Source organism: Vanellus vanellus (assembly GCF_965231255.1).
Source record: "Vanellus vanellus genome assembly, chromosome: 22".
Lineage (NCBI taxonomy): Eukaryota > Metazoa > Chordata > Aves > Charadriiformes > Charadriidae > Vanellus > Vanellus vanellus.
The window spans coordinates 8,178,684-8,244,648 of NC_138927.1; the positions used below are offsets into that span (position 1 = coordinate 8,178,684).

General features: G+C 53.8%; 1 protein-coding gene across 11 annotated transcripts; it reads left to right on the plus strand.

Moving 5' to 3' along the window:
* Positions 1–50,442: 50,442 nt before the first annotated feature.
* LOC309680389 (uncharacterized protein) lies at positions 50,443–57,105 on the plus strand. 11 transcript variants are annotated; one of them, XR_014269932.1, is made up of 5 exons: positions 50,443–50,761; positions 51,292–51,453; positions 54,272–54,347; positions 55,822–56,474; positions 56,849–57,105. XR_014269932.1 is itself a non-coding variant. In XM_082493964.1 (4 exons), exons 1-4 carry the CDS (start codon positions 50,573–50,575, stop codon positions 56,888–56,890), a joined length of 480 nt encoding a protein of 159 aa, XP_082350090.1. In that variant the 5' UTR covers positions 50,443–50,572; the 3' UTR covers positions 56,891–57,105. The 11 variants fall into 11 exon arrangements, 2 of the variants coding, with proteins under 2 accessions (XP_082350090.1, XP_082350091.1); XR_014269931.1 differs by having other exon boundaries at positions 54,272–56,474; XM_082493964.1 differs by lacking the exon at positions 54,272–54,347 and having other exon boundaries at positions 56,388–56,474.
* The last annotated feature ends 8,860 nt before the right edge of the window (positions 57,106–65,965 follow it).

Here is a 65,965-nt window from a genome sequence, read left to right on the forward strand (position 1 = left end):
CCTGTGTCCTCGTGGCCATGGCTCAGCCGTGGGTCAGGGGAGAGCCCGGGTGAGGAGCCGGGCACCCTGCCTGCCCCGGTCCCCGCCTGCGCCCCTCCAGCACCCCCGGTGCATGTTGTTCCCGCCACCAGCGTGTGGCCATCCCCAATGCGTGTCCCCCGCTCCCGTGCCCCCAAGCCAGCAGCTGCCACGTGGGGTGAAGGTACAGGCGGCTTCCAGTGACTCGGCACCAGTGCCTAAAAACTTACTAAAAAGTTACTAAAAAGTAAAGGAATGATAGGTTTTTTTCCACAGCTAAGGAAAAAATGCTTATTTGTGGGTATTTTCCATTCAGGAGCATCCAACGCAAATACATTGTTCCTCTTTGAATTCCTAAGCATATGGTATTTTGTGCTGTTAGAGTTTAATATTCTTTTCATTACTGATATCTAATACAGACAAGTCTTGAGGGTTACACAAAACATATGCGAACCTAATTTGTTTTTACTGTGCCACATGTTTTTACTCCCTGCATCATTCAATTAGTTTTTTTTTTTAATCATGTGATCAGCAAAAACTTAATGCTATTTTTAAGCATGGTAAGAAAGTGAAAAACACATTTACTGTGACTGCAGAGTAAGAGGAGTGTAGATCCTCCTCTGCAAAAATAACTGTTACAGCGTGATAGCAAAATGTGATACTGCTGCTGTAAAAATGGCATTTCTTTAGCAGTGCAACTTGTCAAAATACTGCACTGCTTGTGAGACAAATTCGCAAGAATTCTGGGTTTGGAGCAACTTGCCTGCTTGACAGAGAAGAGAATGGTCTTTGCAGATAGCCACCACCTTCCCACATGCCGTGGGGAATTCACCATCTTCTTGCCCTTCATCCTGCTCGGGAGCCTTCTCCATTTTTTCTTCTTCTGACATCTCTCTGGAGAGGTGGATTTTAATTTATTGAATATTCCATCTTTAACGCTCCTTTTTTTCTCTCCCCTTAAATTAGCTGGGTGTTCACATGGGATCCATATTTGTACAGGGCGTACAGAAGGAGAAGTTAGTTGTGGTCACCACACCAACGCTGATCAATTTATTCTCTGCTTTATTCTCTGCTCTGCAGTTGTGTCCCCAGTCATCTGCTCAAGTTGGGGTTGAGCTTATTTGGGAATTTTGGAGCCTGGAAATGAGGGGAGCAGGGAGAACAGGAGAGGTGGGGTTGCTGTGTGCTGGAACAGAAAGCCTATGGAGATGTTGGCCGTGTGCACAGGCTCAAGAGATACTCGTTGCCATGCAAGACAGGTTCCTGGACGCAGGTCTGTCTAATGCAAATAACCAGTATTAAATCACAACCAGCCTTACATGTAGATGGATCTTTAGTCAAAATCTGAGCTCTCTGACCTTGGTTTTTGGAGGTCAGCAGGAAAGGGGAGGACATGTGCCTGCACCCACTGATGGGGCACGGGGAAGGAAGCGTCGCCCACCCACCCGATTCCCTTTTGGATACTCGTGGCTGTACGAGCCTCCTCCATGCCAGAACTGCTGTTCATTGCCCAACTCCTTGCAGGCAGCAGAGAAGCGCGACACTCGGTTGGGATGGCAGTGCTGTCCTGCTGCCGGCCGTGGCCATGTGCTGGGAGCTCTGGCAGGTCAGGGAAACCTGAGCCCCGGCGGCTCGTCATGCTGGAGAGCTTCAGACAACCCCGAACGCAGGAAATCCTGGTGCTGCCACATGCTGTATTCTCCGTTCACACACATGTGCCTTATTAGCAGTGTCAGAAGCCTCCAGCTTGTGGGTGACTGCTAACCACAACCACCAGCATTAACCTCCTGCTTGGGGGTCATTTGCAACAACCCACAGAAATGCCTCAGAATTGGGCCATGTTGAAAGGAGCTGGTGGGTTCCTAAAAAAAAAAAAAAAAAAGAAAAAAAGAAAAAGCTTTATTATTTATTTATTTGGGCCTTTGAGAATTCTGGAGTACAGTAATAAAAATGCTGAGGACATCTGGAGCCTTCCAGGCCAGGAGTCCCAGGGTGGCCATGGTGGAGGACAGCTCCATTCATGGGCTGCGATCATGGCCGCTGGGCTCTGCCCGCTTTGTCGCAGACGTACGTGGGTCCATGCCTACCCTCTGACGGCCGAGCGATCTGGTGTCAAAACCATCCAGCCCTCCCAGGATGAGCCTGGCCACAACCCATCATAAACCCAGTTGCTACAGAGCGTGCTGAGCATGTTGGTTATTAGCCCGAGTCATTCAGGGGAGCAACGTGCACTGACATTTGCAGTGGGGAAGTGGAGCCAGCGGGAGATCTCAGCTGCACGCACCAGAGAAGGACAGCGGAGGGGCCAGGAGATAGCGCTTGGTGAGTCTGCAGAGCTTCGGGATGCTAAAGCAGAACTCCAAGACAACTGCTCCTTGGACGGTGCAGGTTCCATGGGAAACCCCAGTGCAGACCTCGGCGAAGGGCATGTTCGGTTCCTTGAGCATCTGCAGCGATCCTTTGGGCCAGCGGCCCCGCTGGAACCGCAGGCTCAGGGCAGCATGTCACCCGCGCCCAGGGCACTGCCAGCTGGGGACTCACCGCCTCCTGGGCCGTGGGTTTGCCTGCTGTTCTTGAGTCTATTAGCAATGCTCCACCTGCCCGCCCAGAGGGACCCCGCGGTCTGTGGGAGCCGTGCCACGAGAAATGCAGAGGAGAGCGCTCCCCCCTGATGCTCTGGAGCAGGATAGCGGGAGCAGCTGGCCTAAGCCAAGGAGGAATCAAACCTTACATCACATAACACTGCGTTGCACGATGGAAGGGGAAAAAAGAACACCGCAGCCGCTTTCCCAATGCAAACGTATCTGTCCCCTCCAGCGGGAAAACTGTAGAAACTGAAGTCAGGTGTCAGCGTGGGACCCCCGTCTTGCACAGCAAAGCAGAGACCAGGTTTGCTGTGCGCCAAGCACAGAGGGTGGATGCCATTGGAACCACGGGGTGCTGCGCCACACATCTGGGTCAGATACTCCCAGTATAAATAATCCATTGTGCTCAGGAGCCTGAGTCAGCCGTGCAGCTGGGTTCTCCTGCAGGTCAGGACTCATTTGGCCAAGATGCTGATCTGTGTCATGGAGTACGTCAAACCTGAGCCTCTTTGTTTTGGGCAGGGCCTGGTCTTCAAAGGGTTAAGGGTAATTTGAATGATTCCTTTTGTTTAGATTCATTTCAGGTTTCGTGATTTCTGTTATTACTGCATAAAATCACTTGCAGGCAGTCGAGGTGGGGGCTGGAGGGAAGGATAGCTGTAACAGATGTGAGCTAATTGGAAGCACAGCAGCAGCAACAGCAAGTGCTGCACGGCTCTTTGGGGGCCGAGTGCCGCCACAAAGGCTTCGTCACACCCTATTTGTGACTTGCACTGGCCGTGGGCAGAGAGAAGGAATGGGAGGATAAGCCGGGCTGGGACGGAGGATGCTCAGCAGCGAGGCTCCGCACCTCCACGAGTGCCGAAGCGCCACTCGTGCCGGGGAAGAGCCCAGGTGTCGCCCAGCTCCCAGCGCCTCGGCTCAGCTTTGAAGTTGGGTCATTCTGATTTCCATTCAGTTTACAAATACATCTGGCCCAGCAAAGGCAAAGATGATAATTACTGCAAAAAGCAGACCGTTCTGATTGCGGCAGTTGCTGGGGATGGGGATAAGAAATGGACCTGGAGGCCTCCTCACCAGTGCTCAGCAAATGGGCCGTGTGCTGCTGGACAGGGACAGCCCCAGCGCGGCCATTCCAGGATGGGATGGGATGGGGTGGGGTGGGATGGGATGGGGATGGGATGGGGTGAAATGGGATGGGGTGGGATGGGGTGGGGTGGGGTGGGATGGGACAGCAGGCATGCCCAGCTGGGAGCCTGCCTCCAGCGTGAGTCATTGCTTCTAAGACAGGAGAGCACAAAAGGATGTTACAGGTGGAATCAGGGATTGGCACAAACCCTCTTTTCCCTCACTCCTGCAAAGCTGGCATCTCCAGCACCTCTCTGTCCCATAATCCTGCTCGCAGCGTGTGGCTGCCTGGTCTGTGGCCCCTTTGTGCCATTGCATGCTGTCTCACCAGTATGTCCCAACCCCAGCTCCCTGGGATGTTACTGGTCCTGTGTGGCATATTCATCTGGCGGAGCAGCCAACCTGCCTTTCACTGGGAGCACGGGCAGCAGCGCAGGGAGCCGTTGGACGGCCTGACTTCTCCCATCGCTTCCAGCAACGGGGTGAGATGCTCAGCTGTCTGTCAGCTGCTGTTCCCTGGGCTGAGGGCAGGATCCGCACCTTCCCGCCACCCGCAGAGGGGTGCTGTGTTAACAGCTGCACCTCATCCATACCAGGCACGAGCTCGCTAGAACCTGCCTTGTTTCCAAAGGTCAGAGCAGAAGCTGTTGTTTCCCTAATACCCGCGGAAAGGGTCCCATCACACTGGGAGACGTGCTGGTACCGACCAGAGCAGGGATGCATGCGACCTGCCACAAACCTGCACCTTGCACCACAAGAGGGGTGAGAACCTAAGGAGGCCATACAATAAAAATTCAAAGCATCCCAATCCAATAAGCAGATGGAGCTGCAGGTGCTAATGAGATTGTGCGTTGTCTGTTGTTCCCCAGCTTGCATCTGTCAAGAGCTTTCTATGCCCCACCATGGCAACATTTGCTTTAATTAAAGAATCTCCGCACGGCACCAGAGGGCAGATTCACCCGGCCGGGATTTGCTGCATTCACTGAGCCCCTAGACAGTCTGTCTCTCGCCAGGGATTAGGCTCTGGGAAACCGTCAGGCTGCTTGGCACAGAGAAACAGGGGAGCTTCTGTGTGACTTTGAAGAACGTAGTTCAATTAACTTTCCTTACTCTCCCTTTGGGCCAGCCACAGAGTGTGTCTGGGGGTTCACACCCCAGGCAGGTGACGAGGCTCAGGATTAATTAAGGAGCTGACATTCCGGAGCCCTGCTCTCCCGGGAAAGCAGCCTGGCACTGGGAGCCGACGGTTCCCAGAGCTGCCAGCAGTGCCCAGAGGGTCCCCAGACCCCCTGCCCGCCTCGGGGGTGGGCGCCAGGCGGCACCTCACTCTCTGTGGCTCTACTGGAAAGTCACATCCATCACCAAACCCGTTGGCATGGCTGGAGAAACCGGACATGCTCCAGGTCGAACAGAGCCCTCTCGCCCCAGCCCTCCATCACCAGACTGCCCGCTGGGACCCTCGAGACAGGGGGCAAGGGCAGGGCCTGGCACGGGCACCCAGGTAGGCATCCCCCGGCTCCCCCAAAACCTACAGCTTATCCCTCAGACAGATGTCCGAAGCTGCCCTTGCTCGCAGGGGAAGCACGGCCCTGGCAGGGCTCTGTCCTTTCTGTCCAAACCTGGCAGCCCCCAGGGACGCCCAGGACCCCCCATCAAATGCTGAGGAGAAGGACTGAAGCCCATGGAGAGCCCGAGTCTGGGGTCTTGTCCACCCCACGGTGCCTGGTGGCAATTGGCTGCAGGGCTGTGGGTGATGGGTCCATCCTCAGGTACCTTCAAAGCATCTCACCTTCTCTTTGGCTGGAGCGCGAGAAGCTTTCTCTGCACCATCAGGGCAAAATTCCTGCAGTTCATCATTTTCAGTGGTTCCTGTGCTGCTTGGCCTTGTACCAACAGGACACAGCTTTTACTGTGTGCTGGAAACAAGCCTTCAGCTCACCCATCGCACCTCCTCGGCAGGTGCGCTCGCCACGCGGGGCCACAGGCAAAAGGCATCTGCAGCAATGACTGAGCCTCCGCACCGCCTGGCACTGCCATCCATCAGTGCTGCCGTCCATCAGCGCTGCCATACGTCGGCGCTGCCATACATCGGCGCTGCCGCCATCAGCGCTGCCAAAGGCTCCTAATGATGCTCTGGGGTGTCCCCAGCAGCCGCTCAGCAGCACTCTGCAGGGGCTGGGGGCTCTCCTTGCCCCCTGGCACTGCAGCAGCACAGGGGACCCCACAGCCAGTCACATCCCATGGGGGGACCAGTCCCGCAGAGCCTGCGGGGGGGCAGAAAGGCCGGGGGATAACGGGGTAAAGCAAGAACTGCCCGGCAGCTACGGGGGTTTGGGGTGTGCGGGAGTGCGTCTGCCTTGGATTTGGGGGGTTTATTTTTCCAAAGCAGTGTCTGCCTTCAGCCCGGCCTCGTGACTCAGTTTCTGGGATGTGAGCTGCTGGGATGCGTTACAAGCGCAGTCCTCTTAGCAGCGAGTATTAATGAGTGCTGGAAGAAAACTTTGGACCAGCCATCGGGGCGGGAGATGTGTCTGCCCGTGTCCTGTCAGAGCATGTGGTTCTTCTTCCGAAATCAAGGCACCTCCTGCAACCTGGTCCATTTAATCAAAATATCTTTCAAAAGAAATCTGGAAATAGACTGCTGACACTATCAAAACATCCTGTTTTGACATTTTCTGAATGAATCATTTTGATTTTTTATTTGGAATGACCTCACTGCCTTTTTTGGTAGACTGAAATAATTTGTATTTATTGAAAACTTGTAACCAGCACAAAGCTATTGATTTTTGCCTCAATGAAACGTTTTGGTCCCCCCTCCTTCAAATTTTGCTTTGAGGTTTTATTTTCTGCAGCAGAGTATTTCTAAAGATTATAGTTTTCTTATGACTTCAAGCTAGATTTTTGCAATCCCCAGAGAAGCCCGTTGATGCGGCTGTGCAGCCCTGGACACATCCCACCCAGACCAGCCCCTGGCGGGTGGCACTGGGGGTCTCTCTGCTCCACCACCCGGTGTCATCCGGCCCCGCACGGGGGGCTGTCACCGAGCCCCCGGAGCCGAGCGGCCACCACAGGTCCTACCTGGCGGCTGGGGGGGGGGAGGGGGGCGGGGGCTGTGGGTGACCTGGCTATTAGCACTATTTGACAACTTGTTAGGATTAGAAAGCTCATCATAAAAATCTCCAAAATGAGTGCTTTTTGTGTGTGTGTGCGCAAGTTAAGCTTTTCGGCCCCAACCAGGAACAGATGTCTGAACTGGTTGATGAATTGGAAACATCTGAAACAACTTTCCAAGCTGAAGTACAATAAATATACCTTTCATCACGATCCCTGCAAGAGGGTTTTAGAGGCAAAAATCACTGAAGTGTTTAATATGGCCCACGGTGAAGAATCATTATAACAAATGAACCAAATTAAATGAGAATTTCTCCCCATTTTAGTGACTTTGCTGGGACTCCAGGTGCCACCTTTAGAGCTTGCAGAGGGACTTTGTCCTGACAGCCTTCCCAAATCGCTCTTCATTGGTTTAATACCGTCATCCCCCGCAGATGCAAAGGGAGGACGGGGGAGTGGGGCCTCCCCCAGGGTCTGCGCCGGCCGCGTGGGGAGGAAGCGGGTGCTCGGGCAGCAGGGCGGGCGGCTGTCGTCTCCCGGTACATCGGGATCCACATCCACGGACAGCACCAAGGGAGGCGGACGCACAAACCCCCGGTGCCTCCGGAGCCCTTTGTGGTGCTTCAACACCTTCAGAGGTTGATGGTGAAGCCTGAGCTCTTCGCCCGCTGCCCCTAACGCCTGTGTTAACCCCTGAGCCGCAGCCCGCCACCTCCACGCCGGGATAGGATGCAGGCGGAGGCTGGGGCGTCTCAGGCATCCCCCCCCCAGCCCCCCCCGGGGTGATGCCCAGCACCGGGATCTTCACAAGGGGCTGAAGCCAGGAGCGCTCCCAGCATGGCACACGGAGGCTCTGCAGCTGCCCAGGAGCCAGCCTTGTCCGGACCAGAAGCGATCAGCAAAACATCCTCGTGCTGTAGTGCCAGGAACATCTGTCAAAGCCAGGGAGGGCGGCCTGCCAGAGTTCAAGTGGCTGCCATTCTCGCTGTTGATCCCATGACCTGGATAGATGAGAATCTTTCAGCAGGAGTTGTCAGAAAGAGTTTATTTTTCCATGTCTCCACTTGGCTTATTCCACTAAGCAAAGTCATGTTCTATTGATTTATTCTGAAATCACATTTATTTTCCTTTAAGAAATAAAACCCAATATTTCTTCCTTCAAAATTCATGTGCGTTGCACAGGATTTGAGGGTCAAATTTTCAAGTGTGAGTACATCCATAAAAAGCTCTTGCACAGGCAGGTAGCAGCATTTACACTTGGGAACACGATACCAGAACATGTGCTGGCGCTCAGCAAGCAGAGCGAGTTGCAGCCTCGCAGCGGGTCTAGAAATTCGCTCCCGTTTCCATTCTGCAGCAGCTCAGGGCTCCCCACTGCTGTCCTCGCTGAGGGACAAATATCGCAGCCTCACAGGCATGAAGGATTTCGGATTCTGCACTGGGGAGGGCTGTAAAATAATGTGAAGAAATGAAAACAGAGCAGAGACTGACTCCACCGTTTGGTCTGTTTGGCCCTGGCTGCCCGCTGGGGCTGGCTGCGACCAGGGACCCGCAGTGACCCCTCGTCTGCATGGAGCTGCCAGTGCCCCCAAGCCCTGCAGCCCTGGCTGCCACCGCCATGCCACCGCCCTGCCGGGAAGAGGTGGCAATGGTCCCACGGGATTTGCTGGGGACACGCACTGGCGTGGGCACACCCAAGTGACGGGCACGCACCGACCCCCCGCCGACACCTCAGCAGGGACCCCCTGCCCTGGAGACGCGGCAGGCTGCAGCATCCCTACGGTGACACCGTCCCCCTGCCACCGGGGAATGTGCCGTGTTATTTAACAGCTGGGTACTGGTTTTATACAAATACATTATCAGAATGGCTAAAACATCCCCCAACACATGCTTTGACCAGAATGAGTCACTCGAACATGACTCATAAATAAAGCAGACACCTTTGATGTCTCCATTTTCAAACACTCAGCGAGCGGGGCGGCGTGGCGAGGGCTGGGGAGCGCTCGGGCTATCGCGCAGATGTCTGTAATGGGATACTTATGCTCACACATCGCTTCCACGCCATAAAGTGATGGTGCCCCTTCTGAAAAGGAAGCATGGGCAGGGATTCATTTCCTCCAACTTGCCTGTCTAAAACTTCCCCGGGGCCTGTTCGCTAATCCCCACCTGTGTTAATGGAGCGGCTTTTGCTAATGGTGTGGATTAGAGAGCAAGTCCCTGCTGGGGGACGGGGACGGGACCCACCGGCTTGCAGGTGCTGCCTCTGGCTTCGCTCCCCGCATCCCCTCTGCGCTGCCGTGTCCCGGCAGTGCTTTCTAACAGACCGCTGGGAGCTGGGGAGAAGTGACCGGGCAGAGGGATGCTGCTGGTCGGGAGCATCCCGTCATCCCCGGGAGTCACAAGCCGGGACGAAGCCCCAAAGGGCTGCAAAGCTGCTCCCACCCCCTGTGTGGGCCATGTGCTGTGAGAGCCCCCGGGTGGGCTCCTCTTCACAGCCGATGGCACCGGGGAAAGGCAGCGCAAAAAACCAGTGCCCCATGTATGGTTAGACACAGCTGCAGATATCCCAAAGCACCCTGCGGTCCCAGGGGAGAGGCGCTGGTTTGATGCCTGTTTGATTTCAAGTGATAACAGGCAGAGATGGGCTTCTGGCAGAAACACCGTTCCTGGGGTGCACGCTGGCCCGGATGCCCCAGCGCAGGAGTGCACAGCCCCCTCCTCGCCGTCCCTCCCCGGCTGTCCCCGCACCCCTCATAGCCCCCCGAGCCCCCCGAGCCCCCCAGGCCGGGCTGCCCCGGGGCAGGCGCTGCCTTATTCTCACGCCCCGGGCTCAGCCCCACAACCCCTTTGTGCCGAGGAACGCTTCGCTGGGGCTCCGTTCCCAAACATCCGTCGAGTGACCAAACACCGGCGCTGCTAACGACCTGCCAGCTGCCACGTTTGGTAGTTTTCATGTAATGAGCCGCCCGTCCCTCCCGTCCCGCTGACGCAAACGGGCGCCTTCTCCCGTGCCAGGAGCTCCGCGCTGGGGACGGGGCAGTGACAATACAGAGTCCGTTGTGGTGCTGACTGAAAACTAGATTTATTTCTTTTTAATTTTTCTTCTACTCTGTACTCTTTTTTTCTTTTAGAAATTCTATTTCTGCAACCAGAAGATTCAGAATCCCTCCCTGGCCCTTGTAATAGCAGACCGACTGCAGATAACTTTGCTGATGCTGCCAGGAGCCCCGTGTTTGGAGCGCCTACATGCAGTTGCTATTCAAACTGCAAAACACAAGTCAACTGGGTTGACGCTTTCTCAGCTGCGAGACCGCCTCAGGATGCATTTTATTTCATTGCATTTTGGTTTGTTTTCTGGAAAGGTTCACCTGAAATGGTTCAATTGCATCTGAGAATGAGGCTAAGGAAAAAATTTTCAATGTCTAAAAAAATTTTTTTGGCAAATCCCTTCTTTGAGAATCCCCCATACTCTCATGCCCTGAACCAGAGGACTGAAATTTGGCAGAGAGAGGGCTTCATGTGAGGGATGCAGTTTTTGCTGTCCTTTTGAGAGAAAAAAAAACAACACCCATATTTGGCCAAGATGCTCAAATACACTGAAAATATGTGCTCACATGCTCATCTTAGAGACGCGATCTGCGGCGCTCCGAACCTCTACCAGCTCTGCCTCTGCCGCATCAGGCATCGATGCACCGCAGACCCCGCACCGCGACCCCCCTCCTGCCACTGCCCCGGCGTGGACGCGGCTGCCGGGGCGCTGCCGCCCTGCGGAGGGGAGCGAGGCCTCTGCGGTGGCAGTAATTAGATCAAGGTGCAGCCCGGGTTTGTTTTCCGGTGGCTGCCTGGGCTCAGGCGTGGGGGCTCGGCCTCGTCCAAGCGCCCGCATGAGAACCGGCGCGATCTGAAGCAACTTGCTCATTTAAGAAAAACTATTTTGGAAGCCGCAGCCTCCCTCCCCTCGCCAGCAAGTTTAGGGTTTCATAAAGCCTGCCTGGTAATGGGTTACAAATGTACCTATCAGTTTTACATTTGTTTTCATTCAGGCTCAGTGAACTCTCCACCGAACCTGGCGGTGGGCAGGGAAAGGCCCCCGTCCCCCGCCCCGCGCCCGCTCCCCTCCCAGCACACCCACCACTGAATTGTTCTTCCATAATCTAAACCAACACTCCTCTCCGGCAAATTGGATTTCGGTTAAACCCTGTGACTTATGTGCAAATCCTCACAGCAGATCGCCTTGCGCAAAGCTCCCCGCGGGGCGCGGAGCCACCGCGGACACGAGGAGCCGGAGCCGCCGCAGCTGGTGTCAATCGGCTCAGCCCGGCGGCGGCGGCGGGGCCGCGGCGTTGCACCCCCGGCTCCTCGCTATGGCACCCCCGGGCCCTGCGCGTTGCATCCCCGGGCCCTGCGCGGCGCACCTCCAATTGAACAGCAGAAAAATCGCCCCAGCGATGAGAAAAACAGCAAAGCCTGAGTTCAGAGCGCCTCGTTTTGATGTCAGAAATTCAGAGTACAAAAGTTATCGTGGTAAAATCACAGTGCTCGGCATGGCAGGCACTAGCTGAGTATCATAAAAGATATCTTTTTTCTGAACATTATTGAACTTTTGAAGATGTAATAAAGTACAGTTCGCAGATGAGTCAACCAAACAGGTCTTGTTTGGATCATGTGAAACTGAAACTAAGCAAAGTCACCCATTTCTAATTTAGTTACATGGTGATTACACGGGTTCTCGGCTGAAAAGCAACGAAGATTTTTATTTTCTATGATGAATGAACATTCTTAGTGTCTGGAGTAGCAGCTGTCACACAGCTTGTGTTTTTGCCAAGAAAGTAACTCAGAGGGGAAAGCCAATTTTTCTGATTTTGAGATTTAGGACCAAAACGCGAATGAAAAGTTCCCGTGTCCGTGGGAGCCGGCTGGGCATGGGTGCCGAGCAGGCAGCAGGTGCCACTACCGCAAGAAGCCTCCCTCGGGGCCCGTGGGCACGGGCAGGACCGAGGCGATTTCATTTTCCAGCCTGCTCGGCGCTGCGGCACAGCCCGGGCGCCTTCCTGGGAACTGCAGTCCGTTCCTCCATCCTGCGCGCGCGGGAACAGCAGATAGGGAATAATTACCCATCTTTGAGCAGTGTCTTAGAGCAGTTCAAATGCGACCAGAGGTAACAGCCCCAGTGCTCCCAGCCCCAGGGTGGGATGGAGCTGCATCAGCCCCCACCCGGGAATGTTTCTGAATGCCATAGCCCCGAGGAAAGGGGACAGAGCACCACGCGTGACACGCAGACATCAGAGCGTGGGACACGCCACAGCTCTGGCCGGGGGGTTTGTTTGCCCCATGTCTGAGCAAAAGCTGCAATGATTAGTAAGATCCACTTCCTGCGCAATTATTCAGATATTACTGGGTCCTTCATGATCGACTCTGCTGCGGAGAGTTCTCAGATGGAAAAAATCTATTTAATTTTGTGGTCTGTTAGTAATTTAAGTTGAAGAAGTGGTGTTCAGTTCTATTGTTTTCAGACCGTGATGTTCGTGTGAAAGATTTCTTTGATTCAGGATGCTGCAATATATGAAGGAACTGCAGACACTATACAATAACAGCACATTTGTGAAAACATAGATAATTGATCAGGAGCTGATTGCTAGCAAGATACCGATGTTGTTGTTTATTTTAAGGGATGTCATCAACTTAAATTTCATGTTTAATTTATAAGTTAATTTGCATGCTAAGATTGGACAGATCTTGCACTGACTCCAAATGAATGAGATCAGGAACGGGTGTTTCTCTCTGTTTCACCCGTCTTCTTTACTTTGTGCTTTTTGCCGCATCTCAGCCATGCCCTGCACTCCCTCAGTGCGCAGACCCCGGTGGAAACACTCGCTGTAGTGAAACCAAACACATGTTGGCATCCTTGCCAGCCTGGGCCCCGCGTGCACGGTCCATGGTCACGGTGTCCCCAGCGCCAGCGTTGCCCTCACGGGGCACTCGGGTCAGGGACACTCAGCAGATGGAGGACGAGGACGTGGCTGCGCGGTACCCCGACCGCCCGGGTGGTGCAGGGGGGGCACACAGTTTTCATCTTGCTGCCCTCCTCTTTCTGAATTTCATATCTGGTTTGCATTAATCAGCTCCATTGTTCCAATCAGAATATCTAGAAGACGAGCAGCAGCGCCGGCGTTGGTTTCTCTGGAGCTGCTCCCTGGCTGTGGGAGAGCGGGGCCCGGGCTGGCATGGGGCCGCAGACCCGTCCGCCCATCCCGCCGTGCCCTGTCCCGCAGCGTGGGAGCCGCGACCTGCACACCCGCGCTGCAGCGGGGCTGTCCCAGGGCCGGCGGGACGGGACAGCCTGCGCTGAGCTGGCCTGGCTGGACGGGACCGTTCGCAAGGCGGCATCTTGCGGTTGGCAGAAATGACGGTGACTCTCAGCGCATCTGCACAGGAATGTCCGTGCGGGAGAGCTGGGGGCAGACGAGTGCCCAGCAGCCAGGGGGAAGCAGGCAAGAACACTGGGGGTCAGCACCGCCTGCGCTGCCCTCGCCCCAGCCCCGGGGGAAAGGGACCCCTGCGGTCGCCATCGCAGCCCAGCCGGGGACTGTCCCCAGCCGCCATCAGCCAGCCCTGCTCCGGGGAGAGGCACCGGCCGCCCCGCGCAGAGCCTGGCCTGTCGTCACTGACGGAGGGGACCGACGGAGGGGTCTTGGTCTTTCGTCTCTCAAGGCCAGATCCAGCAATTCGTTTAAGCCTATAGGCTTTTATTTCGGCTCAGCGGGACTCCTCACGTCGCACAGGCTTGGCAAAAGCAATGTGTTTGAGTGCACTGAAACCTCTGTCGCAGAGTAGCCCAGCGCCTTGCTTGCCTACATAGAAATAACGGATTTATTATCCGGATCGCCACTCTGCTGTGTTCACCCATCACTGCCTAACTTGTCGCCCAGGGACCTGCAGAACACATTATTTCCACACTCTTTGCAATAACCTTTTGCGTGTTTGAGGACTACGATCCCATCTCCTTTGGTCCTCACACCCCCAGACTGAGCAAATCCAGTCCTGCCCGTCCCTTCCCACAGACCTCGGGCCATCCTCCCTCTCCTCCGGAGCTCCCCACCTTGGTCCGTACTCCCCCTCACCGGGATGTGGCTCTCAGCCAAGGCCCCCCGGCAGCCGGGGAGTGGACGTGCCGCAGGAGCCGGCAGCGCGGCCGGGGCAGACGGGACGGGCCACATACTGGGCGAGTCGGGGTTGCGTAAGGCAATCAGCCGCTGGGGCAGGGCTGAGCCCCGTTCCCGGCCAGGGCTGCAGGCGCAGCGCTCAGCACAGCCCCCTCCTTGTGTGATTGCAGTTAAGCAGAGAAAGATCTCACTTCATTCACCCCCGGCTGAATTGCTAGCAGCCGTCCTGGGGCTCTACTTTCATAAATGAAATACACGCTGCGATGACTGTTCCATTTGCCAAGAGACTGTTAATGGGTGACCCAGCACAGTGCTCATAATCTGGTGTTTTCCTGATTTCTCCAACCTCCTCCAGTAGTTTATTGATACCAAGCAGTACCAGAGCAGCCGCAGCGCAGAGGAGGAGGTTAACCTTCTTGCTGGCACATGGTAAACACAAAGAGGCTTTTTTGTGTACAGGCAAGCTCAGCTTTCTCATGTTGCACGTTGCCTGGTTTGGCTGCTCACAGCTCATCTTGTAGAAATGCAACGAGACGTGCGCCGGCCTCCTCAGACAGCCGCCACCAGCGCCCAGCGGCCGCAGCTGCCGCTGAGCAACGGGCTCCTGCACCGCCTGGGCTGGAGACCCGGCGGGGGAAGGATGCTCCAACAGCACCGTGTCCACCCCACGCAATGGCTATCGCGATTTATCGTGCTTGAAGCATTAGCAGAGACACTGATGTAGCACTTAACAAGTCAAACTGAACTTGGCCCACCAACTCCACAGTGACATTAGGCAAATCTGCTTCTTATTATTATTTATTTTATCTGTTTAATGAAGCAGCAGGGACAGCTTCATAATGAAGGTCAAGCTGAGTGTTGCACTCCAAGTAATACTCTTGTTGCAAACTCTCCCTGAAATGCCATAATTTTCAAAAGAATGCTTCTTCTGAAATTTTACAAGAAAACCTCTTATTTAGGTTAGTACTTTCAGTGGGAATTTCCCTGAAGGGGAAGATTTTATATCCCAGGATCAAACGAAATCAATCCTCTCAAGTTATGAAAAATAATGACTAAAAATGTCTATTAATCCTGAATGAAAATTGCTGGGTTTTTTTAACTAGCTCTCCTGCTAGTTCTGGGAAGGCAGAGCGGGGGGGCGCAGGCGAGGGGCACATGTGTGCGGGGGCACGTGGAAGCAGAGAGGAGTCGCCGGCGCAGGCAGAGCTGATGCGCGGGGGGATGCAGACGCGAGCAGGCTGGACACCAGGAGGTGGCCCTGCACGGGTGAGATGGGGCCGGAGATGGAGGGGCAGGAGGAGCACCAGGATCTTGCCCTGGGCACTGCCACCAGCGCAGGGGACCCCGTCCATCCACACCCTCTGCCCGTTCAGGTGCTGTGGCAGCGTGGGCTGCACAGTGCCATGAGCTGCCGCGGTGCCATGGGCTGCCCTGTGCCCAGCTCCACGCCAGCCCCTCGTGCCCCAGCCCGGCTGCTGGCTTCCCTCCCTCTCCCTCACCTCCACAAATGCTCCTTTTGGAGTTTCCTCTGGAACCCGCTGCAGGAGGAAACAAAACCAAACCGGCCTCTTGCCAGGCTGGCACTGGCTGGGGGTTTGCGGCAGTGCCGGCGCTCAGGGAGGGGAGGGACATGGCTCTTTGGTCGCAGCCCTGTGCGAGGACGTGCCAGCGCTGTCCCCGGGAGCTGAGCTGGGCTGTCGGCCACCCCTGCATAAGGACAGGACCCCATCCATCAGGGCCTCCCGGGGTGTCTCACCTGGGGAGGTCAGGGGCAACCTCAGCTCAACACTTAGGACAGGTCAGAAGAGTGCAGGAGGGCCATGGCACACCAAAGCCCGCGGGCTGGGGCAGCTCTCGCCGCTGCGCTGGGGTCTCCAGCGGGACCCCCACAGCCATGGCGGGCAGCAGTGGGGAGAGGCACAAACTCACATCTATATGTGTTGAAATGATTCCTAGCCTGGAGGCAGGCAGCGCAGGCAGCGCAGGCAGCGCAGGCAGCCACGTGACAGGGCTCCCTCTCACAGAGCAGCGCAAGTGTCCCACACACCGGGGACTGCGGGGTTTCCCTGGCTGGGAGTGACATGATTAATAGTCTCATTACTGCAGCTTTCACTGCGCTGCCTGACACGCTCTCTTGCTTGTACACAACTGTTGAGTCCTCGCTCTTGGTGCCAGCTCTGATTCATATGTCAATAAACACAGTGAAAGAAAAGTGGATTTCCTTGCCAAACTAAACAAACAGTATCTTTTTGGTTAGGCTACAGCATCCCTGTGAAATGGGTGCCAACGGGCATCGTGCTGCCGTCATTCCCCTCTCTGCCGACGCTCCCCGTGCCATGCCAACGGGCCAGCAGCACACGGCAGGTATGGGGCACCCTGGACCAAAACGCCCCAACTCCCTAAGGGAGCAGCGTGCTCCTCTGCCCAGCCGCTGCCAGGCACCTTACAGCGAAAAGTGGAAAGGGATGAGGGGGGAATGCAACGTTTAATGGCACTTTTATTAATAAAAAGGAGAGTTATTGGCCTGTATCCCTCCTGAAACTTTAATAAAAGTCAAATGATAGTTTTTTCTTCTTTTTCATTTATTTCTAATACAGACCTGCACTGGGGCCAGATCAAGAATGCTTTTAACCTTTCAAACAGGGCTGGTGGAGGCGTGCCCGGCAGCACGGCGGGCAGGAGGAGGCTCTCCCACCAGAGCGCTGTCTCAGGACAGGCAGCCCAGGCTGCCCTGGCCACAGCGGCTGGCACGGGCACTGTGTGCAGCTGCCTTTGCCACCCCGTGCAGGGACGTCCCCAGGGCTGCCATGGGCAGCAGCGGGCCCTGCGCCGGGCACTGCGCCGGGCACTGCGGGCAGCGGTGTCCCACCAGCTCCCGGGATCCCACTGCGCGCTCCCCATGCTGCCCCTTTCAGCACACAGGGAGGCAGCAGTCAGGACACCCCTGTGAAAACTGCTTTTTTTTTCTTTCTGGAATTTAGATCAGCTGTACTTGGTAAAGACAATGGGATTTGACACAATTTAGTGTTGTAATTTTAATGAAGTACAAAGATCTACCAGAACTCTGGAAATAGATATCCAGAAACAGGCTCAGAGACTTTGAACGGGACGTACGCCCCCGACGCTCCCACGGCTCTGCCCGAGATCTAGTGCTAATTCTCCTGGCTTTCATCACACCTTTTTGCGACACCAAGCCCTTCTCCCTGCCTCCTTCCCCGCGCGGAGGTAGCAGACTTGCCCCCTGCCAACGCGAGTCCCGGCCCCGCACAGCACCGTCCTGCTCCCGAGCAGGCAGAGCCCTGCCAGGAAACAATTGCATCGCCGCTTCAGACGGGATTAATCGTAATCTGTTTGCGTTGGCCTGACATTCTCTGGAGAAGCTTTAGCCTTAAACGCAACCAGACGGGGTGTGTGGCACGGCGCGGGCAGCCGGGGCAGAGACAGCTCTGCTGCCAGCGTGGGTCCGGGGGACCTGAGTTGCCATCACGGGGAGAGGGCCCAGGGAGAGGCATGCTTTGAGCTTGAAGTGACCTGCAAGTGTTTGCAACTGAGCTGCTTAAAATTCAAGCATGCGGCTGAACATTCAGCCATCTCTTCTGGACCTTGGGAAATTTGCTGCCCCTCTTTTTGCCTCCTGGTGCGCCTGCCCCCCGCTCTCTCATTTATCCGACAGGAGAAATTTTTGAGCTGTCATATTAAGATAAAGAGATTTATTTATTCCTCATATCACTGGTCCCTGTGCAGTTTTTCTCCCGCTGCCAGAGGATTCCTTTCCCCCACTGCCTGCAGTGTGCTAAGTCGCCTCTCGTATGCAGGTTCCCACTCTGTGCAGCCGCCGGAGCCAGAGCCGGAGCTGGAACCGGAGCTGGCACCGCTGTGTCCGACAATCTGGAATTTCCATTTGGTGGAAAACCTCTGCTTTCCGTAGTGTGTGAACTAAGAGCAGGGGACAGCGCTGCTGGGTGAGCTGGCATCACATTTAAATTCAGCTTTCAGAACGGTATTATTTTCATATAAAAATGTCGAGAAAATGGGATAGTAATTATTCAGCAGGATGTAAAGATGCTCAGGTTTTGCTTTTCACATTCTTCTCATCCACTTTTCAGTGAAATACTGAAATTGCCAAACAATGTGTCATTTGCAATAATAATATCCTTTCCCAAGTACAGGGCTCTTCTCCGACCAGCCAGCCCTTCGGCTGGGCTTAAAAGTACTCTTCTTGTAAGGCCGAGAGCTACACGCCGACTCACATCAGCCGATAATGCAACTCAAAATTCAGGTCCTCGCACCTTGCAAAAATCTGATAGCGTAGACTGGGAGAAATCAGGAGAGCAGAGGGACAGACACCGGGGTGCTGGATGAGCCTGCGATTAGTGCACTTCTTGGTGCTCTGTTCTTTTTAACACTTCACACCCTCAAAGCCGGGCCATGCAGACTCTTCCAGATCAAATTCCACACTTCCTTGGCGGAAACAGCTGGATTTGCCAAAGGATAAAGGAAAATGTTTTCCATTAACAACACATCTAACACCCCCATTAGTGTATTCTCGGTTGTACGCAAGTGCTAATGAGATTTCACTCTGACACCATAGGAGGAGAGACAATAATTGGGCACGTTTCATTTTCACGCCTGGAGTGGCTGAATTAATTGACTGAGATTAACCCTTCTGCAGGAGACAGCAGCTATCTTAGGTGGTAACAAGGAGGAAATTAGTTAATACCCAAGTGATTATTGGATGGCTGATGGCAGGTGCAAAAGCAGGTGAAAATGAGCAGCTCTGTGGCAGAGGTGCTGGTTTGGGTGTCCTTGCTGGGAGCTGGGCACGGGCATGGAGAGCACAGGGCGGGTGTGGGTACCTTAAAGCAGTCTTAGCTCGTTCTCGAGTTCCCTGAAGCTTTGGCCTATGCTGTGCCTTTACCCAGGCAGTGCCCGGCTGGCTGAAGGTAGCTCTGGGGGAGAAATTCCCTCCCAGGGCAGGTCCCCCAAGGGGGTGAAGGGGCCGCAGCTCCCGCTTTCCCCTTGCACCGCTGCTGGGCTGTGTGCTCTTTGTGCCCGCGGACACAGCAGTGCAGTGCTGCATCCTGGCCCCGGCAGCCTGGGGCGCTCCGCTGGTGTCTCACCACCGGTCACGGGGGGCTTCCCTCTGGCGGCACACAGGCACTTGGCCTCCTGCCGCCGCAGCCGAGACCCCGGACTGGTCCCACGTCAGGGCAATGGGCTCCACCAAGCAGCTCTGTGCTGCCCTGCGAGAGCTCGTGTCCCACGGGAGCTGCCCCGAGATGCGCCGGGACGCCTTCCTGGTGGAATGCAGCTACGGGGGGAAATATTTCTCATCTTAGCAAATGAGAAAAGGGAAAAATAAGGTGAGTGAGTGTTTTATTTAATGGACAATTTAATTGCTGACATCTGTGATAAAAGCTGTTTTTTCCAAACTGGAATTTGTTTCTATCTCGGGATGAAGCAGGGATGTGGGGGCAAATTCTTTGGAGAGTCCCTTTGAGTCCCATCCAAGGAGGACAGGGAATGAAATGTGGCACATGTTAAACATGTAAATGAGGTACTGATTTACTGATTTATCTGTTTCTCGCATGAGATCTTCCTTGGCTGCATCAAAATTACTGTATTATTTATAAGCCTTAAACATTTAAAATTAGATGTGTGGTTTTAAAACAAAACATCAAAACCTTCATGCAAACCACATTGTTTCAATAAGAAATTAGATTAAAAAAAGCAAATTCAAAATGTTTCTGTGCTGGATCAAACCTGCACCTCATGTGGTTCACATCCACATTGGATCCATTCTGTAGGACTGGGTTCTCTTTGCAATGATTTGCAACAGTGAACTCAAAATAAACAGATCTGGTTTCATTCAGGGAATATTTCCTTGTTATTGAAAAGCATCATTTTCTGCACTGTCCCTTGACATTTCTTGGGGAAATCCTGGAGACTCGCAGCTCATCTGAGGCACCAGGGCATCCTGCCGGAGCCAGCGACGCACGATGCACAGAGCAGCCGCTCTCCCCAATGCACTGCCGAGCGCTCGGGAGCTGCCGCCTCACTCTCTGCGGGCTGCGACAACCTCTCGGATGGCAACGTGCCTTCCTCAAGGCAGCTGCCCCTCGCTGGCCCATTTGGTAAAGGATTTGGAGGAATCTGCATAGCAGGGCTTACTGTTGCTTCCATTTCATCCCACAGAGACGGTGTCAACCAAGGTGACACACCAGTGCTCTTCCACCCCCTCCAGACACCGCTGTGGGCTGACAGGGCCAGTGCAAGGGGAGGGTGCTGCAGCATGTACCCAAACGAGACCCTGTCCATCCTCTCCCCTGTGCAAGCAGCCACAGCGCAGGAGGTCTGCCCCGGGAGGAGAAATCGCCAAACCGCACACTGCAGCTTGAACATCGGCAACCTCTCGGCCCCTCTGCAATCCCCTGCCTCTGGGGGAGACACGTGGGTGCTTGCAGGCCACAGACCCCACCACCCCCTCTCCCTTTCCAAAAGCAAGATGAAGTACATGAACGACTGCAAGCAGCACCCCGCTGATGCCCTCGCTTGCAAGGACTTGGCCTGCCTTCCCCAAGCCAGGCTGGGGCTGCGCCTTGGTGATGTGGAGAACAGGTCTGAGGCCACTGCGGACGCTGGTTTTGTGAGACAGCACGGAATCACACCTCGGAGCATCATGGAGTCCTGGATTTAGTTGTACCACAACTTCCAGCTTCTGGCTATTTGTGCAACTTGTGCGTTCTTCAAACAGGAAAAAAAATGCTGATGTCTCTCACTTACCCACAGGGGCTGTTGCCCCAGCATCATCACCCCATAAACATGTCAACAGCGAAATGCAAACCAAATTGCAGCAGAGAAGCGCAACCGTAGTCAGAATCGCATCAACCGGTTTGCCGCTTAGTCTATAATTGCACTTGCGACAAAAAGTTGAGAGAGGATGAAGGACTCTGGGGCTCCCCATCACGGGGCAAGGCTCGACACAGCAGGGAGATGTGCTGGTAGCTGCACCGCACCTGTTCTGGGGCACATCGCAGCGACTGATGTTCTCAAAATCGGACACTTTCTCCCCTTGAGGTTGGAAGGACCAACAACCTGTCCGAGTGAGGGGCCGAGCGACTTGCCTGATGCTGGGCACGGGGCTGGCGTCCTGCTCAGTCCCGCACCCCGGGGTGAGACAGCGACAGCATGCGGAGCAGCAGCGCTGAGCTGTCCTGCTGCAGCAGTGCAAACAGCAAGATGAACTATCAACCCATAAAACACAGCGCAGAGCAAAGGGTGAGCCGCTGCCCTCCCAGCCACCGGGCTGCCCCCAGCGCACATCTTGTGTGCTGGCGGGTCACGGATGCCACTGCCTATTGTCATCGCGGGGGTTTCCTGTCATCCTCTTCCCACTGATCCTGATGTATTTTTTTCACTCCCAGCTTTGTGGTGTCTGTCGGTATGAGTCAGCGTTACCCTCTACGGCTCTTCCCCTCCATCCTTCTCGGCACCCACCCCGCACTCGCAGAGCCGTGAATCTTACTGGAGGACAGGAAGTGTTTGCTAACGCCCCATTTAATGCACATTTTTCTAAGAGCAATGGAGGAGTTGAGGGGAAAAAGCAAGAATTGCAGGAATTGCTCATTTCATTTCCTGTGGTTTCATAATTTTGTTGCTTACCAATTTTGAATTTCACGAAGCTTGTGGTTTCCCAACAGCCTTCGTCTGTGGGGAGGATACATTTCAGTAGCATACTGAACTGACATGAAATCCCAAACAAAAATAATATGACATCAATTGGCATTCTAAGCTATGTGAGAAAGAAATACAAATGCCCCGCTGGCTGCGTTTGGCCCAGACAAGGAAGCAAAGCAAAACATCCCAGTGGCAGCAGGTCACCTCCGAGTGTCAGAAACAGGGATGGCCCGAAATCCTGGGTCTCCATCTCTGTGCGAAATGTACCCGAGGGTGGGCCAGGGCCTCGCAGCCCCACCAGCCTGCGACAGACCCCCGGCTTCTGTGGGCGGAAAACGCCCAATTACACGTTTGGAAACCATCATAGGTTTCTGCTGACCCCGGGTGCTGGCGAGGGCCGTGCCGCAGCCGGTGGCAGGAGGGGAGCGGAGGAGGCTCTGGTGGCTTTTCATCTGCAGCCCCCAGGCTTTGGGCTTTGCACTGGCACCCCTTGGTTTGCCTCTCAGACCCGCAGGCCGGAGCATGGCCCCGTGGCACTTGCATGGGCCAGGGCTGCCCCCTCACTGCTGCGCGTCCCCGGCGAGCGCAGGGATAGAGGGCGGGAGGAAAGGAGGCTGGGGAAGAGGAGAATGTCCCCCCCGTATGAAGAGACGAGCGGGCTGCCTCTGGTGTCGGCCTCACTCAGGAGACGGTCTGTGTCCATGGGAGCCCAGGCGGGGCCATGCGGACGGGGAGAAGGGCACTGGCATGGCAGGCGCCAGCGTGGTCCCAAACCGCCTAAGGGACGAGCGGTGGCTCTGCAGAGGCTGCTCCGGCTCCTGGGGGAACAAGCAGCCACCGCCGCCGAAGGCTTAGCACAAGCGGGCGAAGGGGCAGTGGCGGCATGGGGAGACTCTCCCGTTCCTCTTTGAGCAAATCTTTCTCCGGTGCAGGCAGCCAGAGCTCGGGGAGGGTGAGGGTTCCGCTCACAGCCCAGGATGGCCCATTCCATGAACCCACAGCTTGACCTCTGTCAGAGGAGTTAAGTGGGTGCACCAAAGAGATATTTGTGCTGTTGCAGCTTATTGAAGAGCTCAGGGATGTCAGCAGGAGTCCTGCTGCCACCGGTGACTTTGGGTCAGTCTATGAGGGATGAGCCAGTGGCAATGCTGCACCGGTCCCGGCAGCGCTGCGACAGCACCAAAGCGTGTCTCAGAGTGTCTTGCTGGAATGACTCGCCGGTCACCATTGATTAGATACAGTAATAGCCTCTAACATCCTCCTCTGGAAACTGTTGGAGAGTTAGCTTGTGTTTATTGAAAATAAACTTTCAGAGGTGAAGAGAAGCCTATTGGTGAAGAAAATACATTTGTGAGCTCAGAATTTATAGCCTGCCTCTATAAAGCTGTCCAGAATCCGCCGATCTTTGCTTCAGATACTCATGTTAAAATAATTTTCATTCTGTTAAATGAAAAGTGCTTTAAGTTTGGCAGGGCTGTGCTGCTCATGCTCTCACCACTTCATAAATAATACTTTATAATAACAGCTCAGAATAAAACAAAAAAAAAGAGGAGGGGGGCCAAGGTCTGCACCGAGCTCTCCTTGTCGGCTGTAAATACCTCTCGCCATGATGTCAGCCGCTCTGACAGAGGATCTGCCCAAATCACTACCACATGTGTAGCCAGGGGATGGGCTTTACCTGGACTTTCCACTTATTGAGTAATGTGGCTCGCAGTCTTGGCGCTGCTCTCGCATGGCTCATGGTTTCAGGCTCCTCTATATTTTCCTGTTAATCAGTTACTAATAGTGGCCAGCGCAATTCCATCAAATCATCTTATTTTTATTCACCCACACTTTTTAATTCTCTAAATAAAAATTACTCCAAACTTTCCTGAATGTCTCCAATATTTAATTCAAAACATGCGGTCACAGGATTGGGAAGAGGGTGAGCTCTTCATCGGGGCAGAAACCAGAGCCCGCGCAAGGACAGAGCAAGGTGGTCCCATCCCCGAGAGGGCTGCGAGGTAGCTGTTGAGAAACAAACTTCTTGCTGCAGAAGACGCACCCAACCATTGGAGCCTTTACTGCAGCATCACAAAATTGGGTCTGTGGCCTGAGACGCCCCGCTTGTGTCCCGCAGACTGCCGGCAGGCACCCGGCGCGGTTTGCAGAGGCTCAGTCCTTCCCCTTCGGGCAGCGCAGGGGCAGAGTCCTCCTGTTCGGAAACACGGAGGAGCAGGGTGGCTCGTCGGGGATAAAGCGAGGGGCAGCCACAGCCTCCCCCCGTCCCCGCCACGGCTGTCCCCTCTGCCACACGCCCCAGCTTGCCGGCAGCCGGAGCGCGCTGGTCCTACAAGGAACACGGGGCTTTTAGGACCAATAATACTTATGACCCTTGAAAATTGTTTACCAGCCCTTAAAGGGGCTGAATTAATGAAATCTGCCCAGACTTGGCCTGGGTGTGACGGAGCCCAGGGAGGGATCTGCCCCTCACCCAGCAGAGCAGCCTGGGGGCTGAACGTGACCCCCCACTCTCTGGATGGCTGAAAGAGGGCTTTTTCTCCCTGCATGGCTTTGTACCCATGATTTTAATTAGTCTGCTCTGTGAAGTGGTTTGGGGATGCAGCTCGTATGAAAGGCACAGTAAAAAAGAGCACAGTTGAGTACTAAATAGCAGAAGGACGTGTCCACATGTGGCAGATGTTAGTCACATTGCCGAGCCCTTTGTCTGGAAGGACTCGGCCACATAGGAGGAAAGCGCAGGGAACAGCTCGGGAGCTGAGCAGGCACTAGAAAACGGTGTATTTTGGCCAAAACCTTGAGAAATGTGTGTGCAATAACCCTTCATTAATGTCTAACTGCAGCAAAGCGTTCCTAGCACATATTTGACTTGAAGCGGGAGCTTTAACACACACCTCCTCACCCCAGCAGGGAGCTGATGCTCTGGCTCCTGAGCGCCCAGAAATTTATGCGGGTGCTCAAAGTTAATGACACTCAGGTGGGTGTTTCCTGAGTCAGGGCAAGGAGACCTCGAGCTTGTGGAGGGGTGGCAGCTCGTCACCCAGCTACAGGCTTCATTATCCAGCCCCCGCCCCAGCTTTTGTGTTAGTGGGAGGGAGATCTCTGAGGATTTGGCTCAGTGCAGACAATGATGCCATGAGTGCAGGGTTTTTCTCAGTGCCAACGAGTCTAACCTAATAAAAGGGGGAAATTTCCACTGACCACAGGGGAGTGGGATGGTTGAGACAGAAAAAAGAGGTGGAAAATTATTTATGACAGTGTAATTGCATTTGAGACAACTTGTATCCAGCCAAGATTCCACAAGAAATTTAGGAAAGAACAACTTTAGGTCAATCTGATTTGTTGTCCTGTGTGTGTAGGGGGGAAATTTCCCTTGTGAAAATTGGACTTTGCAACCATATAAGAACCCATAATCAAAATTAATGTGGAAAATAAATTGCTGGCTGGCATCCCTGTCAGCAACGGACACTCACTTTAACTCTGCTGTCCTGAGACAGCTGCACGTCCCAGCCTACCCAGCCCTGCGGAGCTGGCATTTTGCTCTGGTTCCTTTAAAATCTGCTTTTATTGTCCCCGGGGCTGGAGGGAGGAACAAAAGGATACCAGAGCTCTGGGCAGGGTGGCAGAGCCTTCGTAACTCCAGCTGGGCAAGGAGGGGCCCGCTCGCACCCCAGTCCAAGGGCAGGACCCCGCTTGCTGCTCCCTGCCCTCGCAGGGCGATGCCACAGTCTCCTCCTCCTCCTCCTCCTGCCCAGGGCTGGGTCCCAGGTCGGGCAGCTGCCCATCGTGCCACGCTCTGGGCATCTGCTCTCTCCAGCCGGGGCTCCCCGGCCGCCCCACGCCCGGGCTGTGCCCCTGCCCGTCCCCCTCATACCCCCGACACCCATTGCAGGAGCAGTTCTGGGAACGCGGAGTGTTGCACCCCAGCAGACACTGGCTGGGTCGCTTCTTTCCTAACCACGCTGCAGCTCTCCCCGTGGCTTCTCAAGGCTCTCGGTGCCCGGCTGCCCCTGCCTGGCCAGCACAAGTGCTCAGCACTTGAAAATACGAGCAATATGTGCTTCTCTCTAACTCCGGCTGGACTCTGAGGCTTTAGGCATCACACTTTCAAGCTTTTCTCTGCCACCAAGGAAGACAGAAACCTCATTTTTTCAAATAAAGGTGAGAGTTTCACGAATTCCTGCAAGATCCCCTCCCTGGGCTCCTTCACTGGAGTCCCAAAGTTGGAGCTTTAAGGAAAAACACCAGTTGCTGCAAAAAGTTGCATCCTTGTATGACCAAAGGCTGGTTGCTGTCTCCAACAGAAAACCAGGACTGCAGAAGGATCCCCAGGCCACGCTGATGGGGAGCAGCGCACAGGCTCTGGAGGTGCCGTCTCTGCACGGAGAGGTTACTAGATTTTAACCTGGCTCTGTTAGAGAATGTGCTGCTAATTCCAGTGGTTAATTTTATTATGTGTCATTTCCCTCCATTATTTGGTTCAGAAGATGAAGACTAAACGTAGATTTTAAAATTGTCCAGATTTCAGATATTGCCCTTGGGAAAGCTTCAATCTCATCTTTTGTTTTCATTTAGGTTTTTTGCAGGTCTGCAAATGTGTTTGTTTTAATAATGCAGCTGCAGGACAGATTAAAAAAAGCAAGTATCGCTGGCATTTAATATCTCTAATCCAGCAGTAAGACAAGCCTGCCGACTGTTTGCTTAATGTTCAACATCCTTTTCTGATTAAGCAAAAGGTTTGAAGTGATTATAGTTTATTTACAACAAAAGTGGACTTAAATGAGAGTTAATTCCTCCCCCTCCTCCCTCATTGGGCTGGTTGCCAGTTACCATGTGTCTGCTCAGCTCCGTCTTCGAGAGCATCCACAGAAGCCACGGGCAGATGTTCCCACCAGGGCCCTCCAAGAAGGCCTTCTCCTCCAGGAGCCTCTGGGGATGGGGGTGCCCGGGGGTCCCGGCTCACCCCACGGCGTGGCAGCTGTCGCGCAGCAGCTCCCGCGGGATCTCAGTCCTGGCACTGCTGCCTGCTGGCCCTTGGGGGTGGTTTTCCTGCAGAAGATCCAGCATGACTTCAGTTAATGTTGCACGAGAAAGTTTTAATTTCAAGCCCCAATGATGTGCTTTATTTTTATTATTGTTCATCAAATGGGCTTGAAAAAGCAAGAGGCCACTCCGGCGAGCGGTGGCAGCAGAGCCTGCAGCTGTGGCGCTGGGCTGGGAGCGTGCTTCCCGTCCCCCCACTGCCCCCAGCCCAGGGAGACAGCGAGGGAGGAAGGGGAAAAAGAGAAAGAACAGGTGAGAGTGCTGAAAAAGAGGCAGCAAAATCCGCTCCCCAAGAGACAAAAAAACTAAGTGAATTTGTCAAATAACAAAGTTCATTTTGATTTCATTTCTAGTCAAAATTAAAATAATTCCAGTGGTAGCTTGCAGGTGGGGGGGATCTTTTTTCAACAGACATCACCATTTGCAGAGCACACAAACCAAAAGCCAGAGGGGCAGCATCCGAGGGCTCTTTCCAGTAAGACACCTGTGACTCCCTAATGCCACCAGCCCCGCTGGGCAGATGACAGCCAGCTCCTCGTTCCAGACCCCACAGTGCTTGCCAGAGGCTGCCGCAGGTGCAAGGCACAGCTACAGGCCTGTAATGAGGTAATTATTTAGAAATGTAATTGCATCCGCTTGGCACAGAGTTCTGGGTACGTGGCTAATAGCCGGGCTACTGCTAAGGCACTTTCCCAGCTGCAGTACAGGCATCGCAGGGCGATGATGCTCGCTGGGCGCAGACTGCCTGGGCCACCAGGAGACGGCGGCAGCACCCAGGGAACCCCCTTTCCTGACACCCCTTCCTCCCCCATGGCGGGTGCAGTTTCTGGTTGGGAACCTGGTGGGTCTCAGACCTCCCGGGGCAACTGTGGGAGGCGGCGGCGGGGACGCAGGGACCTCTGACTGTCCTGGGCCAAAGGGCTCCGGCTTCTGCCCCGGCTGCACCAACGTGGCTGGAGACCTTTATGGTCCCCGTTGGACAGCTCATCATCCCTGCACACAGAGACCCTATTTGCGACTTCCATGGCATCATTTCTCTGTTAATTGGAAGTAATTCTCCTATAAAAATGTAAAATTGCTTCTCCAAACAAATCGTCGAGCGCACGCCGCGTGCCGATGTGGTGAAATGCCGCGAGCGCGGCTCTGCATCTGAGCCGGCAGAGGGGTCACCCTGCTGCGGGACGGGCTCTGGCTCGGGAGGGATTTGGCATTTCCCAGCAACGACGGCAGCTCAATGGACACAATGAGGCTGGCGGGACCCCGAGGGGCGGCACGCCGGTATTGCCCATATTGCTACCTAGCAGATCAATGGAGGCCCCGGCTCTCACCGGCAGGGAGTGCAAGAAAGAAAGACACAAAAGCTGCGGAGAGTGAATAAACTCAATTAGATCGCTGTAATTGCAACAAGAATTAGCGTGGGGGTCGGGCACATGTGCCGTCTCGGAGCAGTAATTAAAAGTGCAGTGTTTGCCGTGCTGGGGAGGTGGCCTGCTGGGTCCCAGCAGTGCCCTTTGAAAAGCTCCATGATGGAGCTTCTAGCATGGATAAATACAAATGTCAGTGCCTCGCAGCCCGTGGGGGGACTCTCAATCCACAGCCCAGTGGGAGAATCCCCTGCTTTACATTCCCAACAGTTGGGCTAATTTCAGAGTCAGGCTTTGATGTGCTTTGGGGAGCCCTGTGTGCTACACACTTTCCCAGCGAGGCGCCCCCTCCCTTTCTCAAATGCTTTATTAATTTTCTCCTGTGGTTTTTTTTATCCTCCCTTTCTCTTGGGCCCGCCTGCAACTTCGCCTTTGTGCTCACACAGCGGGGTTCATAGCGGAGAATTTATATCATTCTGAAATATATATAAAGAAGGGATAAAAGAGGAGATGTAGGAACCTGCAGAGACTATAGCAACAATCAGTCCTGGGAGCCAGGGTCCCCTTCCTCCAGCCACCAGCCCCGTGCGCCCCCAGCGCTGATGGCACCAGTTTCCCAGCTGCAGCCATGGCTGCTCCTCCCCGTCTCCACCATCAGCATGGAGACGGGGACAACCGGTCCCCAAAGGACAGCAAAGGTGATGCTAAGCTGTTAATAACCGGGGCCGTTAGCACCCCAAATCAGCCGTGCGGTGGGCAGGATGGAGCCGCCAGGCTTCCCAGGGTCCCATGGGGACCAGCCTTTGCCGCCTGCCAGCAGCGCAAGCTGCGAGTGCGGCATCCGCCGGCTGCTGCGGGGCAGGCTGCGGGTGCGCAGGCTGCGGCACTGCCACAGCGCGGGATGCTCGCGGCTCTGCTGGGATGTGGGATGCTCGTGGCCCTCGGTACACCTCCTGATGTGCAAAGGCAGCGCCTGGGTGTGCCCGGCACAGGGCCCTCCCCACGCTGCCATGGTGCCCTCTCCCCCACGCCGTCCCTGGTGCTCGCCGGGAGCAGCCAGCACCCACCGGGCACTGCTGCGGCAGCCAGGGCTGTGGGGAGCAGCACCGCTGGCATGTGCAGACGCACAGGGTTTGAGTTTGCTAGAGCCGAAGCCCCCTTGTGAAACCTGCCCCAGCCCCCCTGCATCCCACCCTGCTGCTGGGCGATGGCGACATCCGCACGCCGCAGCGAGCAGAGCAGGGCTGCAGCTCCTAAGCTGGCATGGAGCGCCTTTCCTGTTTTTTATTATCCACTGAATTTGGCATGGAGGGGATTCTCTCCCCACATCCCGTTGGCACACAAAAGGCTCAAAAACCAGCAAAACCATTGTTTGTGCTTGAAGGGCGGGGACCAGGGTGAAAAGAACAGCATGTTTTAGAGCCCAGAGCTAGGAACCATTAGAGCATCTGGAACAGTTAGTGGGACAGGGGCGTTACAATTAAATAAAAATGGGTGATTACAGAACCGTTCCCTGGCTCTGACATACACAAGGGCAGTCGCAGCACATGCTTGCGCACGCAGTTAAGGGGATTCCTCTCCTACAGGCCCGGAATAAATGGGGTTTTCATCGGGAAAGTCTGAGGTCGGCGCCACTGCCATGCGCAGGACGGAGGAGCGCGGCTGCCCTTTGCCAGGACACGGTGCAGGACATCTCCCACCAGAGGTGACGAGCAGCTCTGGTGAAAGGAGTGACATTCCTCGGGGCCGGAGAGGCACCGGGGACCTGGAGGAGCCAGAACACGGCAGCAGTGGGTCCCGCGCAGCCACAGCTGAGCCTGCGCCGCCGCAGCCACTGCCGCAGCCCTCTCCCTGCACCCACAGTGGGAGGCTCCCACCCTGCCAAGCTCCCCGACCCCTCCGAGGGCGCGGGGTGTTCAGCCTTGGCTGTGAGTTTGCAGCTGGGATGGACATTCTGAGCCAGAAATACAGCTTTCTCTTTTAACAAGTCCCTTAGGAGCACCCGTGCCCCGTCCCTCCAGTTCCTGCTATTCAGAGGGAACTGGCAGGACTGGACAGCGCAGCTTTTGCAGAGATACACAAGTCCTGCAGAAAATATCCTACTGTTCAAGGGCCTCAGCCCTGTCCCCTGAAATATGCTGTTTTCATTAAAGCAGTGAAATCGGATTTCAAAAAACCCAGGCTTTGGACAGTGGCCCTTGATTTGGGCCTGATGAACAAGATCCAGAAGCAAAACAAAGGCTGTTTCCACAATGGTTGGAGGGAAAGGGAACCGGTCCAATTGCAAAACTTGGATCCTGGCACCGAGGAAGTCTTTGTGTGCAAGACCTGTGGCAAGGGATGGCAACGACTTTGGGAAATTCAATACTCGCCCAGCTCATAAACAGAAAACAAGGAAAATAAACTTGGGCAGATGGGAGGAAGCAGAGAGCCAAGATGTGGATTTCTGCTGGGCTGGAAAAGAGCCCGTCTGTCCCAGGCAGCGGGTCCTGGGCTCAGCGGCTGCCGAGGCCGTGCTCGGGGTGCTCGGGGCCGCGGCACTGGGCACCAGGCACTGGGCACCAGGCACCGGGCACCAGGCACCGGGCTGGGCAGCTGCAGACGCAGGAGGCAGCAGCCACCTCTGCCAGGGGTGCCGGGATGGAGGAGAAGCTGCGGGGAGTCGGGGCGGGAGGGCCATGGCGGGGGTGGCACGCAGGAGCCCCCACCCCGCGAGATGGGAGCAGGGACGGTGGCAGGGACGGTGCCTGCTGCGGCTCGTCCCGGTGGCGTGGTGGAGGGGAGGGCGGCAGATTGCATTGTGCCAGTTCGTGTGGAAGCTGGAAACACTTGGCTGTGGTGGTGACAGGGGTGGGATGACAATTCGAATAGAAAAGAAAAGAAGTTTCTCTGCCAGCCTCCTCCTGGCACACGTCGGTGCGCGGTGCAGCCGGATCCCTCCTGTAAACCCTCGCGGTTGTGCAACATCCCGGAGCAGCTCCTTGTCTTGGCGTTGCCACCTCTGGCTGCCTGCCCACGGCTTCTCAGCAGAGGAGAGCCAGGACCTGCGTGCTCGGTGCCCGGGGTGGGAAGTGGAGCCTGTTTAGGTTAAACCATTCACCGTACGTGCTGTGTGGCAGAAGAGCAGCCCCACAACACGCGTCAGACACGGACGTGATGGCCGGGGGTGTGACAAGAGCAGGGAAGGGCTGTGATGGGATGAGGGCAGCAATTAAAGGTTCAGTGAAATAAATGACTTTTGAAAAAAACTTTTGAGAAACAGAGATGATGACTCCACAAAGCCTCAAATCCACTGCCAGACGATGCCGCCTTGTTCAAAAACACAAGAACTAACTGTTCCCTCTTGGCCACAGACAAGAGGAATCAGTATTTAGACCATTTATGGGCCACAGAGGGTCAGCAGAGATATGAAATCTGTGGATTCATTGAATTCCCTCATTACCACAACCCTACATTTGCAATTACAGATTCATGAAGCTCAGCATCCCGCCTGCCCCCGAGCACTGCCTGTAAACCCGCTGCATGCGCTGCCCCAGAGCCGTGCCGGCTGCCCCCGTGCCATGCCCCGCACCAGCCTCAGCTGCACCTCGGGCTGGCGATGAGACACAAGAGGTTCCCCAAAATCTGGTGCTGCGCCACTGGAGTGTCCCCAGCTGCCCGGCCGGCCAACGCTGCAGCAGCGTGCGTGTAGGGAAAGCCTACAGTATTTTTATGTTCTGACAAATTTTCATTCCTTTGGCTCAGAAAGACAAACTGCGTCCTCCCCTCACATCAGGAAATTATCATTGTTTATTTCAAGTTTTAAACTACCGGCTCATAAAAGAAGAGCAACCAAGAGCAGAGAAGCATGTCTGAGCCGCGTGCACTTGAACGCAGCACCAATGCCTGCGCGGCACCGGCCTGGCACTGCCAAACCCACCAGTGGGACAGGGCGTCCCCAGGGCCGGGGAGTGGGGGACTGGCAGAGCATCCCCAGCCGGCACCACTGCCCGGGACCCCAACCAGGTCCTGATCCTGTGTCTGCGCACAGGCGGCTTCAGTGCCTGGGGCAAGGGGCAGCTCCTGGCCAGCCCCAGACCGATGGGAGTCCCTGTCCTGATGGAGCCTTTCCCTGTTTAAACCAGCAAAGACAAGACTAAAGAAATCCAAGCCAGCCACCTACTGCTCCTCCTTGGAAATTCATAGAAGCATCGTTGGCCTGACCTTCCTTTCTGACAAAGAATGGCATGAGAAATACTAGTGATAAAATACAGCATATACTTTGTTGGAGAAAAAAAAATCATAAATCAGTACGAGAAGCACACTTGAAACATTATTTTAGAAGAATATGTCAGATACACTGGCCAGCCATTAAATTTCACAGGTTCAGTTTAAGAACTTCAGGAGATTGCTGGCATTGCCTGAAAGGGAGAGGAAAATTATAAACACATGTTAGGGGCTCCGAGTGAGATGCAGAAATCTGGAAGATAATCCTTATTGCTCTTCAAGATATAACCGAATAGCCACAATAAAGAATTCCATTCACCTGCCTGGAGAATGACTGACTGTAACCTTTAATGCCAGCAAGATTAAAAACATTTCTGTAGGGTGAGCAGATCAGATATTTTGTGATGGCCGCGGGTTTGCTCAGACCTCATCTGGCCTTCTTGAGCCCACACTCCACCCGCCAGCTGATCTCCTGTCGCACCACTAGTCTGCAATGTTGCATAGTTGATCCTGCAGCTGCAAAGGCAGAGATTGCACCCGCGCCAGGCGGGACCCCCGGGCGGGAGGTGGGCACCGAGGTCAGGGTCACCTTCGGCCACCACTGCCTGCTCGGCTCCTCCTGCCGCAGCGGCTCCCCAGCACCTGCGCCTTCCTCCTCGCCCGGCCTGTGCCCCCGGCAGCTTCCCTGGGAGGCTCTGGCACAGGAGCCTTCCTCTGCCTCCCTTAGAAAATAAGCCAGCGCACGGCATGCGCTCGGAGTGTGCCCGGAGCAGAGGTGAGCTGCAGTGCCGCCGAGCTCCACTCCACCCTGACAGCCATCGCCACATGCTTGCTGTCACACGGATGCTGCGTCCTGCCGGCAGCAAGAGTTTGCTCCCACCTGAGCTGCTCGGGGCTGAGCTCAGCACCGCCAGCCGCTGGTTTCTGGGGGAAGGCAGAGAATCTCCGGCTGGGGTTATTCACCACCCATCTTGCACCTGCTTGGGGAAACAAGGTGTGCTGCAGTGCCAGCTCCCGGGGTTGGGGCAGGGGGTCCCGCTCCTCAGCTGCCCCAGAAGGTGCAGGCATTGTCACAAAAACCTCCTGCCCAGCCCCAGGTGCAGGTGATGCCGAATGGCCTCGGAGCCAGGGGAGCACCAGGATGTGGGATGCTGTGCTGAGGGAGCACCAGGATGTGGGATGCTGTACCGGGGGAGTACCAGGATGCGGGATGCTGTACCGGGGGAGCACCAGGATGCGGGATGCTGTACCAGGGGAGCACCAGGATGCGGGATGCTGTACCAAGGAAGCACCAGGGCACAACTCTGGAAACACACCCAAGAGCACCACAGGTCCGTGCTCACTCCTGGGAATAAGGATCTCAACTGAGTGGTGATGTGTGGAAGTGAAGCACTTGGAGCTCAGCGATGTCCGTGTAGACACAGTGGGAAAGCCAAGGAGCACCGTCTGCAGGGGCTGCAGAGCTGGGAGCCTCTGGATCCAAGGAGATTGTTACTATACTTCAGATTATATAAATAACTCACTGAATAAAACCACATGTGACCACATTCTGTTCTCCATCCCTCAGTGCTCTGCCGACAGCACACAGGCTCTTGCAACACTTGTTTACTAGGGAGACTGTATATAAAGTGAAAATAATTTGCTAGGTCTTATGTTTCCACTTTAATTCTCAGTGTATAAAAAAAACCTGTGAATTTGCTAATGGGCTTTGAAAATGTATTTTTAAAGCTAGGGCAGCATGAGTCGGTGAGTTGTTACAAAGGATTACAGAAGGAACAAGGTTTGCTAGAAAAATTATTCCCTTGAGAAAATCTGTAACAGCTGAAAGGCCAGGGCCTGTTTCTCTCCAAGAAAATAAACACTTTTCTGCATCCAAAATCAAGCTTCATTTCAGGTATGAAGCAAGCTTGTTTGTTCTCTGGTGTTTATGTACTTCCCATAGGCTTTGGTGTTTAGTTTAACATGTTTGAAGGCCAAACATACACTCACAAATTCACTCTACAAAGGAAGATTCCTGTTGCATCTTTAAAGCACACTTTTGGACAGAGATAAATGGCTACGAGCGTTGGGAACGCTAGAGCCAGATGGTCAATTGAGATTTCTTTGTACGTTTCTGTATTTCACTCCAGAGTTGATCTTGCATAAAAAATATTTTCTTAGCATTTGCTATGACTTGCAGACCTGGGGAAACCTCTGGAGCAGAAGGATTTGCAAATGGTCTGCTCTGAGGGGCCACAAACCTTAGGCTCACTTCTGCCTGGTCACTAAAATCTACGTGCTTTGGGTTTTTTTGTACCCAGGGCTAATTCAGAGCTTTTGATTTGCTGGGTTTTCTTGTTAAACAATGTCCACGTCGAAGGGAGCAGCCCCTCCTGTGCACTGGGAATGGGGAATCTGGTGTGAGCTTTGCACTTCTCTGGGTAGTTAATTGGTATTTCTCATTCACAGCCTAAACCTCTGGCGAGTTGGTGAACGGACTCTGAAATTCTCCACAAACATTTGCTAATTCTTCCTCCGGCAGCCAGGAATACAGGGAGGGAAGGCAGTAAGTGATGATCAAATTCATAATTTTACAATTTAATTTTACAAAGTCTGCTGGGGAAACACCATTTTCACACTCTGCCCCACGTCGATGTTTGGGCTCACTGCGGAGGGCTCCCCGGCAGCTGTCCCCCTTCCCCCTCACTCCTGTGTTTCCCATCCCTGGGAGCTGCATCCATCCCTGGCGCGGTGATGCAGCGCCCGCAGCTCCATGCAGGATCAGATTTCCGGTTGCAATAATTTAGCACATCTCCTGCCTCCGGGCAGTTATGACGTTTTCCCCCTTTCCATAGCCACCTCTATGTCTGCTGTGAGCGTGTGGGTAATGTGCTGGATTTTCTGGGCTGCTGTAATTAGAAGCAGGCGCGACTGCTGATCTCTGCACCTTGGGCTAATGGGGGAGAAGGAGTTAACTGATCCTGCGGGATGCAGGCTGCAATTGCCACTAGGCTTGTCGAAGATGAATGAGCTTTTAAGGACTGCAAACTTCTGAATGGAGAAGGGAGGACCAACAACAGCACCGACTTTTAAACACCAGCAACCAGTGGCAGGAGCACATATGGAGGCAGCGTGGCTCAGCTTGAAATAAACCCTGGAGGTGTCAGGGCAGCGGATAAGGACTGTGCTGGCAGTGTGAAGGTGGAAAAGATGAAATTCTGGATGCTGGGGAAACAAACAGCGCTGCCAGGCTGGACGTGCGTGTCAGCCTCGCTTCCCTGTTCCAGCCGGAGGACCCCAAGACGCTGTGCTGGGGTTGACTAACAGATGCTGGCTGGTTTTGGAAAGGCCATCCCGGGCTGTTGCAAAACAGCTGCCGCTGCATGGCTCCCACCAGGGACACAGCTCCAGCCAGGGCTCCTTTGAGCCCCGCTGCAGGAACCCGGTGGAGAAACAGCGGAGAAAACCAGAAAAACCAGGCGCAGGGTTTGACTCTTAGGGGAGTACGGAAAGGCTGCCCCCCCCCCGGGACCCCGCAGGCGCAGAGACTGAGGGCTGCTCCCACGAGCACCCTTGGCAGGGACTGCCGATGGTGTCCCGGCAGGGAGGGAGGAGACCCCCCCGGGGAACACGGTTTATAAAATACTTCTCGCAAGGCAGGATGATTCCCTGGCTGGGAACCGTGCGCGGGCTGTGCCTTGTGTCCCCCCCAGGCATGGTGGGCTCACCAATGGGCACCGCGCTGCCCTGCGCTTCCACCGCCCCCGCACCGCTGCCTCCTCTCCCCCGGGTCCCGTGGCACAGAGCAATAGAGGGGACTCGCTGTGGCATTGGCCCTGACTCCGAGCAGCTTTTGGAGACCCAAGCAGCAGCGGACACGTTTAAAGCATTGTAAATAATCCTGCAAACAGCTCCATGGGGCAGGGGCAGCGGTGCTGGTATGGAGGAGCAACGGCTAAGTTTAAACATCTGGTTCTGTGAATTCCTATATTGTAATAAAATAAGTCTTCCCACAGATTTCACGTCATCTTTGTCTGGGCATCACTGAGCTGTGAAGGGAGAAACTTTTTTGTGGTTTTCAGAGGAACAAAGAGACAATATGCATCTGGTGAGGTGTCCTGGCAGCCTCCTGCGCTCGGAGCCGGCATCTCGCGCTGGCAGCATGGCCCCGTGTCCTGGGACGACAACTGCCTGACACACCGTGCCCCAAACGGCAGAGCCTGGAGGGAGACCGTGGTCTCCAAGGCCAGGGGAGCGCGAGGTAACCTCGCTGCGGCCCCCAGAGACCACGTACAGCAGCCCCTGAACAGAAAGAGGCATGGGGAAAATGCCTGCAATCTGGATCCCACCTTTTTGGCCCCTGTCCAAATGAAAGGGCAACAAAGAACATACAGCAAACTGGCTAAAAGCTCACGGTCTTAATGAAGTCCAGAAAGGACCGTTCCCTGCGGCTCACCCAGTCCCCTGCACATCGCAGCCTCAGCACCTCCCTGTGCAGCCGTGAGTGTGCCAGCGCAGGTCTGACCTTGCCCAGGGCACGCAGAGCTCCATGTGCCGCCTCTGCGGGCGTTCCTGCCGTGGCAGCATTGCTGATTTCTCACCCAAACGGCCTTCAGGAACGGAGAGATTGCTTTTTGGTCCCAGGGGAGCCAGGAGCACCCGACGCCTTTTAGTGGAGGGAGGGATGTGCTGATCTGGGGTGTGATGCTCAGTGCTCAGTGCCTTCACACGTGGGAGGACAACCGCTGGGTGCCCCAGAGCCGCCAGACGGCAGCTGCCCGCAGGCTTTGCCCAGGTGCTTGTCGTTTTCGAAAAGTTCCCCTGCAAAAAATGAACCTGCTGGAACAGGTGGTTCGGCAGAGGGAGCGGGCACAGAAACCTGCCGGGAAATTAACAGTGCGAAGCTGATCGGATCATGTTTTGCATTAAGCACGGGGCTGTCTCTGCTCCCTGGGAGCAGACCCGGAGCCGTGCGTTCCCAGACTCGGGCAGCAGCACACGCATCCCCTGGGCTCCTCCCTGCACCGCTGTCTGCAATGTGACCCCTCAGGTGTTCTTTGCCTTTGATTATTGCCTCCAAATGTCGCGATGTGAGTGGGCTCCAGCTGCCCGGCAACTGTCCAACCTGCCCGCGTCCTTTGAGGACAGGCGACTCTCCAGCATCAACGAAACCACAGAGAGTCCCCTTCTCCTCAGCTGGGTGACTCTTGGCAACACAGCCTGTAACACATCACGCCCGCTTTGTTTATTCGGAGGGAGGCATGTTTAAGAGACCCTGGGCTTATCTTAAGTCCACCACTTGTGCAGAGGAGAAAGGCCCAGGAGTCTGCTGAAAGTCAGGGGGACGTTTGGCTGCAGCCGCTCCTCGGGGCTGATGAATGGCTGATGGGGGAACCTGGCGGGAAATGTGATGAACTCGGCTGTAAATGCACACAGATGAAGTGGGTTCAACGAAACCTGAGCATTTCGAGGAGGGGAATGTGACCCCCACTCCCTCAGCCTCCCCGAGGGCTCCCTGCCCCTATTGCCTGGCACACACTCGCATGCGTCCCACTGAAGAGAGCGGAGTCCACAACCATAAATCTTCAGGAGCCATTTTTCTGTGGGACTAGATTCCATTTAGTCCACAGGCTTACTGTTCTGTTTGGGAAAAGGGATTTCATTCCTTTGCTTCTTTTTGTCAGGATGGATTTACTGATCCCAAACATGTTCCTCACACTTTATTTAGGGCTTAATATGCATCATTTACATTGCCGAGCTGTCACCAGCCTGTCTGAGCTATATGCGCAGGCAGGCAATGCATTTCCCTTGCCCCATTGCTCTCCCTGCCAGATGTGGAGCTGTGAGGATAAAGCAGCTAGGAGATCCCTTGATAGATACAGTTTGCCTTTTGGGGGGCTGCTGCTTATCCCTCTCCATGCGGGGACCAGGCAGGCTCAGCAGGAATGGATATCGTCCTCCAGCGACATTCCCAGGAACAAGTCACCTGTGACATGATGTTCTCCAGGAGAGAATTCCATCTTCTCATTAACGGATGCCAAGTGATGGCTCTTGAGCCCAGCAAAAGCTCGCAGAGCTCTGTCTGCACCTTTACTGAAGATCCCCCCAATGCTGATAGTGTTCATGAGACTGTTCACAACTGCAGGCAATTTAAGTACGCTTTCCTGAATTACAGGAGTTACAGAAATTCCAGGTCATTAGAGAGGGTGCTTACGAAAATAGAGGTGGCATCTAAATATATAATGAAAAAGAGCGAAGGACGGGGACAGGAGGGACATGAGGCTCATGGAACCCCTTACATTGGCCTCCCCGCTTCGGTGGCGGCTTCCCGACCCTCTCTCCCCGACAAGGACCCGCTCTCCCATCCTCTCCGGTGCCAGCTGATGGAGCTGGGGAACCCCCTGGGGCTCTGCTCCCACACACGGGTGTTTGACACCTGCTTCAGTCCATGGAAAACTGATCATTTGTCTAGGCTGGCCATAACTGGCTGTCTGATTTTAGCCATCTAGCTCTGCAGCAGGGCTCCTCGCCTTTGGGCGGTCTACAGTCGCTTGAGGCAACGCCTCGCTCAGCCAGCAGTGCCGCAGCCAGCCGCGCCGGCAGCCTGCCCTCGCCAGCCGGTACCGGTCCCCATGTCACGGCTGTGCCCAAGACAGACGCATAGGAAGCACCGTGCTGCTGGCACGGCTGTCCACCCCAGGGCTGGCGGGGATGAGACATTTCTGTTGGTTGTTTCCCATGAGAAAAGCCTCCTCCACTTCTCCAGGGACCATTTCTATGGCTGAGATTGTCCCTGCTCAGGGCTGTCCCTGCTCAAGGATGTCCCTGCTCTGGGATGTCCCTGCTCCTCACACACCTTCGCCGAGAGCAGCAAGCCCACCTTCTCCAGGCCCCGTCTCCTCCTTCGCAGGCCCCAGCCAGGCGATTTAGGGGAGTCTGCCTCCCTATCCCGCACCCAGCACAAGGAACAGGGAGAGACCCTGAACCTCTCCTGCCCCAGAGCCGCTTTCCACCTGAAAGGAACCTGTGGTTTCATCCAGGTCCTCGGGAACTGAACTGCTGACCCCTGGGAGCTCTGAAAGCAAAAGGAACCGCGGCGTGAGCATGATAGATCCCTGATGATAGCACAGGAGGGGAAACACAGGCAGGATTTACATTCTGTCCCTTACGAATGGTTTGGCTGATATACTAAAAGCCGGATGGAGCATAAAAATGGAATTTATTCTAATTAAATGGTTGCAAATGTCATACTACATTGAGCCAGAAAGTTCTCCTGCACGCAACAAATGGAATTTACGCTTCTAGAAAGCGTGCAATTTTACCTGCTACTGCCCAGGAAGGACATTCTTGTCCCAGACTTCTGAGTTCAAAAATGAAGAACAAAAAGCACCACTTTGTCAGGGTGCCAGGATCTATCCAGAAAGATATCAGAAAGTCAACATATACTTTTTCAATTAATTGAATGAGCACTGTTTCTTTCCAGGTGAACAGCAAAATTACCTGCAGATGTGACTTTAACAGCAGTTGTTAACATTTAACATTTGCCCTGCAGCTCAAAATCACTAAATCGTGAAATGAAAGGAAAATCAGGCTGGTGACTAGTGGGTGCTGACATTGGCATGCCTCAAAAGGAACAGACTGAAATGGGGAGGATCTCCCCTCCAAAAGACGAAGCCCTTCAAGGCTTTTTGAGTGAGGACCCCGAATCAGAGACCCCAGAGCCTCGGGGCCCAGGAGGAGGGAGCGCCTCACAGGCTGCCCTCCGTCCACGGGCAGAAGCAGGAGTCCCCTTACCCCGCTCTTCTTTGGACAAGGTCCTCTCCAGCCCCAGCAGATGCTCTGCAGGAGGCAGCTCTCCTTTCTGGGGATTCCCGGAGCGGAGCGCGGAGCTCAGTGCCCCGGGGCATCCCCGCCGAGGCGAGGGCCCCCAGCCAGCACCTGCTTTTTTTAAGCACATGGCTGGTCTGACTCAAGATAACTGGATTATCTTTCTGCCTGCTGTTAAATATATATTAAAGTTAAGCATGTTTGGCCTGGGTCGCGGCACTCAGCACCTTGCGGGTCTGTGCACGCTGTGGGAGGCACGGGCTGGGGCTCTCGGTGGACACTCGGGCACCCGGCAGCTATCATCACACGTTCCTGTACATGCGGAGCCTGTTTAAATCAATGGCTTGTAAATGCAAAGCTCCATCTCCAGTTACTACTCCTCTGCATCAGGCAGTCCCCTGCTCTACATGAGATATGTTTCAAATGATAGCATTTGTCTTTAATAAATGGTCACTCCATAAACTGCCTCCTATGGGAAACCTGGGGTTTGTAAGTAAAACCTGATGTTTCCATTTCATTGTAATGCGCTCACTCTAAGATGAATACCAACTCATCCTCTGTTTAATATCAGCCTAAGGTGTGCAGTGAGTTTGTATTACTATTTATGAAATTCATATATCTAGGCTTAATCTGTTTCAGATCCCACAGCTGTGTCTGCATCAGTGTCAGCTTGACCTGAAACTGGGATGTTCTTCTTTTGCTGGAGTCAGTGGCATCACCACCATCCAGAGGAGGTAAGGAGCAAAGCTCCTTCCATGGCCACAGAAAGTCTGACTGTGGATTGGAGGTTGTTCAGCCAAATGTTTGCCTCAGAATATCTTCTGGGATGCTATATTTTTAAGGCCCAATCTGTCTGTTCTCATCCATACTCTAAATAGGAATCTGAGATGCATAAACAGTTTTCACATGACATGTCAGAGCAGCGCTGCATGCCACGGTCATGCACACGCTGTAAATCTGACAGACAGACCACCGCACCGCAGGCTGCAATACTCAGCGTCTCCGTGCTTCCCTGTACGCCACCCACATACCTCCAGCCGGAAACACCCCATTCTGTACGCGTGCCACTTGGATCCCAACACACTTCAACAGAAAAATGCTTCGTGGGTAAATGACAATTTCTCAACCATTCAGTAGACATCTCTCTACAGCATCACTCTAAAATATTGCTTGTCAAGTACAAAACTCATCCAGAAGATAACAAAGCGGCCCAGGTAGTGAGCATGTCTGCATCCTTCCTTGGCTTAAACAACTGTAAAACAGGCACTGAGCGATCCCTTGAATCCAAGCCTCATGTTTCATGCCGTCAGTCATGTTCCAGTGCTGCGTCACTCAGATATTTCTCCCTAAAGCAATGAGATAATCTCTGTCCCATGAGAACTGCCCTGCTGGTATCTCCTGCAGCTTGCAAGGGGAAGCAGAGTGCTGCCTCACCTCCTGCTAAACTTTGCGGAGATGCCTTTTCTGACTCTGTCTCACTAGGGACTGAAGATAACCTCAAATAACCCCAAATAACCTCAAAAGGTTTAGAAATCAGGTTCAGGGAGGCCCCGTTGATTTGTGTCACTGCTGGAGAAAGAAGAGAAGGTATTATTTGAAGTTGTATAGAGTCATAAACAAATGGACGAGAAAAAATATAGGTTTTAGCCGGATTGCTCTGCTCCCCCCTTTTCCAGGGCTACTAAACAAATATCACCACAGCAGAGTAAATGAATGAAACCACAGAGCAATTAGCCTTGCGGGTGCGGGGCAGCTCTGCTGCTGGCGAGCACAGACACGCCAAGGTGGCAGCTCAGCATCGCCTCGGCCGGGGAAAGCGTCTGCAGGGACCCCTTCAGCGTGTTCACTCACAGGACGCACTTCTTCCACAAATCCCTGGTCAGAACCTGTAGTTTAGTTCATAGCAAATGCCCTTTGGGGATGGAAAAAAGAAAAAAGCGAGACTGACCCATTTGAGTTCCATCTGGTGGAGTTTATAACTGTTCTCCTTATAATTGCCAACAGACAATGTGAATTGCAATTAGCTAATTGCTTGCTAACTTTCCGTTCTAATAATAGTCATGTTCCAGAGTTATACAAGCTTGGAGGCTGCTGCTGTTCCCTTGCAACTGGCAATAATAAATAATACCGTATTCCCTCAGCATTGCCCTTTCTTCCAAGTTTTATCCCCATGCAAATTGCTCCAGCATGTACTAATCCCTGACGGGATGGCAGAGGCATCAACAGCATTTATTTGTAGTTCATTGCACTGGGAGCGTTCAGCACTTGCACGATGATGTGGCACCGCGAAGCTGCGACTCCCGTGCGCCACTTGTCCCTTCTGCATGGCCAACACGGTGGGTCTGGGAGGTGCCTCTCGCCGGGGCTGGGCAGCAGGACCAAGTGCTCTGCATCCCTGGGAACCCAGACCTCCTGTCAAGATGTGTTTGGTTTCAGGTTTTTGGAGTTTTAGGGGTTTGGGGTTTTTTTTTTTTTTTTGCTTTCTCTTTGCAGGATCAGAAGTGGCCCTGGCCCCTGTAGTGACATGTTTTATTACCAGTAGCTTCAATAATGTCAGCACAGACCTAAACTGGAGCTCTAGAGAACACGCACTCCCCAGCAATGGAACAAGCTGTACAGTGTCACTGGAGCGGCGACAAGGGGGGCCCTGGATCGCGGCAGGGCTCCCGGCGGGGACGGGGGTCACCTGGGTGCCGACCCCCAGCGTCCCCAGGGTGGGGGGCGCGGGGAGCTCCCTTCCACGTGGGTGAACTTTCCTGCACCCCTCTCTGGGCTTCCTAATCTCCAGCTTGTCACTGCTGTGCAGATGCAGCTAATTGAGAAGCAAAGCAACAGCCTGATCCAGCGAAGTCAACGCCAACGAAATGAGCAACAGCATTCCCTGGCGCGCGGGGAACTACTGAACGCAGACCTGCCAGCAGGCTGACATCTCCAGAGCTTACAGACTAATCTTATTAAACTCAACCAAAAAGCCTTTTAGACTTGGGGGAGTCATGTCCAGCAAAAGCTGGTCTGGATTATTCCCCTGGTGCCTCCGGGGTTTTTCCACGTCGCTGGCTCCCCGTCTCCCCGCGCCTCGGGCAGGGGGACATGGGACCCCCAGCTGCCAGGCACGATGCAGTGTGGGAGCGGGAATGTCGGCACGACCCCCACCGCTTCGGGGGGCTCAGCCCACCCAAAGTCCCGACTTCCACAGATGTCACTGACACAAATGGCAGCAGAGGTTCGTTTTCAGGTTCCTCATGAGCAGAACGGTTCTGTCGCTGCCTCAGATGCCCTCCCAGCCCCATCCTCCAGAGAAATCAGCCGCCGGCTCTCCGGCTCCAGAATGGCTTCAGTTGCTTCTCCTTCGCGCACAATTAGCTGGACTTTTCCATCCTTTACTTCTCCCCTCCTCTGCTCCTGGCAGCTGACTCACGGGTAGGTTTATTAAGTTTAAAAGCACTCATTGTGAAAGCCACACTCCAGAGCCCCATCTTCCCGCTTGCACATCCTGCTCTCTCCCTCTTCCCCGGGGTTTGGGCAGAGAGGTACCGAAACCGCACCATGAAACAGTTCTCCTCAGCAAAGCCACGCCAGGTGAGCTCTCCCTCGCCTTGCACAACAACGTGGAGATTTCTTGAGGGAGGAAAGCTCTGTGTAGAGAACTGGCCTGGGCAACTCAGGATACTGCTTTCAGCGTTTTCCCCTGTCTCGAGCTTGGCGTCTGCAGGTATTTCAGTCATTTCCAGGTTCTTGCTCTCCTGTGCACCGTACGCCCACGTACGTCCTCCACACCCCACACCGCCAGACATTTTTCTCAGTGAAACTCTGGGATTCCTGTTCCCCAGCCCTCTGAGAACGGCTGCTAAGCAGAGGCCGATTTGCAATGCCCAGGAATGAGTGAAAATTTCAAGGTCCCTTGAGCGTGAAACAGCATAGAAAAGCCAACTACAATACATTGCAAAAAATCATCATAGATGGCAAATTAGGCCGGGTTTTTGAATGGCAGGGAAAATCTATCATTGCAACAGACTGGAGGGAATGTCAAACCCATTGATCTAACGACCATCTTTAAGTGCAGCCTGTGTAAATCAATGAGACCTTTACAATTCCTGATGGGCAAGCCCCTCATTTTCTATTTTGCTTTCAGGACCAGCTCTGTTCAAACTTCTCAGTCATTTCAGTTCCTCCATGAGGAGAGGGAGATGGTGGAGCCCACTTTTGAGGGTAACGTGTAAACAAAAGAAATGAATAATGGTATTTTATTTCTCAGACACCCAAAGCAATAGAAAACGTAGGACTTATTCCAGAACCACGATTCCTCTTCCATTACAGTGGAGCCACTCATTTGTTTTCAAAACAAGGATGTGATGTTTCTCTGCCAGTGAAAGCACAAAATAAGACTGCTGTCACTGCTGTCCTCTCCCCATGGCTCAGGTGCACAAGGCAGCAGCAGTCTCTTCTTGCTCAAACAAAGTAGCCGGACACAACGAGCTGGAGCAATTCAGCCAAAGGAACAGCTTTGCTTACTTCTGCTTTGGCTTCCTCTGCAAATGTTTTTTCTCAGCACTGGTTGATGGGTTTCAGACTGAGGGAACATTAGGAAATGAAAGGGAGAAGGCTGTGACACATTGCACGCGGTGCCAAGGAATGGCGGTGACGCACGGCAGCTGGCGGGGACCCCGGGGCGCCCCTCGCCAGCGCTGCTGCGCGGAGCCACCCTCCCCGGGACCCTGCCGCCCCCGCCCCGGCTGTCCCAGCACGCCCACAGCCGCCCTTGGCCACTGCCTCCCAGCACCGGCTGCAGCTTCTCCGCTCACACCAAAAGCTGGGGGCGATCACCGGCCACTCCACACCTCCCACAGAGGTGACACTGGCCAGGGCTGAGGACAGGCGGCAGCGTCTGCGGCACCTCCAGAGACCTCCCCCTTAAGGGCAGGGAAGCGAGGCGGCAGGAGAGCTGCCTGGACCTGGCAGCTGCACAGCACAGCTTGTTCCCAGGGCCGACAGCACGTTGCGGAGCACAGCATCGTTTGGAGGCTCAGGGGCAGGCCAGGTCACGCAGAGTCAGGAGAGGGTGAGGCGTTACTGGACCACGCTGCCGTCTCAAGGGGAGCATCCCTTCTGCTGCGCCGTATGAGCTATTCCCAGCAGTCACTGCCAGGTGCTCTTGGAAATGAGGTCGTGAGTTTTGACCAGCTTGAATGCATCTCCTAACCTCAGGAGAAAAGAGAAAACGTCCTAATATGCTTAGAGCAGAGCTGAATCTGGTCTCTGGCTGACAAGTGGCCATGGACTATAGACAAAAATGCTCTAAAGCTGACTGCACCAAATGTTTCTTCTCCACCTAACACAGTTGTTTGGGATTCAGTTAGAAACAGAACTGCATCTTGTAGTTTTTAATAAAGCTCTTGGCGAACAGTTCAAACACTGGGGGGGAAGCGGGAGAGAGAGGTTGAATTTATGGGAGCAAGAGGAGATCATTTGCTTTCTTAGGAATTGGAAAAGATTAATGGTGTGCAAAGGCTCTTGGATTCATTCTTCACATAGCAGAATGGTTAGGAGACTTACCGGCTTGATGTTCTTCATTCTGCCTTCCCCAGGTGGCCTAGAGATCGTCTGGGCTGCGGAGAAAAAGGAAGAGGGAGCCGTCCCGCGTCAGCCCCCAGTGTGGAAGGCAGCTGTGGTACACTGGTGGACAGAGGAGCACCACATCTCACAGAGGCTTGTTTTGCTGTGAAATTAAGTAGCTACTTAATATTTCTGTAAGTGCTACTTGTGTGGGAAGGCGATGGCAACTGTGGAGCCGGTGGGAGCACAGGGCAACAAAGCAGGTTCGTCCTACCGACACATACCCGTCCCTGGAGCCCAGGCCACTGATGGCACAAAACTGTTCCACAACAAGAATCTGAACTTTGGGAAGGTCTCTCTCCTACCACCGGCATTTTGCAATCAACATGTTACATGCTAGGTGAATCCCAAAGTAAGGAAAAATGGAAGGAAAAAGACCAAGTCCCACTGAACAGCCCAAAACTTTTTTCTAATAGCCAAAACCAACCGCAAGCATCGCTGCACACGGAGTGCAGTGGGGAGGGATGAAAAGCCACTGGAGGCACATGGGGAACCACAGGACATAGCTTCAAGACAAGCCAGAGGCTGCGCTGGCGAGGCAGTCTCCAGGACTAAACTGGCTCGGGCATTTCTTCCAACCTCACAAATCTTATCATCCCACCGGACTTTGGGATGACAGACAGCCCTTTTCTTCAGAGGCCCATGCCAAACGCAGCCTTTATGCACAAACCGTGAGGCTGCATGCAGCCCGACACACCCAACACCAAAGACAGGATGCACAGGTCACCCAGAGAGTGTGAGCGAAAGAAGGCACTGACCATTTATCCCTGCCTTAAGTAACTGTCATCTCCCCAAAACCAAAGTTACACTGGAAACTAGATGGGAGGATGGGCAGACAAACTCGTTTTCCATTGTTGGGTCACCATCAGAGGAACATGGAACAGGTCTCCTGATTTCTCCATGCTGCTGTAGCTGGGAAATTGCAAGCCAACACCTCTGCCCCTTGGCTGGGTACAAGTGCAGTACTGAGTGTTTTCAAGATTGCACAGGCAGCCATGCAGCATAGTCAGCTATGGAAAATTAAACTCCCATGCTATTTATGACTATCTCTTGTGCTCCAATTTGAGGGTAGAAGGGTGCAGTGGTGCTTAAAACACTGCATTTTGAGGCAGCAATGACTTCTCAGAAGGCCGTGACCAGTCTTATTTTTCAAATAATATTAGGAAATATAATGTTCGCTTTATCTGAGAATGAATGAGGAACTTGAGCAAAGCTGCTAAACATAAAAGTTCCTGGACATCTGGAAAGGATTAGTCAGGAAGGTGCTTGGGACAAGGAGTTCAGGCAAGTTCAAGAGACACCTACTGTAGATTTGTTTCCACAGAAGGAGGGAGGAGGAGTGAGAGGGTTGAGGGGAAAAGCAGGAAGGGAGGATTGAAATAAAACCTACGCGGGACTGGCAGATAAGGCGAGCGATGAGAACGGCCTCCATTCTGTGGAAGCGAGAAGTGCAGAACAGGCGGCCCTAGAGGGTCGGCCGGGATAGGAGGGGCTGCGTGTAGCAACAAGGGGTGAGCTGCAGCAGCGAGGAGCCGGGCAAATAACTGCTTGTGTCCATCTTTGCAAGCGCACGCAACGGACCCTGAGCTGAGCGCGTCCACACTGCAGGAAAGCGCATCCCTGCTTCTCAGCCAGATGTGTCCTCACTCAACGCACAGCTATCGGATTAGCAGATTTCGCCCCCCCTTGGAGCTCACCAACAACTCAAGAGGGCAAATGCTGTGATAAAGTCAAGAGCACCAGAGGAAGACTAAAGCGTAGATGGCCGAGCGCTAGGAACAGAGCTACCCATCCAATTAATGTAGATGGGAGAATGTTTTATTTCTGAGCGGGTAAGCGCTCACACAGCCTCTTGGGCCCCGCAAAATTGCAAAGGAGTTCTGCTTTAGGCCAAGATGAAAATCTCAAAGAATAAGCAGGAAAACCACCGGGACTTGTGAAACCCATGCTTGGTTTATTAAATGACTCACAAAACTTTTTATCACATATTTCTGCCTCTGACTCACTTTACACTGAAATTCAGGTGCCAAATCCTTTGCCTTTTTCCTAAGTGCAGACCATTGTAGAAAATTCAATTTTAAAATCTGTTTGAAACCCATGAGCTTATGGTGAAGCGGGTCCTCATTTCTGAAGCAGAACTGTGCAGAGACACCACTGCATCAGAAGCTAACTTTCACCCTACATGAAAAAACAGACTAGCCAGATAGAAGTCAGATGCTCTCTATAAATGTTCGTGGGTATTCAAATTTAGTAACTGATTTTAGTTTGTGCTTTCCCTGTAAGTGAAGAATAACTATTTTCAAATTAAGTTAGCAGGAGGTAAAGCTGAAAATCAAAGCGTGAGCTTTGTGTTTCCTGAAAAATTTACTTTAACAAGGTAGCTCCAGCTGCTAACCTTGTTTTATTGCATTCCTGAAAGACAGCTTTCTGTGCAAGAATACTTTAAGAGCTCTGCTCCAAAAATAAAGGTACTCTGATTTATTTTTATGGTTAGGTATATTTTACCAGTTAGCCTCAGAGCCCTCGATACTGCCCCTACGCGCTGGCCTTGCTCGGGCATCACACAGGCTGGAGCCCCCCGGCCCCACGCTCGGCTTCCCCAGGCAGCTGGAGGGGACCCCGCTGCCCGCCGGGCAGACGCTGCTGCTTTTCCACTCGCCGCCCTCCCGGCCCAGTATTCAGACAGACGCTGAAATCCTGCGCTGATGACAGCAGACGTGGCTTGCTAACGGTGGGCCATGTCACAGCTCAGTCGTGGAAAGCTCAGACACAGAAACAAACCCAGAGTGAGCCAGGGACTGCCAGGAGACGGCCGTCCCCTCAGGATGTGGAGGGGACACGGGGAGGAAGAGCAGTGCCTACAGTGGGCAGCCTGCCCCGGCTCCACGGAGCTGCGGGCTGGGACGGCACCGCCCAACTGTACCCCTGCCGCCGGCGCGCAGGTGTCTACCTCAGCCGTGCAGACTCCCAGGGATCAGCAGGGGAGATTCCCACTTGAGCGCTCTCAGGTTAAACGCTTGAAGACTGAATGCCCATCCTGGCTGTCTTCATGGTGGGAACCTTCGAACCCGCAGAGACTCCCCAGCGAATGCCGGCTGAAGGGTCTCACACGCATAAGGAACCATGTTCTTGTTAGCAACTGGGGACCTTGGCAGCCGTCCTGAGCTGAAACATCCAGATCCTGAAATGGAACAAACCCACAGTTGTATCCAATTAGAGCGCTATGATGCGGAGGTTCAGTCGTGCCCTTCCAGAACACTGCAGACAAATGCAGCTGATGACACGGCCCATCAGCCAGAAACAGTACAGAGTAATTAATCACACCAAATCTTCAATGAGCACCTCCTTCACCCCATTTCAGTCAGAGTCAGTTCGCGGCTACTTTTAATTCAGAAGGCTCTCTCAGCACTTTTAGCAGGGCTGCTGTTAGCCCAAAGACAGACTTCAGAGGGCTAAATGTCTGGGGGAAGCAGAAGGGCCACCACCGAACTGTTCTGAAGACCTTCCAAAATTTAAATCCATTTATTCTTTATGCAGCTGTACTAAAGACAGACTGACAGAGAAGAAGGGTGTTGAAGGGCTGTGTAGTGTATGCACATGTAAACACAATTCTGCATCCAGGAACACCATGATTTATCGTTTTATGATGACGATACCTCAAGGCCTGGGCAAGGACAACGCCCCAGGATTCACCCTACAGTCATCCATCCTCACGCCTTTCAAGCCCCATGCAATACACACACAGAGGGATTTCAGACTGGCAGCCTCTGCAGATACCAGCGCTCGGCGATGGCCAGGAGGGCATCTACATACACCTACTGCCGTCTGTGTCACCACACAGCACACACTCCCCCTTTGCTTAAAACCAGAAGTCAGCGATGTCCCTGGGGAAGGTGCAGGGTTGAACACTAGCAGCAGGAAAAGGCTAATGCAGTTTACCAGTGCTGCTTCACTGACTGGAGCCTAAACACGGGAGGTGAGTATGTAGAGCTGGGAGGAGTTTGTGGCTGGAATCGAAGCTCGGGAAAAGGAAACTAGATGAAATTGCTCATCCCACCGTGGACAGGAAAATAAGTGCCTTATACTGAACCGATGCTGTGATGCAACCCATGGCATCAGCAGCACCCTGACAAAATGAGTCAGCGACAGGTCACGGAGAGACAGAGCCACTCGGGAGGGATGGGAAGTGCTTTGCATGCAGAAGTGTCTGCATCGAGACTGCCGTACGGCCCTTTGCCAAGTAACCGGCGCTCTCGGCTGACGTGCCAAGCCAGCGCCTTCACTGCACCACCTGCTTTATCTCCAGCTGAAGCAGCGGGAGGAGGACTCGGTTCCTCGCCATCCTGGGAAGGAGACAGCCCAGCGGAAGGCTCGGAGCAGTCGTGCTGGGACTCAGGGCAGTGTCGCGGCCGCCTCACACGGGGTCCGCAGGGGGTGCAGGGGACACTTGTCTGGCCGGGAGCCCCTCGCCGCCGGCGGGGCCGGACCAGCGCCGGCGGGCGCGGCGGGGGCCGGGGCGGCGCGGGGCGGCCGGAGGAGCCGCCTCCAGCAGCCGGGCCGACCCCGGCATCCCCCGCCCCGTCCCCGCCGGGAGCAGTCCCCGCCTGGCGGCCGCGGAACCTGCCCCAGGCAAGCGCACACGTCATCACCTGTGGCGCCCGGAAGCCGCAGCAACGCCAGCGCGGTGACGTCATCTCCCTTCGCCCTCAGAACGGCACTTACAGCGCCGTCCCGGGGAGCCGCTGGCGGGCGGGTGGTCCTGTGGTCCCGCTGCCGCCCGCGGGTTCGGCTTTGGGTGGCCGCCGCGCCGGGGATCTGCTTCGCCCTGAAAACGGGGAGCACGAGCCGTCTGCAGCCGATGCGGGCACAGGTCTGCGCTCGGCCTTCCCCGGGAAGCCGCAGCGCTCGGCAGATCCGTCACTTAAGAGACGGGCATCCCGCCGCTTCACTGGGAACGCCACCGCGGACCGGTGTCACGGCCAATCGAAGCCCTGTGGGGGCTACAACTGCCCTACAGCTGCTCCTGCCACAGACCGTGACGAAGAACGTGAATGGGGGGGTCTCAAGATGGGGGGGAGTGCGGGGTGTAAGAGGACCCTGGAATGGGGGGGCAACGTGGAGGGAAAATGGGGGGCAGTTGGGGAGTGCTTGAAGCGGGGGAGCAATGGCAGGGTCCCCAAAATGTTGCCCCCCAATGATCCCCCATTTTCTGGGTCCCCTGTGGGGGGTTGCATCCCCTGGGTCGCCATGGGATCCCTTCGGGGTGTGGGTGTTGGTGGACCCCTGGACACCGGGGTCCCTGACCCTCCCCCTAGTGGGCCATCGACTGCCAGAACTGCCCCATCCTCAAAGCCAAGGCCAAAGACATGGGTGTTCAGCTGGAACAGACTGAGATGGGTCAAGGCTTCTTCCCAGGAGAAAAGTGATTTTGCACCAATTACTCCATTTCCACACCCAAAATCCCATGTGGGGAAGTGCAGGCACCTCCAAACCCCACAACCAAGGCCAGTTTTCCCCCCACCAGTGCCGTTTTTCACCCCCCACCGCCACAATCACAGCTGTTTTCCCTCTTGACAGGCACAGCTGAAGCTGAAGGAGACCAAGAAGCAGCTGCAAAAGATTATAAAGGAGGTGGCAGAGGCACTGCAGCCACCGTCAGTGGAGATGGCTGCCCAGGACCAGATCCACAGCCTGGAGATGGAGCACCAAAGGCATCGTAACCAAAACCAGGAGTGCAAGGTGAAGTTCAGTGGGAGTCAGGGGGGTTGGGGGTCTGTGGGTGGTTCTGGTGGTCTAAGGCTCCTTCCCCTTCCCCCCTTCTCCCCACAGGGTAACAAGCGTGTGGTGGGCACAGTGGGCCCCATGCAGAAGTAGCCGTCCAACTAAAGATGTTTCTTTGCCCTAGGTTTTCTGTAACAGAGTCTCAGATGTAAATGTCTTTAAGTAGTTCCTTTATGTAACTGAGTAGAAGTTCATAGTAAGTTCCGCTCATGCCGGTGTCCTGGTTTCTAATGCAAGAGTTGACTTTATTCACAGATGGTGCAGTGCCACATTTTGGAGAGTAATGTTGGTAACACCCTGACATTTTAGTTGTTGCTAAGCAGTCGTGGGGTCTTCAGCTTCTCATACTTGCCCGCCAAGGGGATGGTGGGGGCACCCACGCAGCCGGGAGGGGACACAGCCAGGACAGTTCACCGTGACCGGCCACATGGCGCCATGTGTAAAGTGGGGGGGGGGGGGGGCAGTTTGGAGTGATGGTTTTGTCTCCCCAAGTCGCCTACAGGCGTGATGGCGCCCAGCTGCCCTGGGGCTGGCTGAGCACCCGCCTGCCCACGGGGAGCGGCGAGTGAATCCCGTGTTTGGCTCTGCGGGCGGGTGCGGCTTTTCTCTGCCCGTTAAACCGTCTCTGTCTCAACCCACGAGTTCTCTCCCTTTCGGACAAGGAAGGAGACCCCGCGCCCTCTCGCGTCTCGCCTCGGGAGAGACCCGGTAATCCTGAGCCAAAGATGAAAACGGGACAGGGGCGAGACCGGGGCGGGTACGGGGTTTTGTTCGCGGCGGCGCCGCCGCCATGGCGACCGGCCGACCCGGAAGCGCTCCCCGCCCCATGGCGTCATTATCCTGCGCCGGGCCCCGATTGGCCGGCCCCGGCACTGCGGGCCCCGCCCCCGGCGTTATGGCTGCCGGGCGGAAGGGGGTGGCGGCCGTGCTGGAGGGGTTGGGCCGCGGTGGGGAGCCCGCCCCGAGCGATGGGAGCAGCCGCCGCCGTGTGCGTCCGCGTAGGGGGAAGGCGGATCGAGCGGGTTGGGGCGGCCGGGGAGCACCTCGTCGAGGAGGGGGAAGCGCCTGTGCGACAATGGCTGCCGCCGGAGAGCCGCTAGGCGAACGGGGCCGAGTACTCCGGTACGGGAGGGCCGGGACCGGGGGCACCTTTTCCCTTCGGTACCAAACCCGACGGTGCCAGAGGAGCAGCCGTGATCCCCTCTGGAATTCCCGCGGGCTGCGGGGGAGCGCTGCTCACTTTGGCCGAGGCTGCCAAGAAAACCGCTCCGTGCGGGGTTTGTGCACTCTGGTGGTGACGCACTGAAGTATGTCCGTCTCCACTGCACAGGCGGCTTAGATATGGATTGGGGGGTTTAACGTATTGTGGTTTTAGCGAAGGGAGGAGGAAGCACGAAGGCGTTGGAAGAGGCAGCAACAGTAGGTTTCTAGTGTAAATATTAAGCTTTCCTGATGGCTGTTAAAGAGAAGCCGTTGCCTGAGCATTCATACCCCATCCAGAGTCACACGTGCACCACCCACCTCTGTCACTGCCAGGACCAGGGTCCCTTCGCAGCGGGTGACCCCCGTGAGGCAACAGGTACCCCTTTTGACTCCTGGCACACACACTCACTATGGGGTGCGCTCCCTCGTCCAGGCTCGACCCCTGATTTCCTGCAGCGGAGTCTCACAGGCATCAGGTTTTATGAAAATAAGTAATTTAATTGAGAGGTGCAGCAGCATGGACAGATCAGGCGGGGTGCTTCCAGAGAGAGACCCCAGACAAAGAAATCCCTGGGCAATTGTACCCTTGTGATCTCTACACCTGCCTCTCGTGTTATTTATGCATCTGTTAGTTCAATGGTGATTTTTGGTCTGGTGTCTTCTAACACTTTGTTAGATTCTTTCTCTGTGTCCAGGCCGGCTGTTGACTGCTTGTACCTTGTTGATTTGCAGCCTCTGCTGAGGGTTGGAGACTCCTTATCTTCTGGTTTACATTTGCACACCTGCGCTCACTGGCAGAACGTGGGGAACTGAAAAGTCCCAGACTTGGGGATAACATTACCAAAACATCAGTGTGTTACTAATGTTTTTTCCTATACTAAAAGACTAAACACAGCACCATACCAGCTGCTAAGAAAATTACTGAGAAAATTAAATCTATTGCTGTCTAAAGGCTTCAGCAAATCTAGCTACTCATGCTAAATAAAGCTAAGCAAACAGTGCAAATCACACTGTGTTATAACCTTAAGAAATTTATTCTAGTTAAAACTTACTTATTTAAGCTGAACAACTAATATCTCTCAACAATGGCATTGTGTACCTCTCTTGGAAACAAAGGGTTTCTTGTGTCTGTATGAGCGTTGCAGCAGCAGAGGTTACATAAATACTTTCACAAATGCTGCTTTAAGACTTACTAGTAAGAGGTGCTTGTTGTAGCCAGTATAGCATTTGTATGCTCATGCTGCTCCTTGTTGGTCTTACCTGCTTGATTTCACTCACGATACCTGAGAGCGACACACTTTTCAGTAAATTAAAGCATTTCTAAATTGGTTGAGCAGAAGGGCGATGGTGAAGCAAACTTGCAGCTGCCACGTAAGGCATGTTGAGTCCTGAATGGCATGCAGACCTCACGGGTTGCTGTCACCTCCAGAATAACATCAAAGGTCCCAGTTTGAGCATAACAGAAAACATGTTGCTGTAAAGAAAACATTGTTGCTGTAAAGTAATTAAGGATTTGCTCTATGACTTGAATTTCTCATAACTTCTGATAATCCTAATGGTGTTTTTAATTTAGATAGCCTTGGAAATAAGAGAAGTTGACAAGTTAACAGCAGAAGTTTTCCAGACTCCTTTAAAAATCATCAGGAAAGGTCAGTTTGTTTCAAGCATCGTGATGAGTTCAGTGAGATGAAAGTGTCATGGTTTACATACTGTGAATAATCATTCAGTTCTTACTCAACACCCCTCAATATATTTAAAAACAGGAAAATAATCCCACTTTTATCCTTACTGTCTGCAGTAGCTCTGCTTAATTTATTAAAATGCTGAAAATAATTCAAAATAGTGCTCTGCCAACCATTTGAGATAGGTTGGAATTTGGATTGCAGAAGCAAATTGTTGCCAAAAATGCTTGTGGTTGTTTACTGTTTACCTCCACTGCTATCTAAGAATGTAAAGTTATTATTTATTTTCAACTTAGATAACACTTTATCTTTCTAGGGGAAAAATGTGAACAGGATATTGAAGCTATTGAAGGAGAGCCTCCTTTGTGTCCTCTAGCAAAGAAAGCAAAACATGATAGCCAAGGTCTTCCAGAGCTAGAAGCTGAAAACTTTAATCCCAAGAACTGGAAAGGTGTAAAAAAAAAAAAAAAAAAAAAAAAAAAAAAGATTACTTTATTCCCAAGATAAAAACTACATGCTGCGATGATACCTGTGATAATATAACTGTCCGGGATACTTTGAGGGGGACTTCAATACAGGTGTCACTTCCTTGAAAATTCTAGCAATAGGGGAAGGTCAGAGAAGCCTGTATGGTGTTTGTTTCTGGACTCTTGTGCCATAAAAAGGAGCTTCTTGAGCCAAACATTTTGTATGGAAGCATCTAGTCACTGTAGACTCAGCTGTCACGTAGTAGTCAAGTGAGTAATGTGTGTTTCGGGTGAAGGCATCCACTTAAAACCTGCCAGTGTCCAGGAGCAGAAGAGCTCCTTCAGCAGGAGTGAAGCACGTGGGTACAAGGGACTAGGGGATACCTTTTCCACTGGATTTCAGAAATGGAGAATGAGTGTATAGTGATAATATATCTCTTAAATGGAATGGAGTATGGTTTAGTAGGCTGGTTGATGTCGTTGTGCCATGCTATAGGAAAAGTGATCTGACAGTGAATGAAAGGTGGGCAACTTCCTCTCCTGTGATCACCGGGTATCCCAAGCTTTGGGGTTTACCTTTGGTTAGTAAGAACCTCTGTTTTTCTGTGGTGATAACCTCATTCGAGTCTTTGATAAGATAGTGCTTGTACATTTGTTAAAAGTGTTCTTGTGAGCAGATGTTTATTTCCCTTTAACAGATCAAGCAAACCCAACTTCATCACTCCAGCTACTGGTGGAATTGTTGATCTCTGTGCTCAGGGGGGTACCTCTGTGGTCATGCCCAAATTTGATTCCAGATTTGTATGCTGTTAAATTTCTTTGTTAATCTCTTATATAGGGGAGTGCCTTGCTGTTTGCTTTATATGTGTCATCTATTTGCAACATAATCCTCAGCGGCTCTTTGAACCTGAAATACCCTTTTAGTCAAAGTGCTTTGTGCAGTGAAATGACTTACCTATAACTTTTTGTTTCAGAATTTTCAAGGCACTGGCTTTGTGCACACCTGCAGTAAATGACTGTTAACACCATCTCTCCCAGTGGCAGCCCCCTCGCTGACAGCCATGATGTCTTCATTACAGTCCCTGTGGGAGGAGGGGGTGTAAATCAGAAACTTTAACCTGCAAAATCTCTGCTGAAGGGGTAGTTTGTAACTTCTTGGGGGCCTTACCAGTTTCAGGTTGTCGACTCTTGTCTCTTTAGTTGTGCTATTGCAGCTTACCAGTGGATAGACTAGCTTAAAAGAACCTTGAAAGATTTTTAGTCAGAAGTGGGAACTGTTCAAAGCACAATGTAGAACGATGTTTTGCTGTGCATTTAAGTAACATTTAAAGTAGCTTCTGCTGGTGCTAATGTGTTCATGCACTGCAAGGAAGGTATAAGTTGAGCTTCTGGTCAAGCTCAATGTAGTTCTCTGTCTGTACATGGTTTCCTATTATGCTTGGATTTTATTTACTTTTATTTTTTAACTTAATTTTTTTTGCTGCTTCTGGCTACTGCAGCTGACCAAACTGAAAACTTAAGATTTGAGGGTTTTTTGCAGAGCATTTGTTTAACAGCAAGTGATTTGACCAAGAAGAATTTTCTTCATCTGAATCCAAGAGCCCAAGGAAATGCGAAGAAGCTATCAGTAAGTCTATGTATTTTGTCAGTCATGACCTGAAGTTGTAAGGCAGTGTTGTTGCTCTGTCATTAGTCACTGGTCTGTTGAGCTGTAATAGAAACTACTTATTTTTTCCCCCCTTTGTTTTGTATTTTGGCTCATGTCAGTGGTCAAGAAGAAGCATGAGCTGAGAAGGGATGGCGTGGGGAGTAGCTTTACATCACACCTAGCTTAATACAAACTGTGGATAAACCACGCACTTCTGGAAAAAGAACTATTGTCAATGTTTTGAAAAACTGAATCAAAACTGAAAGTGTCTTCTACTTCAGGCAGAAGCTGTAAGTGGTTGTGGGATATAAGAGTGTCTCTCAGAGTACTGATTGCTTTCTCTGTCTTTCTAGGTTCGTCTCGCACAAGTTTGCAGCGGTGCAAAAACCCATTAGATGAAACTCAGTGAATGTTGACATCCCTCTGTAAATACAGAATGTTACACTTTGGACTGCTTCCTTTAGTTCTTGTTACACTTTGTGTCTTCTTCCGTTAGTTCTAAACTTCCATTTTGTAAAATAATTTTTCTACCTATAATATGCAATGGCATTAGAATTTATTGCACCTTTTTTATTGAGGAAAATAATAAAAAAATAACTATTCTGTCATGTTGGAAGAGGCTGCATCCATCACTGGCCAGAGCAGTTCAGTGCACAGAAAGGGGCTGATGTTAGCGTGAGTTGTCTGAGCTGCTGCTAGGTCTGAGGCGCGGTGCGCATGGCTTCAGGGCTGTCCTCCGAACAGAGCCAGCCTTGAGGGGAAAGGCTAGAGGACATCAAGGTGCCCTCTCAGAATCTTGCTTTTGTATGTGTTCCTCCCAAGAACTGAACTATGTGACCTCCAAGCGCCTGTGTTTTGCATTAATAGGTGAGGCTCTGCAGAAGGAATTAGGGCCCCCATGCTTTGCGGCTGGTTCCATGAGAAAAAGTGCTTTTCCTGGTTGTAATTTCAGTCATGATGAATACTGCCTAGGGCTGAAAGCTGTGGCTTTCTTGTAGGAAGGGAGGTTTGGGGAGTAATGGCCGTGGTTTGCTAAAAGATTGCTGAGCACTGACTTTTTAGGATCAAAACTCCTGACCTGAACCAGAGCTCTTTTGAAAGAAGCTTCCCTTGGGACACAGCAAGCTGCTGGTGGTACTTTCAGCAGCACAGACCCAGCAGGGAGCAAGCAAGTAGCAGGGCAAGTCTGTGTTTCACCAGGGCTTTCCTAGTGCTGGGTAACTACAGTCTTGCAGGGGAAGAAGCATTCCTGCCTTCCCCTGGCGGGCTGGCACAGAGCTCAGCCAGCCAACGCTCCAGACGGAGTTCCTGCTCACGCCAAGTGGGTGCAGCAGCACACTGCGCACTGGGAGGATGCTCGGGAGTCGCAGTGCTTGTGCTACAGCTTCTCTCTGAGTGGGAGAGCTCCAAAGTTCATCCCAAATTCATAATGGAAATGTGAAACTATTAATCTAGAGAAATAATGAGCAGAATAGGTACCCAGTGAGGTACCTTCCCTGGGATGTGCTGACATTGAACTCCCACAAAGGGACGGCGTTAGATAATGATCCTAATAGGTGGCTCTTCCAGGCAGTTTGATAGATGTGCACTATCAAGCGTTGTCAGAAATAGCTCTGTATACAAAGCAAGCGTTTATCATCATGGACACCTTGCAGGTGGTCACTGATTCAGTGACATTGTGAGAAAGAAATAGATAACAATTCCCTGCTTGCTGATAGAAGGGGTGATTGTTTAGAACAAATTAAAGCTGTCTCTAGGCAATTTTTTCATGCAGGAGTTTTTGATTTGAAGGTGCAGGACAGCGCATCCAACTCCTCCAGGTGACCTGTATGATTCCCCCAGAAATCCATATTCCCTGGGTCAGCTGAAGGCACAACAAGGGGAAATACTCCTTGTCATCACTGAAAGAGGCATGGAGGAGTTCATAAGTCATTTATCTTCTCAAAGTGATTGGGAGAACTGCAGATTCAAAGGTGAAATGCCTATCTGGAAACCTGCCGTTTTGCTGGGTTTAGTTGAAGAGGCTGCATCTCCAAGTTTTATGTTCAACTGCAGTGTCTGCGGCTAGCAGTAAAGATATTCTGCACACCAAAAATTGATCCATTTGTGGAATTTGAGTAATTTTTGAAAACGCAGATAAGTCTCAGGGGTCAGGGAAATAACAAGAAAAAGGTATGTTGAAAAAAAGACATTCTTTGCTTAATTAATAGAACAAATTGTCCTCATCAGAGTGTGCACAAAACTGACGTTGCTACATGAGTTCCCACATCTCAGTGAATCAGAGAGGGCTGTCTGGGGGCCAGTGAGAAGTTCATGCTCCTTGTGTGAGGTCTGTGATGCGTGAAACCGTTCCTGTCGATAAGGACTCTGCTTTTGTGGCCTTTCGTGGTGGGGACGTGTGCTCTCTCTGCTCCCACCCCAGTGTGCATTTCCATGCCACCTGACTGCAGCTGGGACATTCCGCTGGCTCTGCTCAAACTTGACTCTTCCTTCCAGCAGTTCAAAGCTGAGCAACGTGCAGTTTTTAATGAGGCAAAAAGATCATCTCCGTCAGGGAGGTGAGTCCGTGGATCCCAGGTCTGCTGCCAGCAGCATTCCTGCTTGGTTCAGGCCAGATGTGGGCAGCTGGTTCCTCACCTCGCTCTTCACCCCACTTCTGCTGCATGGGAATGCGCTGTTTGGAGCCACAGTCTGCGATGCTGAGGGCTGTTGGCAGGTTGCAGCACAGCGATGAGCAGGCTCATCTGGTGGTGGTCCTCAGCACAGTGTCAGACTCCTATTGCACACAGGTAAGTGGTCTCCGCGCTGAAGAACTGTGAGTCCACCCGTGGAAAAGAGAAGCAATGGATGGAGCAGAGGTGAGTATGGGGATTCAGCTCTGCAGCTGCTTCCTGTGGCTCATCAAACCTCTCCCTCTGTGATTGCTGGTGGAATGGATGCTCTGAGGGCAGCGTTACAAGGCTTCAATTACCCTTCAGCAGCTGCGGGCACAGCCTGCCAATGCCGCTTCAGCTTCTTTAACTTGGCTTTTCTTCCCCTCCTTTCTTTGTGGGCTTTTCTTTCGGTGGGTGTTTTTGGTGGGTGGTTTTTTTTTTTGTTTGTTTGGTTGTTTCTTTGCTAACTGGCAAAAGTTTAACGTTTAATTAATCTGACTGACATCATTTAGCAGTTGGGCACTCAACGAGGTATAATGTATTAATTAGAAGATGTGAATGGTCGTGGGTTTTGCAGGCTGGTGTCTTGCCGCAGGGAAGCTGTGCGGTGCAGTGTTTAATGATGTCCGCGCTGCTTCGGGCGGACGGGTTCTGCCCATCACCGTCTGCTGTAACACGATGTTCCCTGGGGGACCTTACAGCCTTTCAGCTGATCCCATATCGCATGTCACTGTGTGTGACGGGGATTCCAGGAAACAAATCAAACACTGTTGTTTGCTGTTGATTCAGCTGCAGCTTGTGTTCCTCTAATTGATTATGCTGCAGGACTCCGGGTGAATCCTGGAGGTGTGCGGTGGGAGAAGAGCCTGGCTGCGATGTTTGCTTGTCTTCCCACACGCCCAGACGCTCAGAGGCGGGACGGGTGGTCCTTTGCAGGTCCCTGATGGTTTGGCAGGGAGGGGCACGCTGGCTGGCAAGATTCACTCTTGGAGGCTGGTTAAGGAGCCAGAGGGGCTGTGGCTTAGCTTCTGGGTGGGAAATCTGTTGATGACACAGACGAGTTCCTGTGCAGCTGCGCTGCTCCGCGGTGAGGTCCCTGGGAGAAGGGGCTGTCCTGTGTGCAGGACCTGCTCTCCTCTGGTCCGCCGCTGTTACTCCTGCGTGGCCACGAGCCCGGCCGTGAGGAGGATGGCGCTGGGTCACAGCCCGTCCCTGCAGGTCCTACCAGCAGCTGACCAGCAAAACGCGGAGGGCTTTTCCCTCCCGGTGCCAGGGCCAGCACCCACCTTCCCTGCCCGGAGCTGAGGGACTGACACCTCCGAGGGCAGAGAGGAAGCCCATTGCCCAAATTGCCCAGCGCTCTGGAAAGGGAACTGCGAGTCCAGGTCCCCTCCGGCCGCTATGCCGTCCCTGCAGGGTGAGAAAGCCGAGTGTGCCGAGTGCCCTCCAGCAAGGCGAGCGCTTTCCTGAGGCGTCCATCGAGTATTTCCTCCCATGAGAGGTGCCCACAAGGACGGCTGGGGCTTGGCTGAAAGTTTGGGCCTGTCAGGAGACCAAAATAAGTATATCCAATTTATTCATAGATGGTAGCTCGCTTAAAGGCAGGATTTCTTTCACAGCTGTGCTGCAAATCAGATCCATGTTGTCCAGTGAATCTCATTTACAGCAAGATAATATGAAAACTGCTGCGGTCAGACCTCACAGCGGAATGGCAGGGTGCCGCTGCTGGGCTGTCACATCGGAGCTGGAGAAGGCATAAATGTCCTCTTAAAATACAGCGGTGGGAAACAGAGCTTACAGGGTGCGGACTTCAGAGCAATTTCATCCTTAGCTCTGACGAGAGCAGGGACAAAATTCTCTATTTATCTCAGAAAATCAGTTCCCATAAGCCACAGAGCTTTACACCCCTCTTGCCCAGAAGCATTATTACACTGAAAAATGGGATTAGACAGAATCGCTAATTTTAACATCGCACATGGAGACCAAAATCCCAGGCCCCCTCCCTGTTCCTCCGGGGAAAGATTGATTGCCTGCTACAAAGTAATTAATCTAATTTCCCTTAATGAGGGCAAGACAGTGAATAGGAAAGTCACATCCTCAGATTCGGTTGCCATCCCTCAGCCTGGCGGTGTGGAGGAGTGTGGCCAGGGCAGTGCCCCTGCCCCCAGCACCAGGTCCTGCCCGCAGGGAGCTGCCTGTGCCTCCGCAGGAACCTCAAATGTCCCCTGGAGCCGAGTGTCACCGTGGGAGAGGGCAATGGGAAGGGGGGCATTCCCTCTGCCCTGTGCCCATCGCCCACTCCCATGTGGGGATGCTGTGGGCCGCAGCCCCGGACGTGCTCACTGCGTTGCTACGGGTGCAGTTACAGTCATGCACATCTGCAGAAAACGGTATGTGGGGGAACAGGCGGGTGCGCGCTGTTTCAGGCATGGATGCAGACAGGCTGTCCCCAGCACCGCTGGAGCAGTGGCCATCACTGCCGAAGTGCTCCCCGAGAGAGCGCCTGGAACTGCAGTCATGATTATTTTCATTAAGAGAAAATATGCTCTTGCAATCCGATGCTCTAACGGTGTCTGTTGTCTCCTGTTCCGCTGGTGTAGCGCAGCCCTGCGGCAACCAGCTGAGAGCAGCTTTCAAGGGAAAAATCAATAGTTACTGGTTATGGGTCAATCTTCCTTATAAAGTACAAACCCTGCTGATTTTGCACGGTTCAGGGCCACACTGAGCAGGGAAGCCAAGTTGTTTTGTACGCAATTTGAAATTAATTCGTTTGCTTTGAGGTAGTAACTGGAAATGTTTAATAAGATCTCAGCTGCTGTTGCGACCCCCTCCCGGGTGTGAGCTCAGGAGCCCCGAGTGGCGCCGGGACCCAACTGCACCCCGAATTCAGGGGATAGGGGGAAATGACTGTTGATCCTTAGTGTCAAAGCACAAAGCCAGCGGAAAAGAATAATTCATCCTTGTCCTGCATCACTCATAAGAATGGCACTGGGGGTTGAGTGGTAATTGCAGCTTCTCCCGGCCAGCTTGGCAGGTCGCAGGCGGTGCGGCGCTGGGGCTGAGGCAGGCAGGGAGAGTGGCTGGGTTTGAGAGGAGCAGCCCAGCCCGAAGCTCGGCTGCTCCGGGGAGGAGGACAGGCAGACGCACGCTTGCGGAAGGGCGAGAGGCGGGAGTGCGGTGCAGAGCCGGCAGAGCAGAGACCCACCGCCGGCTCGGCCTTCCTGCAGGCACCACGAGCTGCGTGTCTGTCCTTTTGCCTGTCCCTGCTTGCATCACCGGAGCCCAGCGCACCTCTCGCGCCCACCATCCTGCCATCCTCCCGCCTGCGCTCACCCCGACGCCCTGTGCGGTGCTTGGCTGGGGCTGGTCCCCGTGGCGGGGCTGGTCCCAGTGAGCGGTGACAGCAGAGCCCATCTGTGCGTTTGCTGTTACAGAAATTAAATCCAACTCAGGAGATTGTTTCTTTGGTTTCCTTTACGTCTGTTGCACTCTCTTTCCAAACCTTCCCTTCTGCAGAGGGCCTCAGTTCACCTTCATGAAGAACACTAATTGCAGGGTAATTTGGTGTGATGAGCATCTGCAGATTATACCTTCTGTGAGCAGTAAGTGGATTTTTTTGTGCCGCTGCAGCATGCATTAGCGATGGAGGTGTATCTTGCTCGGTTCAGCCGCCCTGAGTGTGCAAACGAGGAGGGAAGTGCTGGCTTTGGCGGCCCTGTTTGTGCCTGTCCCTGCTGTCAGGTGGCTTTGGCTCATCCGCACGGACAGTGACGGCCACATCCAGACTGCCGGCCGGGCTCGTGCTTCCCAGGTGCCAGGGCTGTGAGCAGGCAGGCGCTTTGTGGGAAGGGCTGTAATTGGGAAAGGATTTTCTCCGGAGGAGTGAGGTGAGCGCAGATCAGCAGCCAGGGCTGGGCAGACCCTGAGCTCCTGCTCTCAGCACCACGGGGGTTCGGCTCCCCGCTGCCCGGGAGGTCCAGGAGCTCAGCATACCCACCATGAGCGCCAATTCCCACAGCAGGGAATGGTCAGACTTTACATCCCAGCTAAGCAGGCGATGGGCTGAGTTCATACCTCGCGGCAGGGGCGGCAGCTCCGGCTGTTCTCCCCGTTCAGCTGCGGCGGTGGAAAGCCCTCGGCTGAGGGGCTGAGTCCGCGTGGACCCTCTGAGCAGAGCGGCCCCTTGGCTTTCCTGAAGGAAAAGCTGCCGCCGAATGGTGGAGCACCAGGAGAGCGAGGGAAAGGCTCATGCTCCCCGCTTGGTGCCCGGGCAGCATCGCTGCATCTCCCGGCTTTGCACGGGGCTGACGGCTTTCACTGAGCCCGACTGGCACCCTGTCCCTTGAGGGGGGACACTGGGGATGTGTGCGCCTGCACGGCCCCCACCCTGCACGCGCAGGAGAGGTGACCCCCCGGCTGATGCGCCTGTGAGGAGTGGGGGTCCAGACACGGTGCCCTGGGGACAAGCTCTGTGTCTGGCGCTGTCAGGTGTTCCCATGTGTTGTCTCACTATTTCCTGAAAAAAAAGTTACGAATTTTCTTCCTACTTATCCCCAAAATGGTCTGAGAGTCCCGTGGTGGGATGGAGGGGGCAGTGAGCAGTGGTCTCCCTCTGCCCGTGGTGCGGCGGAGCCAGGGGTGCGGTGGGAGAGGGGAACAGGAGCGCTCCGCTTCAGACGCGATCTCATCTCCTGATGTCCCCCCGAGGGTGACCTTGTGGCCCGGCAGCTCGGGAAGCTGCATCCTGATGGCACTTGATTGATGGGATCCGAGGAGTCGTTCTCCCTCAATGTCAGTCAGCCCGCCTCTGCTGACTGCAAATGAAGGCACGGGAAATCGGACAGCAATCAACGCCAGATGGAAAGCGCGATTGGAAATGGTTCTGTCTGGAGCGTGCGGCCCAGGAGGGAAGGTCGGCCAGGCCAGGGCCGAGCGCTCAGCTCGTGCACGCTCGCAAACGCTCCTGCTTGCTCCTTCTGCTGTTCAATTACTGCACACACAGACGGCGGAGATGCGGCTCCATAGGAATCTGCCGGACAAGGAAACCGCTTGCCAAGAGCTGCCGGCTCCGGGTCCTGCCAGCTCCGAGCAGCTCCTGCAGATAAAAACAGAGATGCTGTTATCCCGCCAGACAGAAAGGGGCAGAGATCTGAAAAGCAACAGCTTTGCACGCTACAGCAAAGGGCACGGAGCGAAGTCACCGTTGCAGCAGTGAGGGCACCGCGCACCCACGTGGGGAGCAGAGCTGCTCCGGGACTGTGCCGGAGCTGCCGTGGGGCAGAGCAAAGCCTTCCCCTGGAAGGACACGTCCCAGCCCTGTGCCAGCACAGGACAAAACAGCGACAAGGCTCCACCTGCTCACTATAAATAAAAGCCCTTGGAAGAGAGAACCAATTTCCCTTTCCCTTTGGGACAGTGCCGACCGATAGTAATCCCATTATTTTTGGCAAATAACCCCTCTGGTGGTTTTTCGTTGTTTGAGGAACCAGGCATCTTGCTGCAAATGAATTATAGGTTCATTTTCTCATCCAATATCCAGCTCACCTAGAAATGAGGCGGCCCAATGGCAAAGGGATGAAACTTTGGAGAGAGAGTTTGATGCTAATAGCCTGAGTTAATTGCCGATTGTTTGGAGCGGGATCGTTGGAGCCCATGGCTCACTCCACATGATAACATCTCCCTCCTCAGTCACCTTACCCATCTGGCACTTGCCATCTGTTCCCCACAACGCTCCCTGCCTTGTCTAAGGTTTGATGCGGAAAGTTTCTCGGTGCGGAGAGCTGGAGCGGCAGGAAGGGCTCTGCCTGCTGCTGCGGGGACACGAGCCCTGGCCGTGGGCAGCAGCAGGCAGCGCGGGCAGGAGCGCGGAGGCAGCACAGTGCAGGCATTTTCAGAGGGTGGGCGCTCACGGTGGTCCCTCGCACCCCAAGCAGAGCATCTCTGCAGACCACTCCTGCACCCGTCAGCCCCTACCAATTAATTATGTGGAAACACCCTGGACGCTTCCCGTCCTCATGAAGCTGTTAACCTCTCTGCTGGAGACCCCCGCTCCTGCCCCGCTGCGTGCAAGGGACCCCGGCCAAGGGCAGCCCCTGCCCCCCGCAAGGGGCCAGGACGTGGGACGGGTGCACCTTGGGGACCCCAAAGCCTCTGCTGGTGCAGGTGGTCCAGAGCGCGTCCGCCTGCACCGGGGGGGACGTGCCAGGCAGGGGGTGCAGCTCGGCTGGCGCTGCCAGGCGAGAGCGGCACAGGTGGGACCCAGCAGCCCCGAAATGCATCCCGCAGCCCCCGGGGCTGGTGCCGGGCAGGCAGGGGCTCGGCAGTGCCGTGGCCAGGATGGGCTGAGGACCCATTAACTAATTGATCCAGGCAGGGGCTTGCAGCTACAGGGAAGGTCTCTGCCAAGCTTTCCTTCTCTCTCTACATCTGCTAATGATCCAGCTTTACCTATTCACCCCTTTTTCTGGCTAAACCCTGATGCTGCCATCAGACTGTTTCTGGTCTTTGTGTTTATTACTGTGCTTAAAAACAACAATTTGCTTTTGGTTAGAAGTAGAAATATTATTTTAAATACAGAGCCACAGTGTTGCTTTTCCTTCTTCCCAAGATCTCCCTGCACCGATGATATTCTTGTCCTCTTTGGAGGCTGAAATTATTTGCTACAGCCATAATTGCCATTTGGGCTCTGAAGATTACTGATGAGTCTTTCTCTGCGGGTGTTCAATGGCAGCGCTCCTCTGGCCACAGGAGCGGTATCAGCGGCATCACAGGGTGTTTCCTTTCCCGGCAGAGTGGGTCTAATCGATTCTGGGCTAA

What these genes read in the sequence shown, in the direction of transcription:
- LOC309680389 (XM_082493964.1), top strand. Translation starts at nt 50,573, where the DNA reads ATGCGGGCACAGGTCTGCGCTCGGCCTTCCCCGGGAAGCCGCAGCGCT. An exon ending in CACAGACCGTGACGAAGAAC is followed by an intron (nt 50,762 to 51,291) that starts GTGAATGGGGGG and finishes CCCTCTTGACAG; the next exon opens with GCACAGCTGAAGCTGAAGGA. An exon ending in ACCAAAACCAGGAGTGCAAG is followed by an intron (nt 51,454 to 56,387) that starts GTGAAGTTCAGT and finishes GGTTTTTTGCAG; the next exon opens with AGCATTTGTTTAACAGCAAG.